Raw genomic sequence first — 66,026 nt, forward strand, 5'->3', positions numbered from 1 at the left:
GTAGTGTTTGAGTCTAATGAGTGGATCTAATGGTTCTATTTAAACTGGATCAGAGGAGTCAGCAGCTGTAGTCGACTGGAATCACTCAGGAGAAGAAAATGTTATTAACACAACTTTCTACATAACCCAAACCGATCCTTCAAGTGGCTGTATGTTTGTTTTTGATCCATATTTCCAAAACATTTAATAAATCTATGAATGAACCAAATACAAGATGGTTTTATGCCAAAAGATTCATGTTTCAGTGATTCCATCTTAAATTCAGAGTTCTAGGAGTCGTTGTTCTTTATCGCTGGATGGAAATTTCAGTTCATGTCTGTATTTACTGAAAGTCAAATATCGGTATAAGGTGGTGTAAATTATTCTGTAAATGATCTCAGAGAACTCCATGATTTCACTAAAACTCGTCCGTTTTTGATAAGTGCGTGTTTTTACAGTGCAGCTGAGATCTGGGAGGAGCGGAGAGGAGGAGGATGATGAAGAGGAGGATGTTCTGCTGTCAGATGAAGCCTGCCTCGGCTCTCCGCGGCTCCGTCACACCGTCTCTCCTCCTCGGTTCTTCTTCCGACCGGAGCTCCGGAGCTGCCGGAGGCTCCGAGCGCTGCACGCCCGGGATGCTGCACCGAGCCCCGGCCAGGACGCAAAGTTCACCCCGGTGGAAAGAAGCGGAGCTCGGCGGAGAATTCACGGACTGAAGAGGAAGGAGAAGCTGCGACCTGAGAGGTGAGAATTTAAGCCGCACTTTACTACAAATGTGGACTTTTTATTCTAAATGCTTCAACTTTTATTAAACCTTTAGTTCTCTGAAGACTTTATGCTGCAAAACATTTAATTTTCTCGATTTCTACAGCTTCAGTTTGACAGCAGGGTGGAATAAAAACTGATCTCAGGTCAGAAAACTGCCCAAAAAATACACTTTATGTTTAATATACTGTGTAGTACTTTAGTGGAGGATTAATTCTTGAACAGAAGCAGTAAAAATACTTGATTCCAGGGAGGAGAAGTCCTGCAGAACTGAGTATTAGTGGATTATTTCATGGAGCAGCAGTTTGGATTTTATTAATCTGGAACTGCATCATATTTATCAGATAAAGCATCAAGAAGCTTTAAAACAATCCAGTAAAGGTTGAGTTTAAAGATCCAGCTGCTGGAGGAAACAGGAAGAAGCAGCTTTTAGTCCACCTCCAGGGTTAGAATAAAAAAACTGAATAAATCAGATTAAATTAAATGAAAGAGTCTAAACAAGAACACCTGTGAATAGAATATAAACCGGCTTTAGTGTGACATATCTGTAAATAATACATTTTACAATTATTATTAATTAATTATCAGCTGCTGGTTTTATTTCTGAATGTAATGAATCAGAAAAGAGATGCTAAAAAATACATTTTCCTTTATTTTAGTTCAGTATTTTTATGTTTAAAAACATATATGCTCAAAAAATATCACAGGAAATCCTTTATTTATTAATTTTAACAAAAACAGTCCAGTTTTTCTGGCTGAAATTAAAATAATGACACAAACGCTCCATTATTTTATTATCTACAGGTGAACTATAATTCATATTACAGGACAAAGATGCACGTTTTCAGTTATTTTATGGTTTTATTTAACATTTACAGTTTTATACATTAGTAGATTTACCATTAAAATGCAGAAATGTGCTTTTTTCACCATAAATTATCAGCAAATGTTTATTTTTTAATTATATTACAGTGTCTATTAAACAGAACAATTATATCAGTAAAATTTGCAAAATGAGCTTCTTAAAAGATCAATTGTGAATAATATTTGAATATAATGTGCAAAATTATTCCACTAATAACTCATTATTTGTTATTTTAAAATTTAATTTACATTTTTTTCTTTATTTTTGTGCTGTTGCTGTTTTATTAGTCACTGCATTTATTCTCATGTTATTTTTTCAGTTTTAGTTTTCTGGGTTTTACAGTTAAATATCATGAAATTGTTCCCATTTTTAAACTATTATTGCACTATTAAATTATATAAATGAAAATAAATGAACTGTAGAGAAAAATACAGCATTTATAAACAAGACATGTTTAGTTTTCAGCCCAGATATTCTGTTAGAAATAGAGATTTTTGTTATAGAGTTGCTGTTATAATACAAAATGAGGATTTTTTTTCTGTTATTTTTCTGAGATTTCTGTTTTCAAACCAGAAAAACTGAATATTTTTTAAATCTAAACAGTTCTAATAAGGTTTGTCTGTAGTTCCCAGAACGTTTTCCTCAAAGGTCAAACATCTGAAGACGTTCTGTTTGCTGATAACTCCTCGTTCTGTTCCGCCATAACGTTCTTAACACTGATCTGAGAACGTCCTTCTTTTATCTGTGGAACGTTGTGGGAACGTTATTGAACCGTTTCCTCAGATTACCACAGGAGAAATGTCTCTCACATTATTAATGATGTCCTATTATGTTCTTAAAAACATTTTGTAAACGTTTGTTTGTTTGTTTGTTGCCGCGTAACGCCGTCTGTTTCCATGACGACCATCTCCAGGCATCCAGTTTCTGTCTCGGCTCACCTTTAACCTCGCAGGATGATTTATTTAAAATGACAAATACGCCTGAAAGCTTCTTTTTAATGTTAGATTTCAGCTTTGAAATGCCATCAAAGTCAAGCAGAGCTTCTGTTTAAACGTTCCCACATGCTGTCCCAACGTTGTGGGAACGTTTAAACAGAAGCTCTGCCTGACTTTGATGCAGAACATATAAAAACCTCAAAACGTGTTTTAAATTATGTGCAAAATGTTGTTTAAACTGACATTTGCTCCCTTTAATCACCCTTCAACAGTGATTTAATCCAGTAGAACCTGATTTCAGGTCACCTGAGCTGATCAGACAGACTTTATGGAGATAAACAGGTAGAGATTATTAAAGATCCGACGGTTCAAACTGCAGACATCAGACTGACGAAGCTGTCTAACCCTTTTTTTTTTTAAAGCTCTGAGTGTGAAATCTGGCAGCAGCAGGATTCTTCAGAGTCCAACCGAGGAGTCAACAGTTCTGGAAGCTGCAAAACATCTAAAACATGTTCTCAGTTTGTCTTTACAGGGTGTTGAGGAGGGAAAAAAACAGTTTCAGTCATTTAGAACTAAACTGCAACACATAGTGAAAGTCTGAACGATGAAATCCAAAGAATTTGTCTTTCATTTGTCTTTTTGTCTTTCAGTAAGAACATTTTCAGCATGTTAAATGCTGAACAAAAGATTCACCACAATCGTGAACTTGATTGTTTCTTGTTTTTAGGTTGTGAACATTAATTAGGCTGCTGCTGAAACAAAAGGTGGTTTTATGTATTTAAGTGAAATTATTTTAGTCTTTAGTTACTTTCAAATGCCAAACAAGAATAAGGTTTGATCCATGAGTTCAGTAAAGCATCTTCCAGGTCTGTCGTCAACACAAACATCAGAGGATCCAGTATAGAACCCTGTGGAACGCCACATCAGTGTTTTTATGTTCTTTGATCTGACTCTAGGCTGATTCTGTCCTCCTCTCAGTTCTTCTTCCTCTCTGGGGATCCTCATCACTTCCTGTCAGCTGGACCTAGTGAAACCTCCTCTGATTGGTCGCTCCCACCGCTGCCAGGATGCCCATCATCAGCAATGCCAACAACGACTTCAGCACCTACTCCATCAGCAGCGACGACAGCAGCCTCGACCGCTTCTTCACCGAGATCCCAGAAACCGAGACCCTCAAAGGCGTCTACTTCCAGCGGGCCCAGCGGCTCCGTGACCCGAAGGCCTCCTACGTGGTCGACCACACCCTGCAGGTGCTGGTCAATGTGGGGGGAAACCGCTACACCTTCCCCTGGAGCACTCTGGAGCAGTTCCCCCAGAGCCGGCTGGGACGCCTGCGGTTCTGCACCACGCCAGAGGAGATCGCCCGGCTCTGCGACGACTATGACGAGACGGCCCGGGAATACTTCTTCGACCGGAACCCGACGGCCTTCCGGGTCATCCTCAACTTCCTGGCTGCTGGGAAGCTCCGCCTCCTTCGGGAACTCTGCGCTGTTTCGCTGCACGACGAGCTGGACTACTGGGGTGTGGACCCGGGTCACATGGAGCGGTGCTGCCGGCGCCGCATGATGACCCGGGTGGAGGAGGTGGCCGACAGGGAGCGGAAGGAGGAGGAGTGGCGGCAGAAGAGGCTGGTCCTGAAGAAGAAGGCGCTGCAGGCGGAGCAGGGCCACCGCCGGCTGGTCGCCACCCTTAGGGAGGTGATGGAAAACCCTCACTCTGGGCTGGCGGGGAAGGTGTTCGCCTGCCTGTCCATCGTCATGGTGATGGTCACCGTCATCAGCCTCTGCATCAGCACCATGCCGGACCTGAGGGATGAAGAAACCAGGGTCAGTATGAAGTCAGCAGGTAGAGCCTGTAAACACATGAAACTCTTTGCTAGTGGTTTTAGTGCAGCAGCGACAGAGGGTTTATCTGAAAGGAAAAGGCCTCATTGAAGCTTTATTACTGCTGCATCAGGTTTAGGAGTGCTGTAGTTTAGAGTCTGAAGATTCATTTCCATATTTTCAAAAACTTATTTGTATTTTGAGGAATCACATCAGAAAAAAAATCTGAAAAAAAAATTCAGAAAACGACTTATTTGAAGCCAAATTTTTATAGTCACAATTATGATTCTCCATCCAGAATAGCAGTAGCACTAGTACTAGCATTAGCATGAGTATGAGCGTTGACATAAGCATGAGCATTAGCAATAGCGATAGCAGGAGTGTGAGCATTAGCAATAGCATTAGCATCAGCCTGAATGGTAGCATGTATATGGGCATGAATATGAGCATGAGGATGAGTGTTACCATTAGCAATAGCATAAGCATTACCATGAGCATTAGCAAGAGCATGACAATTAGAATTAGCATTAGAAATTGAATGAGCATTAGCATGAACATGAGCATTTACATGAGCATGAGCATAAGTGTGAGCATTAGCATGAACATGAGCATTCACATGAGCATGAGCATAAGTGTGAGCATTAGCAATAGCATGAGTGTGAGCATTAGAATGAGCATGAGCATTAGCATGAACATGAGCATTCACATGAGCATGAGCATAAGTGTGAGCATTAGCAATAGCATGAGTGTGAGCATTAGAATGAGCATGAGCATTAGTATGAGCATTAGCATGAGTGTTAGCATGAACATGAGAATTAGCATTAGGAATAGCATTAGCATGAGCATTATCATTGCCATGAGCATTAGCATGAACTTAATCATTAGGATAAGCAAACAAGATGAAGAAAAATGAAATTATCAAACGAGTTCATTAAGTTACATCAACTAGAATGTGATGCAACATTATTAAGTAAAGACGACCTGTTAAATTATCATTAACATCTTAAAACATTTATTTAAATCAAAAAATTAAAATGTGTGTCTTAAAGTTAAGCATTTTAGTTGGAGAAAAAGGTCCCTTGATGTAACTAAAGCAAACTATCAGCTAAATAATGGAGGTTGCTACTGCTAAGCTAATGGTGAGTCTGTTTCTAGAAGGTGATTTAAATGAAGCAGCTTCGTTTTGTTGCAGCCGACAGATTTCAGATCAGATTCAGGAACATGGGTGGTTTTGGCTCACGATGTTCAGGCTGTTTCTGCTGCAGGTTTCCAGATTCCACTCTGACCTGCTGACTGACTGGATTTCTAAAACCTCTGATCCACCAAGGGTGCTTATTATGGGATATTATCAGGTAGAAATGTATAAAAACAGCCCAAAGCCTTAGATGAAATATTCAGGGTTGATTAAATTGCTCTAATTGATATTTTCCGTGTTAACAATGACTCCAATAAGCAGCTCCACAGATGCCTCCTGGTTCTGTTCGCTGTGTTTTTCTTCTTGCAGGACGTTTAAAGCGATAAACGCTCTGCTTGATACCTGCTGCACCCAGAAACACACAGGAGAGCTGATATGCAAATCAGACTGTGTAGGCTGGAAGTGAAAAAAGACACTCAGACCAACGACATGCCAAACTATCTGAATATTATCCACAGGAAGCTGCTCCTCACAAGGCTGGACAATCAAGAATAAATTCCTATTAAAGCACATTTAAACATGGAAAAATATCTTGAATAGCAGTTTTGGTTCTGAATCAGGATCCTATGATGCCAAAAGTAATGTGAAAACAAAAACATGACAGAAAAATTAAAACGTTTCCATTGACGCACACTGTATCTCCATATGAGATTAAAAAAATAATTTAAATATCTCTTGAAGTTGAGTTTTTATAATTACAGTTATGATTCAGCTCAGCCATGATGGAACTGCTGCCTAAAATATCATAGAATGCAAATATAACAGAAATATAATGTAAATATAACATAAGCTTTATGTAAATATAAAGTAAACATATTTACCAATAATGCTAATATAGCATGAGCATTAGCATGAGAATTGGCATGAGCATTAGCATGAGCAAAAGCATGAGTATTAGCATTAGAATTAGCACTAGCATTAGCATAACCACAAGCATTACCATTAGCAATAGCGTGAACATGAGCATCACTATGAGGATTAGCATTAGTATGTGCTTGAGCATTAGCATGAGCATTAGCATCGGCACTCGCATTCGTATGAGCATCAATACGAGCATTAGTATTAGAATTACCATGAGCACAACCACAAGCATTAGCATTAACATTAGCATGAATGTGACCGTTAGCAGTAGCATGAACATTAGCATGCACATTAGCATGCACATTAGCATTACCTATTTAGCATCCGTGCAGCAGAACAACATATTCCATTGAATCTAGTCGCTAGAATACAGTTAATATTAAGAACAATCTGCGGTTTTACCAGATTTTAAAACGACAAAATAAAAAAATCACATAAACCAGAGTCATGCAGTAAATATCAATAAATAATTTCAAAATAGTATTTAAATGAATCATAAATTTAAAACCCTAAAACTAGTTTTTATTAGTTGCATGGCAGTTTGGGTCAAAATCTGTTGTTTTAAATGTGAAACATGAAGAAACGTGACCTGACTAAAGGCCCTGTCACACTCTATCGTATAGAGCCAGCATCTGAGGAACGCATGGACTTTTTGGGGATACGCTGACATACGCTGAAACACGCTAAGGGTATGCTGGAATACATTTTGACTACGCCGGGGTACGTCCGTGTACGCTGATGTACGCTAACGACCAAAACATTTTTTGAACATGCACAAAAAATTTTCATCATACGCTGAACACGCTAGAGGTACGCTGAAGGTACGTTACTCATACGTCGAGTACGCTTCTCATACGTTGAAATTGAGTGGGTCAGGAAACCTAGCGTTAAAGGCCCTGTCACACTCTAGCATATAGAGCCAGCGGAGGAATGTATCAAATATTTCGAAAAATTGTTTATACGCACAACTTTTCAGCGTATGAGGTCGATTTTCGGTTAATGACTGTTAGAGTAACGTGAGCCTAGCGTACCGTCAGCGTATGAGTAGCATATGTCAGCGTATGTGAGCGTATGTGATGTGATGTGTAACAATAGGAACTATTGTTTAGTTCCGTGTTGACACACGGACTTGTTTTTGTGTGACACCGCCTGAGTTAGCAGACCGAGCTGAATGTATGTACCTTACATGCCGAAGTTTTATCAAAGTCTATAACCTGGTTGGGTTGAAACAGTACTAAGTGTGTCTGCTTCTTGAGAAGATAGAACAGACTATAACAATGTGTATTTGAATTGGACGTATCTCATCACATACGCTCACATTTGCTGACATACTCTATGTGTACGTTACTCATACGCTGACGGTACGCTAGGCTCACGTTACTCTAACGGTCATTAACCAAAAATCGACCTCATACGCTGAAAAGTTGTTCGTATAAACAATTTTTCGAAATATTCGATACGTTCCTCAGACGCTGGCTCTATACGCTAGAGTGTGACAGGGCCCTAAAGGGGACATTTATTAAATGTGTATATATTTAACTAAAAACTAATAAACAAATCTGAATCTGACAGGATTATTAAAAGTAAAGTTATTAATTAATTTGGCTCTTAAAGAGTGAAGGAGCTGTTTTCTTCTGTTTTGAACAGAGAGTTCCTGCAGGATGGTTAAAGTTATTATCAAGATGAGGAAAACGTCGATCGATTCGTCTCCAAAGCCTCTGCAGACGTTTAATCACCATGATAGAAAATCAAAGTTCAGACGGGAACTCAAAAACAAAATACAAACTAGTTTTCCAGGATCTGTCTGGTGTTTAGACTTTATTAGACTTCATTTAAAAATCCTGTGAGGAGATCTTCATGTTTTTATGTTTCTGGATGTTGACAAAAACTGAGCAGATTTAAAATTAGAAAGCAAAAATCAGGTAAACTAAGAACAAAGGAAGCAAAAGTAGAACTGAGTGAAACATTAACCTGACCATAAGGTAAAGACATACACTATATTGCCAAAAGTGTTGCCTCACCATCCAAATAATCAGAATCAGGTGTTCCAATCACTTCCATGGCCACAGGTGAATAAAATCAATCACCTGGGCATGCAGACTGCTTTTACAAACATTAGTGAAAGAATGAGTCGCTCTCAGGAGCTCAGTGAATTCCAGCGTGGAACTGTGATAGGATGCCACCTGAGCAACAAATCCAGTCGTGACATTTCCTCGCTCCTAAATATTCCACAGTCAACTGTCAGCTGTATTATAAGAAAGTGGAAGTGTGTGGGAACGACAGCAGCTCAGCCACCAAGTGGTCGGCCATGTAAACTGATGGAGCGGGTCAGAGGATGCTGAGGCTCATAGTGCTAAGAGGTGGTCAACTTTCTGCAGAGTCAGTGGCTACAGACCTTCAGACTTCATGTGGCCTTCAGATCAGCTCAAGAACAGAGCTTCAGCAGAGAGCTTCATGGAATGGGTTTCCATGGCCGAGCAGCTGCATCCAAGCCGTACATCACCAAGTGCAATGCAAAGCGTGGGATGCAGTGGTGTAAAGCAGCCACCACTGGACTCTAGAGCAGTGGAGACGCCTTCTCTGGAGTGACCAATCAGCTTCTCCATCTGGATATCTGATGGACCAGTCTGGGTTTGGCGGTTTCCAGGAGAACCATACTTGTCAGACTGCATTGTGCCAAGTGTAAAGTTTGGTGGAGGGGGGATCATGGTGTGGGCTTATTCTTCAGGAGCTGGGCTTGGCCCCTTAGTTCCAGTGAAAGGAACTCTGAATGCTTCAGCATACCAAGACATTTTGGACAATTCCATGCTCCCAACTTTGTGGGAACAGTTTGGAGCTGGCCCCTTCCTCTTCCAACATGACTGTGCACCAGTGCACAAAGCAAGGTCCATAAAGACATGGATGACAGAGTCTGGTGTGGATGAACTGGACTGGCCTGCACAGAGTCCTGACCTCAGCCCGATAGAACACCTTTGGGATGAATTAGAGCGGAGACTGAGAGCCAGGCCTTCTGGTCCAACATCAGTGTGTGACCTCACAAATGAGCTTCTGGAAGAACGGTGAAAAATTCCCATAAACACACTCCTAAACCTTGTGGACAGCCTTCCCAGAAGAGTTGAAGCTGTTCTAGCTGCAAAGGGTGGACCGACGTCATATTGAACCCTGTGGATTAGGAATGGGATGTCACTGATGTTCATATGCGAGTCAAGCATGTGAGCGAATACTTTTGGCAATGTAGTGTACATTTAAATAATATACTAGTGCAGAAATATTCAAAACAGTGACAACGAGGAACAACATGTAGGATGACTGAGGTTTAAAGTCTGCAGGTAGAACTCTTGAGGGTGTTCAGAGTTCAGTTTTGAGTTTTTTCTGGTGAAGATAGAGGAGGTGTCCAGGGCTCATGTCGGCTCCAAGCTGCAGATGAAAGTATTGATTGTTGCTGCTGAAAGCTGCCCTTCAGCCTTTTCCTCATTAAGTGCCGTTAGAAAAGCTCCAACGCTGTAATTTCACTTGTTTCTGTTGCCCTGCTGTTCCTCGTTAGACGATCACTCAGAGTCACACTGAAATGGAAATAGATTTTTTTCTCTTTAATAATCGGCTCCTGTTTTAACATTCAGCTCTACAGAATCAATTTAAAGCTTCTGCAGCTTTTTTCTTCGTACAAACTCTGACCTGAAACCTGAAAACTGTTGATGCAGTGAATCCAGACGTTCATTTCACCGCTGACAGGAAGAAACATTGATTTACTGCAGCTCTGGGGTTTACTGCATTAGTTCTACTCCATTTATTTAGTTTTGTATTTCCATGAAATAAGGTAAAAATCTCCTTTTTTATCAGAGTAATACATTAAATCAATCAGACACTGGAAAATAATCTGTATTTCCATTAATAAAGTGGCCTTAATTGAATTTATTTAGCTTTATAAATCACCTAACAACCATTTTGTTTGGATAAATGAAGCATTCAGAGAGACTCAATGAAAACATTTCATTTTTAAAATGAATATGTAAAACCACTGACACACTTTATATCTAAAGGGGAACTTCGGTTTTTTTCAACCTGGGGTCTGTTTTCATGTCATTTCATACATGTGAGTGATGAAGAAATGAATTTTCGACATAGCTCCAGTATTTAACCAGGCAGGCAGCTTAGCAGCTCAGCTAGCAGCTCAGCTAGCAGCTCAGCTAGCATAAAGTATGGGGCAACTGGCCCCCCACGTCAAAGTCCACCCTAACGTGCTTTTTTTTCCCCATACTGACCGGCTCAGATAGTCTCAATGAGTGTCCCACAGCATACTAGAGATGAGAAGTGAATGAAAACCTCCACATTACCTGGTGATCGCTTTTTGTTGTGGTCTGTATCCAAATCTCAGGACGCTAGAAAGTTAATCTCGTTCCGAAATCACGCAAAATCGCGTGATAGCTCGCGCCAAAACACCGGTTTTGGCGCGAGCTATCATGGGATTTTGGAACGTCAATCGATTTCATAACGAAATCGCGTGAGTTACGAGATTTGCTTTTTAGCATCCCGAGATTTCCATACAGACCACAACAAAGAGCGATCACCAGGTAATGTGGAGGTTTTCGTTCACTTCTCATCTCTAGTATGTTGTGGGACACTCATTGAGACTATCCGAGCCGGTCAGTGTGGGGGAAAAAAAGCACGTTAGGGTGGACTTTGACGCGAGGGGGCCAGTTGCCCCATATTTTTCGCTAGCTGAGCTGCTAGCTGAGCTGCTAGCTGAGCTGCTAGCTGAGCTGCTAAGCTGCCTGCCTGGCTAAATACTGGAGCTATGTCGAAAATTCATTTTTCCATCACTCACATGTATGAAATTACATATGGAAACAGACCCCAGGTTGGAAAAAAAAAAAAACGAAGTTCCCCTTTAATCACTGGTGGAAAACACAATGGAGTCCAATTCTGGTGTTATTTATTGGAACATTTCCAGTTTATGCATCTTTATAACTCATATATCAGAGAAAAGTGTTTTCTTTGACAGCTAATCTACAGAAATAAGAATTAACAATCAAAAACTGCAGAAATTATATATATATATATATATATATATATATATATATATATATATATATATATATATATATATATCTTGTTTTTGCATTTTTACTGTCATAGTGTGACGGGTCTTCAAGTTCATGCAGAACTGAATGTAGCCGAGAAGGTAGGTTCTTGTAGCTCTTTCAAGAACCTGCCAGAGAAGAACAGTTGATTTCTACTAAAGCTCCTACGATCATGGCAATCTTGATGACTGAGAATGTACACAGACTTAACTACCTGTTGGAGCTTCAGTAGAAACCAAAGGAACTTCCCTAGGAGGTTCTTGAAGACATTTCCCAAAACATCCTCAAGAACCTCCCAGAGAAGACCAGTTGGTTTCCACTGAAGCTCCTGTGATCCCCATGACCTGGATGACTGGGACAGATTGAGCTAACTAGCCTAACTAACTGGTTAAACTGGTTTGTTTGTGTCTGCAGGGCGAGTGCTCCCAGAAGTGCCGCAACATGTTTGTGGTTGAGTCCATCTGCGTCGCCTGGTTCACGCTGGAGTTCGTGCTTCGCTTCATCAATGCTCAGAGCAAGTTGGCGTTTGCTCGCGGTCCGCTGAACATCATCGACGCCATCGCCATTTTGCCGTACTACGTGTCTCTGGTGGTGGACGTCCGAGACCCATCGCAGGAGGACGTGATCATGGGCGCCGGCCGAGGCTACCTGGACAAGCTGAGCCTGATCCTGCGGCTGCTGCGGGCGCTGAGGATCCTGTACGTGATGCGACTGGCCCGCCACTCGCTGGGCCTGCAGACGCTGGGGCTGACCATGCAGCGCAGCATGCGGGAGTTTGGCCTGCTGCTGCTCTTCGTCTGCGTCGCCGTCACGCTCTTCTCGCCGCTGGTCCACCTGGCCGAGAGCGAGCTGGCGCCGTTCGCCTCCTCGCACCCCCACCACAGCTTCAGCAGCATCCCGGCCTCCTACTGGTGGGCCATCATCTCCATGACGACGGTGGGCTACGGCGACATGGTGCCGCGCAGCATCCCCGGCCAGATCGTGGCGCTGACCAGCATCCTGAGTGGAATCCTCATCATGGCGTTCCCGGCCACCTCCATCTTCCACACCTTCTCCAGGTCCTACCAGGAGCTGAAGCAGGAGTACGAGCGGCTGTGGAAGGAGGAGCGAGATGAGGAGGTCGCCGCTGAGTCTGAGGAGAGCTTGACAAAGGCGGAGCTTTCGGCTGATGGGATCACAGCCAATCAGGACAATGATGGTGTGACGTCAGGAAACACTCATCAGTTACCGTCCACAGCATTCTAACAGAGTCCTGATGTGTGGAGAAAAGTAGATTTAGACTCCAAACATCTGGACTTGCAGTAAACTTTAGATCTCTTCCAAGATCTGGGTTCAACATCTTCCATCCATCTGCTGAGATCAGGTCCCATTTGGATATTTTTCTGAGAGGAGAAATCAACTTTAGTAGTGATCAGTTTCTACTGAAGCTCCTAGAAAACCAGTGAGCTCTCCCTCACAGTAATCTAGATCTGTACTCATTAGTGAATGCTAGCATGCTAACATGCTAATCCAAGATGGTGGACACGGTAAATGCAGCGATGTTGACTCTTTTTGTTCTTTATAATTTGTCAGATGGATTTAAATTTCTTTTTTGACTGGTCACGTTCAACAACATCTTTTAATAAACTGTTTCCTTTGTAACGTAGGATTTTTGGCTAAGTTTCAAGTCTGACACATCCCTAAAGATATTTTCCTGCTTCCTCTGGTTTCCACAGGCCCCGTAGGACTAACTAACCTAACTAACCAACTTAACTAACTAACCCTATCCCTAACTAACTGTAGATGCTTCAGTAGTAATCAACAGGACTTCTCTGGTAGGTTCTTTTCAAGTACCTATCAGAGAAATCCAGTTGATTACTACTGAAGCTCCTAGAAAACCAAACACGTCCCCCTCTCCGTAACCTGGATCTGTGCTCGTTAGTGGATGCTAACATGCTAACAGGCGTTCATGCAGAACTGAATCTTTACTAGGTGTTTAGTTCTCACTTTTGTGTAAAAAATCTAAACAATAATCTCACTGCCATTATTGTGCATTCTTCCATTCTCTGAAACTGTTTTATATGTTTATGGCTAGTAGGAGACACTGTGTTTGTGGCGAATATCCGGATACCAAAATTAATATCCGGATAGTGCCGTAGCGAACAAATATTTGGATATTCGAGATATTCGGGTCCAGCCCTAATGGCAGAAACAGCTGCAGCCATCTTGTTCTGCTGATTTACAACCACAGTCAGTGTGAGGGCAGAGACTTATTATTGAGGCCACGCCCATACATGCAAACACGCCCCCTAAACCTAATGTAGACCAGCCGCCAACAGCGCACTGATGCTTATTATTTTCTAGATAACAGTTAATAGTACATGCGAGCTATCAAGCTAGCTAGTTGCCTATCAACTACTTTACCCCTTAAATTGTTTGGGATGTTAGCTCACTCGCTATAACATCTGCATTAAATTGCTATTTATGTTAGCTCACGTAGCCCAGCTGTACACTAATCATGTTCCAAATACCAATGATTAGCGGCTGTTAGCTGTATATTTAGCAGGTTAATAGTCAACTACTTTGCTCTATAGATTAGTTGTGATCTTAGTCTGCTAGCTTAAACATTAGTATTAACCAATTACATTAGCTCATATAGTTCAAGTGCTGCCATTTTTATGGTCCTGGACTGTTGTAGATGCTAGCTGTAAGCTAATCATTCTCCAGATAACATTATCTAGCGCTAGCTAGCTAACTACATATATTCTTCTTCATAGACCATTACCGTGAGCATTAACATGCTAATAACATTATTTCACATAGCTCAGTCACTGCCATCTTGACTGTCTCACTGTATGCAAATGATTTTTTAGATAACAATGATTAGTAGCTGCTAGCTGCGTTGCTAGCTAACTACATGGCGGCTACTTTTTCCCATAGATCATTTCTGCTCTTAGCTTTCTACCTGTAATATAAGCACTTAACTGCTGATTATAATTTCTCACATAATTCAGAGATCTTGAACATCATGGACACTGGCTGTTTGCTAAACAGATTCTAGCTAACATTCATCAGTAACTACTTCCTGTCTACCTAGCTAACTACATACCAGCCACTTTTCTCCATAGGTCGGTTGGGATTACAGCTTGCTAGCTGTACCACTCGCATTATATACTTCACATAGCTCAGTCACTGCCATCTTGACTGTCTCACTGTATGCTAATGACTTTTTAGATAACAGTAATTAGTAGCTGCTAGCTGTGTTGCTAACTAGCTACATGGCAGCTACTTTTCCCTATAGATTGTTTCTGTTCTTAGCTCTCTAGCTTTAATATTAGTGTTAACCTGCTAATTAAATTAGCTCACATAGTTAATCTGCCAACACTTTGACTGTCCAAGCCGCTGACTGTTTGCTGATTACTTTCTAGATAATATTTGTTAGTAACTGCTTCCTGTCTAGATAGCTAGCTAACTACATATCAGCTACTTTTCACCATAGATCGGTTGGGATCTTAGCTTGCTTGGTATACATACCATTAGCATGCTAATAACATTAGCTCAACCACTGGTATCTTGACGGTCTTGCTGTATGCTAATGGTTGCTTAGATAAATGATTAGTAGCTGCTAGCTGTGTTGCTAATTAGTTATATGGCAGCGACTTTTCCCCATAGATTGTTTCTGCTCTTAGCCTTCTAGTTTTAACATTAGCATTAGCCTGCCAGTGAAATTAATACACATAGCTCAGCTGCTGCCATTTTGACAGTTTCGTTGTATGCTAATGATTTTTAGATGACAATGGCTAGTAACTGCGAGTTGTCTTTTCAGCTACTTTTCCCCATAGATTATTTCTGTTTTTAGCTTTCTAGCTTTAACATTGGCATTAACTTGCTAATTATATTAGCTCATGTAGTTCAGCTGCTGCCATTTTGACTGTCCAAGCCGCTGAGTGTTTGCTGATTACTTTCTAGATAACATTTATTAGTAACTGCTTCCTGTCTTGCTAGTTAGCAACATGGCAACTACTTTTCACCGTAGATTGTGGGGATCTTAGCTTGCTAATTACCAAATCAGTCAAATGTGAACGCAAAGAGTTTGTAATGTTGCAGAAAGCATATTTTAAAAACATTAAGTTAGATGTTGACTGTTTAGCTTCATTTGCTAACATGGAGGGTCTATGACCAGCAACCAGATTCTGCAAAGTTCTTAGTCTGTGAGTTGGACAGTTAAAGACGTCTGTTTCTTTGCAGCGTTTGGACCAACAGGAAGCTAGTTAGCCTCGTTAGCTCGTTAACACCTACATCGTGGCAGCTGCTGCTTCTTTCTGCAGTCAGTTTAAACTCAGAGTGACTAATACAGCCACGCCGCTGTTTCCTCCTGTTTGTTTCTCTTCACACGTCTCCTGAATGTGACACTTTCTCCCTCGGTTTTCTAGAAGTTGTCCTTAAACGCCCCATCAGAGCGACGGACACTTCGTGTGATGGATGATGGTGGGACAAACCAGCGTCTGTGCAGCTGCAGATCAATGCTGCCTTCAGGGCCAGAAAGTCATATGAAATCTGATGGAAGCTTCAGCTAATTGGTTTATCCTCCTGTAGCTGTTTCTGTTTCAGCCTGTTTTTCAATAAAGACTCCTGGATGGTTTCTGTTGTTTCTGTTTGTTCTGCTGCTGCATAGTTTAAAGATTATTGGACAGAAAAATACCGAGGAGAGGTTTGTTTACTGCTGCCTTCACTGGAATAAACACACTAAATGATGATCAGAACCAAAACTACATATTTAGTCTGTTACAGAAAATCTGAGGCACAAAGTTCAGAATGTTTACTTACCCTCAGAACTGCAGCTGCAGGTCTAAAAATGTTTAAAACCAGTTCTAAACCAGGTCTGAATTAGATCTAAAATCAGGTATAAATCATGTCTAAAAATAGGTCTAAACCAGATCTAAACCAGCTCTTAAACCAGGCCAAAACCAGGTCTACAATTAGGTCTTAATCAGGTGAAACACCAGACCAAAACTTGGTCTAAATCAGGTCTAGAACAGGTCTAAAAGTAGGTCTAACCCAGGTATAAATCGGGTCTAAAACCATGCCAAAACCTGGTCTAAAACAAGGTCTAATCCAAGTCTAAAATCAGATCTAAAACAAGACCAAAATCAGGCCAAAACCAGTTCTAAAACCAGGTCTAAACTAGGTCTAAACCAATCTGAAACCAGGTCTAAAGCAAATCTAAAATCATGCCAAAACCTGGTCTAAAGTAGGTGTAAAACTAGATCGAAACCAAATCTAAAACCAGGCCAAAACCAGGTCTAAACAAGTCTTAAACCAGGCCAAAATCTGGTCTAAATAAGGTCTCAAACCAAGTCTAAAACTACATCTAAAACCAGGTCTAACACAGGCCAAAATGTGGTCTAAATCAGGTTAAGACCTGGGGCCTCATTTATAAAACATTGCGTAGGATTCATACTAAAGTTTGCATACGCCGATAATACGAGATGGGTGTATGCCCTCGCCCCTGATTTATAAAACTGTGTGTAAGCACAGCTGCATGCAATTTCTTGATAAATCACACACCAGCTGGAAGATTGCACAGGTGGATCCACCTCACATTCCGCCCACAACACACCCACATTTTACCATGAATGGTCAATGCAAAGTAACTCATGAATGTATCTGTATATAAATAAGCTGCTGATCCACAGCATTTCACACAGCGCCCCCTGCAGTCTGTTCACTGCTGTGTGTCAGGATGAATGAATCATGTGTTGACCCAGGCCACCCTGCCACTAAATTTGTTATGATCATGTCCGATGTACAAATAATTTGCACACTGATTGAATGTACATTTTTTCGGTTCACATAGACAAATTCATCTTCACTCAGGGGTTGTGGTGTGAAGCATGTGTGCCTGTACAGGGCTGATTAATGGTTGGACGCTCATCCCATTCGGCCGCATGTGGATAAATAAACAAAATTCTTTACTTTTTTTGCCTTTTTACTGTGATAGTTGCAGTGAAGAGTGACAGGAAATGGGGAGAAGAGTAGGGGGAAGACATGCATAAAAGGGCAGGAATCGAACCCGGGCCACTGCGTCAGAGACCACCCCTACAAATGGGTCTTCTGCTTAACCCAATCAGCCATATGGGCATCAGGTGATCAGTAAACAAAATTATTTAATAAAGATCACCACACCGGCCCCAGATACCGGCCCTTCGGTCAAACGACCGAATGAAATAACGTTCAATCCGCTCCTGTTGATATATGAACATAGTTCTGCAAATACAGTCGTCGGCCGAATGGCGCACTATAAGAACATCTACAACAATGAGGGTTTATGATTATCCGGCTCTACAAGTCTAATATGTGATAACAATAAAGGTTTGAGATCAGTCTGGTTTCAATTCACCACTTCATCCTCCAGCACTGCCGTTCCCTCTGTCTCCAAAATGTGCTTAAGCAAGCATCAAAGTTGGCGCACCGGTGCGCACATTCTCACGCCAAGTTTGTTTTAGAAATCACAACGAACACAGCGTACGCCACTTTCTACGCAAAGTTTGTGATTTACGCCCTGTTTTGTGCGTAAAGAAGCATCAAGAATCAAGGTGGGTGCACCTGTGTGCACATTCTCACGCCAAGTTTGTTTTTATAAATCACAACCTTTGCGTAGAAGTGGCGTACACCACTTTTTAGCCCTGTTTTGAGCGTACGCAAGCTTTATAAATGAGGCCCCAGGTCTGAAACTAGGTCTGAACCAGGTCTCATCTGGAGGAACCTGAAGTTTATGTGAGAATCATGTTCTTTGATTTTTCAAATGCATTCAACTCCATCCAACCCACCATCCTCAAAGACAAGCGCACAGAGATGGGAGTGGATCCTTCCTGTGTTTCATGGATTACAGATTACCTGACAGGAAGGCCACAGTTTGTCAGGCTGGGGAACTGTGTTTCTGGGACATTAATGAGTAGTACTGGGGCTCCACAAGGAACAGTCCTGGCTCCATTCCTGTTCACGCTGTATACATCTGACTTCAAATACAGCACTGAGGTGAGGAAGGTCAGCTGGACCCTCTTCAGTTCGCCTATAGGACAGGCAGAGGAGTTGAAGATGCAACACTGACATTGTTGAATCTTATAGTTCAGCATCTGGAGGCTTCTAAGACTCATGCTAGGCTCTTGTTCATTGACTTTTCCTCAGCTTTTAAGACTATCCAGCCACACTTACTGGCAGAGAAACTTCTTTCTCTTTTTAACCTGAACTTTAACCTTGCTGGCTGGATATTAGACTTCTTGACTGACAGGTCTCAGTGTGTCAGGGTTATTGGCATTTTATTCCCTAAACTGTACTCCTCTACAGGCTCCCCACAAGGCTGTGTTCTCTCACCGTTGCTTTTTATCTTGTACACTAATGACTGCAGGGGCATGCACATGAATAGGCATTTTCTTAAATTTGCTGATGATACAGTGATCGTGAGTCTCTTGGATAAGGATGAGTCTGAACATGGTCCTGTAATTGATGATTTCATTACTTGGTGCAAAGAGTTTCACCTGCAGATCAATGTGTCCAAAACTAAAGACATGATTATTGACTTTAGAAAGTCACAGCCCAGTGTCAGTTATACTGTCGTTAATGACATGGATGTTGAGATTGTTTGTCAATATAAATATCTGGGAACAATTATTGATAATTTACTTCGATTTGAGCCTAACCCTGATGCTGTTTGTAAGAAGGTCCAGCAGAGACTTTATTTCTTGAGAAAGATGAACACATTGAAGGTGTGTAAGGTTTTCATGTCTCTTTTTTATCAGTGTTTTATAGAAAGTGTTCTTATGTACTGCATGGTTGCTTGGTTCGGTTGTCTTGCTATGTCTAGTAAAAACAGACTTGTGAATCTGGTCAAAATAGCGAGCAAGGTGATTGGAGTGCAGCAATCTCAGCTGCAGGATATCTACAGCAGACGTATCGTCAGCAGGGCCCAACAAATTCTGAACTGCCCTGATCATCCCCTGTTTGCTGAATTTGATCTTCTTCCTTCTGGCCGACGTTACAGAATGCCTAGAACCAAAACGAGGAGAGCCAGAACTTCTTTTATCCCAGTTGCCATTGAAAACCTCAGTTCATTGGCCTGACCAGTTTCTTTTCTTGTGTTTGCTTTTTGCACCTGTGGATAGAACTGATTGTTGATTTTAAGACTGTAATCCTTTACTATTTACTGAATATTTATTGCATCTCTTTTATTTGCTTTACCCCGTATGTTCATCATTACGGTTTATTTATCTATTGCACAGCACTTTGACGACTGAATGCACTTTATGGGTTTTGCCTGATCAGAGTTTAGCATTTTGTGGCTTAAGTGTCGTCCTTTTTCACTTGTGCTCAGGATTTCCCCATTTTCTTAATGTCTGTATGTCTTATGTTTTATGTCTTATGGTTTATGGTTTATCTTGTACTGCCTGCTGCTGAAAAACAAATTTCCCACGGGATAATAATAAAGTTGAAGTTGAAGTTGAGTCCTGCCACATTCAGAAATACTCTGATGACACTGCTATGGTGGCATGAATCAGAAATGGACATGAAGCTCAATACAGAGATCTGATAAGTGCCTTCAGTGACTGGAGTCACAAAAACTGCTGCTACTCAACGCCTCAAAGACAAAGGAAATGATCATAGATTTCCACAGATCCAAACCCCCTCTTCAGCCAGTGAACACTTGTGGACATGGAGATGGTGACATCATATAAATATTTAGATGTCAACCTTGATAATAAGTTGGACTGGTCTACAAGCGTAGACTTCATCTACAAAAAGGGCCAGAGCCGACTTTATAGCCTCAGAAGACTTCGATCACTAGACATGTGCAGTAAGATGCTGCAGATGTTTTATCAGTCTGTGGTAGCAAGTGTCCTGTTTTATGCTGCAGTCTGCTGAGGAGGCAGCATAAAACAGAAGGATGCAAGGCGTCTGAACAAACTGATTAAAAAAGCTGCTCTGTGGTTGGAATCACATTGAACACATTGGAGGATGAGGTGGAGAGACGGGCACTGAGCAAGATGGAGGCCATTCTGACAAACATGGATCATCCACTTCACATCTGCCTCAATGAACAACGAAACATCAGAGGACGGCTCCTATCCCTGCACTGCAGGACTGAAAGATTCAGGAAGTCTTTCTTGCCATCAGCAGTCAGGCTATTCAATTCAGAATTAAACAGATAAGAACCCTGACAACTGAATTTCCCTTCAGGGATGAATAAAGTGATTCTATTCTATTCTATTCTATTCTATTCTATTCTATTCTATTCTATTCTAAACCAGATCTAAACCAGATCTAAAACTAGGTCTAAAACAGGCCAACAAACAACAACTGTAAAATAGCAAAAAATTGTAAAATTCATAAATAAACTGAATATTTTCCAGTAGTCTGTAAGTATTTCTACTTTCTATAGTTCTGTCTTTAATGAAACGTCTTCAGGATTGTTGTAGCTGCACTAAAGTTATCTGATCTATATTTATATCCTGATCATTTATATTCTGCTATTAATTAAAGAAACAACAAGAAGCAACAGTGAACCTCTGACTCCTGTTTCTGACATATTTCATGATTATTTCACTTCTTTTCTCTTTAATCTTCAACACTTTCACGATCTTTTCTCTGCACATTCATTCAGACTGAAGAAAACCTTGAAGCTGCTTGTTTCCTTCACAATAAAAGCTGCTCATATAAACCTCTAACAGAAGTGAGCTGATGGAGCTGCAGCGCCACCTGCTGCTCACACTGGGTTAAATCACATTCAGCATTTACAAGATGGAAAATTCACAATCTGTGCATTTGAATGAACTGATTTTAGTGTTTTCTTTGACATAAATAAAGACGTTTCCATCATGAACTGGTGAATAAAAACAGAAAATCCAGTCAAAGTGAAGCGACCAGAACTTCAACTGTCAGAAATAAATAAAGTTTAATGTTTTTATCTGGTAGCGATCAGTTTATTTAAAGGTTTGGAGTTTGGATGATCGACTGACATGAAACTAATGAATGAATAAACCACACAGAACCCTAAATAGAAAAATAAAGTTTTTATTTAGAACCACAGAAAATATATTTGAATTATTTTCCTGAAACCTTCAGAATTAACAAGTCAAACTTGTTATTTGAGGAGAAACTCAGTAAAATGTGATTTAAATGTGAAGACAAACTAAAACCTTCTCTATCAATTATCAGTAAACAGACTCATAAAAGACAGAATTCCTTTTTAAAGACGTTCAGGGTTTCGGTGAGGCGGTCTGAGCTGCTCTGAATTCAGCCAGTCGTCTCTTACACCAGACCCAGTCGGGATCCACACACAACTTTCTCTCCTTTGTCGTCGTGATTCTGCAACAAAACACAAAAACAACTCATCAGAAAGTAACTAAGTACTTTTACTCACGTACAGTTTCTGACACTTTACTGGAGACTTTTATTTTCCAGCAGCTTTATGCTTCTGCTGCAGATAATAGTGAACAAAAACGCACACAAAGAACTGGTAAAATATTTACATTTAGTGAATAATTCAGTCACATAACAGTTTATACAAGTTCAGCTGAAATAATGAAGCAGTTTGAACCAAAACCTGCCAACACGTTTCAAAAAACACCCAAATTACATCATTTATCAGCCAGAAACTGTAAAAACGGTCAGATTTTCAACTTTCTGGTGGTCCTTGAACGCATCATCTGTGCTGCTGTACTAATACTTCAAAATGAGCTTCACTGACAAATATAATACACATACAACACATATTTTAACAGCTTTTAGTTCTTTTGTTTAAATTTACTATTATTTCACAAATGTTCCCTGTTTTTCTTTAAAAAAAAAAAACAATCACTCATCATCCATCCATCCATCCATCTTCTATACACCGCTTTATCCTCACTAGGGTCATGGGGGGTGCTGGAGTCTATCCCAACTGACTCGGTGAAGGCAGGGGACACCCTGGACAGGTCACCAGTCTGTCACAGGGCTACATATACAGACACACAATCACACTCACATTCACACCTACGGACAATTTAGAGTAACCAATTAACCTCAGCATGTTTTTGGACTGTGGGAGGAAGCCGGAGTACCCGGAGAAAACCCACGCATGCTCAGAGAGAACATGCAAACTCCATGCAGAAAGATCCCAGGCTCAGGCCGGGATTTGAACCGGGGATCTTCTTGCTGCAAGGCGAACGTGCTAACCACTACGTTACTGTGCAGCCCATCACTCATCATATTTAGAAAAATTCCAGAAAAAAATGTAAAAAATAAAAAAAACTCTACATCAGCCGGATGACCGTCCACAGAGTCACAGAGAGGCTCAAGAATGGTGAAGATCTTCACCATTCTTGAGCCTCTCCATGACTCTGTGGACGGTCATCCGGCTGATGTTCAGCTGCTTGGCTCTGTCAGACTTGTTGTGGCCAGCATGAAGGAGAGCAGATATCTCAACTCTTTTGACTTCCATCTTGATACAACTTCACCGGAGAACAAATTTGTATTAAGGACACCTGCCTATAAGGTAGAACTTTCAGTTTGTTTGATCGAATTTTTCACTCCGACATGTAAACGTCTCTAAAGATCATGAAACACAGAACAGAACTTTTGCAAAGCCCGGAACTGTGTGTACTTCTACTGTGTGTACTTCTACAGTGTGTACTTCTACAGTGTGTACTTCTACTGTGTGTACTTCTGCAGTGTGTACTTCTACTGTGTGTACTTCTACAGTGTGTACTTCTACTGTGTGTACTTCTACTGTGTGTACTTCTGCAGTGTGTACTTCTACTGTGTGTACTTCTACTGTGTGTACTTCTGCAGTGTGTACTTCTACTGTGTGTACTTCTACTATGTGTACTTCTGCAGTGTGTACTTCTACTGTGTGTACTTCTGCAGTGTGTACTTCTACAGTGTGTACTTCTACTGTGTGTACTTCTGCAGTGTGTACTTCTACAGTGTGTACTTCTACTGTGTGTACTTCTGCAGTGTGTACTTCTACTGTGTGTACTTCTACTATGTGTACTTCTACAGTGTGTACTTCTACTGTGTGTACTTCTACTGTGTGTACTTCTACTATGTGTACTTCTACAGTGTGTACTTCTACTATGTGTACTTCTACTATGTGTACTTCTACAGTATGTACTTCTACAGTGTGTACTTCTACTGTGTGTACTTCTACAGTGTGTACTTCTACTATGTGTACTTCTACAGTGTGTACTTCTACTGTGTGTACTTCTACTATGTGTACTTCTACAGTGTGTACTTCTACTGTGTGTACTTCTACTGTGTGTACTTCTACTATGTGTACTTCTACTGTGTGTACTTCTACAGTGTGTACTTCTACTGTGTGTACTTCTACTATGTGTACTTCTACAGTGTGTACTTCTACAGTGTGTACTTCTACTGTGTGTACTTCTACTATGTGTACTTCTACTGTGTGTACTTCTACTGTGTGTACTTCTACAGTGTGTACTTCTACTGTGTGTACTTCTACAGTGTGTACTTCTACTATGTGTACTTCTACTATGTGTACTTCTACAGTGTGTACTTCTACAGTGTGTACTTCTACTGTGTGTACTTCTACAGTGTGTACTTCTACTGTGTGTACTTCTACTATGTGTACTTCTACAGTGTGTACTTCTACAGTGTGTACTTCTACTGTGTGTACTTCTACTGTGTGTACTTCTACTGTGTGTACTTCTACTATGTGTACTTCTACAGTGTGTACTTCTACTGTGTGTACTTCTACTGTGTGTACTTCTACAGTGTGTACTTCTACAGTGTGTACTTCTACTGTGTGTACTTCTACTGTGTGTACTTCTACAGTGTGTACTTCTACTATGTGTACTTCTACAGTGTGTACTTCTACAGTGTGTACTTCTACAGTGTGTACTTCTACTATGTGTACTTCTACAGTGTGTACTTCTACAGTGTGTACTTCTACTGTGTGTACTTCTACTATGTGTACTTCTACTGTGTGTACTTCTACTGTGTGTACTTCTACAGTGTGTACTTCTACTGTGTGTACTTCTACAGTGTGTACTTCTACTATGTGTACTTCTACTATGTGTACTTCTACAGTGTGTACTTCTACTATGTGTACTTCTACAGTGTGTACTTCTACTATGTGTACTTCTACAGTGTGTACTTCTACAGTGTGTACTTCTACAGTGTGTACTTCTACTATGTGTACTTCTACAGTGTGTACTTCTACAGTGTGTACTTCTACTGTGTGTACTTCTACTATGTGTACTTCTACTGTGTGTACTTCTACTGTGTGTACTTCTACAGTGTGTACTTCTACTGTGTGTACTTCTACAGTGTGTACTTCTACTGTGTGTACTTCTACTATGTGTACTTCTACTGTGTGTACTTCTACAGTGTGTACTTCTACTGTGTGTACTTCTACTGTGTGTACTTCTACAGTGTGTACTTCTACTGTGTGTACTTCTACTGTGTGTACTTCTACTATGTGTACTTCTACAGTGTGTACTTCTACTGTGTGTACTTCTACAGTGTGTACTTCTACTGTGTGTACTTCTACAGTGTGTACTTCTACTGTGATTCTTGTAGTATTTATTCAGTAAACTGGACTCACATCACTGCTTTGACTGCACAGCTGCTGTCCGTCATCACCATGTCTTTTATGTTGTCTTTAGGAACCAGAGTCTTATTGTGGCCGGGACAGCATTCCTTCAGGACCTCCCGTGGAGCGAACACACCTGCAGGGACACAGTCATCCATCAGTAATCAATAATCAATAATCAGAGGTCAGACTCACGGTTTAATGGAGAGAAACTGACTGGAGGAGCTGAAGGTCAGAAGACAGAAGAGAGTCAGGAGAGGCAGCAGAGTCTTCATGGTCCAGATGTTCAGAGGTTCTGCTAGAGGTTCTGGTGAATGTTCTGGTGGATGTAATCCTGCTGGATGTTCTCCTGCTGGATGTTCTGATGTTCTGCCTGGTTCTGCTCTCTCCTCCTCTGTCTTTATACCGTCTGACGCCTCCACATGACGGTTCCTAGAAAGCAGGTTCCTCCTCTTCCTCTTTTCTCCGTCACCACAGATCGTTTCTGCTCTACACAGAAAAACGTCGGTGACCCGAACCAGGATTCTTCAAACATCTTTAACCAGAATTAAAAGGTTCAGAAAAACCCTTAAATACACACAGAAGCCTCATTAAATACATGAGAAAAGACACAAACATGCAAAATGTTCATGAATATGTAAACACCTGCAAATGTGCACAAAAAGAGACTAAAATTAACACAACTAGAAGAAAAACTACTGTGAAGAAGCATCACTAAAAACATGACAAAACACACAAAATGAACACAAATGAACACAAATGTGTCCGTGCTTCACTGTGATGTTCCTGTTCAGGTTCTCAGCTGCAGGACAGTTTAAAACAACAGAGTCAAAGAGATTTCTGGTAGAAAAATAATGTTAAGTTTAGTCAACAAGCTGAAATATTAAAATTAAAACCAAACAATTGTGGTTTAAAGTCATTATAAATCTTCAGTGTGAATAAAAGTCTTTAAAAAAGTCATTTTACCTCCTAAAAAAACTATTTTTATGAAGTGAAAAGTCGAATATTTTGGATAATATTCATATGAAACGATTTTTTCTACAGTTATCATGTGAAGTCATACTATTTTTGAATGGATTTCATCAGTTACAACATTAAAATAATCGTTTATTGTGGAGGTTCTTCATTAAATAACAGAAACTTTGATCTTTTTTATTGATGTTGGTAAAATCCTGAACAAAATGTTTTTTATTTACATCTGGTGAAACTCAAACTTCCATGTTTAGTTGTAATTTCAACATTAAAATGCATAAATGTGATGTTTTTAACTGTAAATAATAACATGAATGAATGAATATATTTTATTTAAGTGCCCAGCCCGTATGGGTTTATATGACCCTGGTCATCAAACAGAGAAGACGGCATACGGTTGAATGAATCACTATAAACATCAGGTTGTATCCATGGTTTTCAGTCTCAAAGTCCATGCCTTCTCTATGTAGGTTGCAACGGAAAATATTTTGTTTTCAAATAACCATTTTAACATTTCTCCCTCGGACATCCAAAACAGATCAGGATTAACATTCTGGATTTTTGCAAACAAAACAGTTCTCAAATTCATATACAAAGGACAGTCAAACATAAAATGAAATTCATCTTCAACCAAAGACACACCACACCCAATACATAGTCTTTTATCCTCGGGGATCCCTTTGTAACGACCTACCTCAGTCTGTAGAGGCAGAACTCCAGCTCTGAGCTGAGCACACACAGACCTCTGTCCTCTTTTTAAGTAACAATTTACATAAGGCTCTACACAAAAACAGTCCTTCAACTGAATGTACGTTCGTAGTTTTGGTTTACGAAACAAATCAAAGTGCCACTTTTCTTTATAGATCTCAAACAATATCTTTCTCTGGTCTCGTAATTTACACTGCAAATTATTTTGAAACAAGGACTGCAAATTCATACTAACAAAGATTTCAAGGACACCCTTAGTCCAGGGATATTTATGAATTCTATCCCAGCTGAATACCCTCTTGGTGAGCCTGTCCTCAGGGAAGCATACAAGGCGGTTCCAGAGTCTTAAGACTTCAATCCTCTGCTTCACCACACAAGGCTCCCAGCCCATGTCTCCCTCTATGGCTGCCCGAGGGGTACATTTGTGAACTCCTAGGAAGTATCTTATAGCCCTTTGCTGAACAGTGTTACACTCGGTGTCCTCCCCCGATCCCCATACTCCTGCTGCATAAAACAGTATAGGTGCAACCATGGAGTCAAACAGCTGAGTGAACGTAACAGAAGTCAGATCCGGGCAAGCTTTCATCTTATTACTTACAGCACCGAGGGCCCTCCCAGCAGAGTCTGCTAGAGCTCTTTTGCCCGTACAGTAACTCATATTTTCATGAAACTCAAAACCAAGATACTTATAAGTTACGGAATATAACAACAATGTTTGCCCACAATAAAATTTATAGTCACTTAAGGCACCAAAGGTTTTCTGAAATGAAATATTTGAGTTTGTTCTTGATTAATAGCAAGTCTCCGTTTTATACACCAGTCATTCATCATATTCAGCATATTTTCTAACTTATTTTCTTCCTCTGCAATCAAAAGAATATCATCAGCATATAATAAAATACTGAGATTAAACCCCTCAATGTCTATTCCACAGTTAGCCCTCTTTATTTCCTGAGCCAAATCATTAACGTAAAGAGCAAAGTAGGAGAGAGGACATCTCCTCGTTTTACCCCAAATGGAGTAGGGAACCAGTCCGTCCTCAGACTGTTCACCTGCACACATGCTTCTGGTGCTTTGTAAAAGGCTTTGATTGAATTATAGAAAATACCATTAATACCATGCTTAATTAAAAGCACCAGAATAATAAGTCTCTAGTTTGATTCCAGATTTAATTGTAAAATACTGAACACTTCCTGCAGCTCGTTTCTGTTTCTGGACTTCACTGACCTGAAAACCAGATTTATTAACGTCAGTTTTTCTGTTTTTACATCTCAGACCTGAAACCTTCGGAGCAGGTAAACGGCTGATGAAGCTGCAGGACTCAGAATGAATGAATGGATGAATGAAGGAGCGGCTCTGACGTGGTTCCTGTTGTACTTTCAGATCCTCTTTGGTTCTCTGGAATGGTTCTGCTCATTATTTCTGGGGCATCGTATCAGCAGCAGAGAAGTTGTGGTTTTCAGACGTTTAACTTTTGCTGATGTTGAGTTCTGCTTAAAATTATTTGATAAAATACAAAAAATATAAGATTACATCAGTGTTTAGTTCAAACGATCGTATCTTTGTTTCACTGGAGAAGTTCCACGTTTGCTCATCTGACGACTCGTTGGGTAAAACTTTCAACGAGCTTCAGAGAAGTGGAAGATCTGAACGTGATGAAGTCCTCAGACCTGCAGCAGATCCTCATGACATCTGAACAAACACACCTGGACAACAGTGTTGGTACCCCTCTGTTAATGAAAGAAAAACCCACAAGATAATCTGAATCTAAAGTAATAATAAATAAAAATTCTATGAAAAATAACCAATGAAAATCAGACATTGTTTTTGAACGGTGGTTCAACAGAATTATTTGAAGAAAAAACTCATGAAACAGGCCTGGACTAAAATGATAGAACCCCTAGAAAAGACTGAAAATAATGTGACCACAGGGACATGTTCAGTCAAGGTGTGTCCTCTAATCAGCATCACAGTGTCTACAAACCTGTAATCTGTTTCTGGGCTTACAGTAGTCACTGTGCTGTTTGCTGACATGGTGTGTACCACACTAGACATGGACCAGAGGAAGACAAGGACAGAGCTGTCTCTGGAGATCAGAAAGAAAATGATAGAGCAGCATGTTAAAGGTAAAGGCTGTAAGAGCATCTCCAAGCAGCTTGATGTTCCTCTGACTACAGTTATTATTCAGAAATGTAAGATCCATGGGACTGTAGCCAAACCTCTCTGGATGAGAAGACGGCTCATAGGAACGGTAAGAAAAGAGCCCAGAACAACCTCTAAAGACATTAAAGGAGAACTCCAAGGTCAAGCTACATCAGAGTCAGATCCACCATCCATCACTGTTTGAGCCAAAGTGGACTTCATGGAGACGACCAAGGAGGACACCACTGATGAAAACAAATCATAAAAAGCCAGACTGGAATTTACCAAACTGCATGTTGACACAAAGCCTCTGGGAGAATGTCCTTTGGACAGACGAGACAGAACTGGAACTTTTTGGTACATCAGCTCTATGTCCACAGACACAAAATGAAGCTATGAAGAAAAGAACAGTGTCCCTGCTGTGGAACATGGAGGATCTGTTCTGTTCTGGAGCTGCTTTGCTGCATCTGGAACAGCGAGTCTGAATCTGTGCAGGAACAATGAAATCTGATGACTATCAAGGTCTTCTAGAGAGAAATGTGCTGCCCAGTGTCAGAAAGCTTGGTCTCAGTCACAGGTCATGGGTCTGTAACAGGATAATGATCCATAACATACAGCTAAAAACACCAGGAATGGCTCAGAGGAAAACATTGGACTGTTGTGAAGTGTCCTTCTCTGAGCCCTGATCTGAATCCTACTGAACATCTGTGGAAGGAGCTGAAACATCTGGAGAAGGAACCCTTCAAAGCTGAGACACCTGGAGCATCTGCTGATGAGGAGTGGACCAAAACACCTGCTGAGAGGAGCACAAGTCTCACTGACAGTTACAGGAATGGTTTGATGCAGTGATCGAACAACAAAACATTAAGTTAAGGGTTCCATCATTTCAGTCCAGGTTTGTTCTGTTTATCTCAGCAGCTTAGGACCAGTAAATCATTCACTGTTCTCTGTAAAAATAACCCTCTCCTTTCATACACTTAGTTTTTCCACACAGTTCACTTCCACAGCTCCTTCAGTCAACATCCTCCTCAGAAGGTCCAGGTCCTTCCTTGGTGTGAGCAGAGCCAGTCAGGTCCTACCAGGAACACAGCAGAAAGTTCTAGCATCAGGAGAGCCGATCGCATCCTCCTACCACCTGGTCCTACACCGGCTACGCTTTAGTTTTCTCTTCTTTAACTCTTTGGGTCATCTCCATACCTCTTTATTTTAATCTCCTGAACATTCCTGCTTATCAGTCAAACTTTAGACCACTTGTCCACATTCATCACAGGACCAGTCATCACTTCCTCCACCTTTCTGCTAAACTCACGTTCCTTTTGAACACAAAATCCCTTCTAAGAAACTTTAAATGCACGCTGGCTTTCCCCTTCAGTCCCTTTCCTTCTTCCTTCAACCAACCAGTAAACAGAACGAGTCAGATCTTCATGAGAACCACAGAAGTTCTCAGTATTCCTCCTTCCACCTGGTCCTGTACTGGTCTATCCTGACTCTTCAGTTTTAGTCTCCTTCTTCTCTTATTTCCTCTTAAAAACAGTAAAACCTCTCCATGTTCACAACCTTCAGCAAACTTACTTTCAAACATGGACGGAGTCGACAGTTCCACAGACCTCAGTCACAAAAACTGGCTTTTCAAAGTCCTTTCAGTGCCATTTGTTTGTCTTTTAGTGTCGTTTTTGGATCTTTTGGGAAAGTTTTGGGATCTTTAAGTGTCGTTTGTGCGTCTTTCAGCGTCATTTTTACATTTCTTAGTGTCTTTTTTGTCTTTTAGTGTCGTTCCTGCATCTCTTAGTGTCTTTTTTCCATCTTTTAATGCGGTTTTTAAATCTTTTAGAGTAATTTTCCCGTCTTCAAGTGTTTCAAGTTTTTTACTTACACTGAGTTTGAGTCTGTTTGTTGCGTCTCTTTCTGTACTTTTGTGTGTCTTCAGTTGTTTTTTTATTTTTTTGTTGATTTTTGTCTCTTTTCGGTCACTTTTTGCAGGTGTTTCATACATTCATGGACATTTTTCTTGTCTTTTTGTGTCTTTGCTGTCATTTTTGTTTATTGTTTACTTTGCACCTCTTTTTCACTGAGTTGTGTCTCTTTATGGTCTTTATGTGTTTGTTTCTGATCTGCATTTGTTTGTGTTTCTGGTTCATTTTGCATCGTTTCTTGTCATGTGTGCAGGTTTTTCACTTCTGTTTGTGTCGTTTTTGTGCGTCTGCTGTTGGCCAGAAGCAGAACAGAAGAATAAAGGATGATAAAGGTGTGAAATGAATAAAATAAGTGGTTTAAATACGAACAGAGCAGTAATAATGAAACTGAGGTAATAAATAATGACTCATGCTGACTGAACTGTTTCATCAGATTAACTGATTCTGTTTCACTTCCTCGTCGCTTCCTGAGAAAAACCAGAAGCCGTTTTCACTCTTAGAGATTCAAGAAAAGATTTTAATAATAAATGAGTTTGTTCTTGGTTGTTCTGGTTCCAGCAGCTTCAGGGACTAAAACTCTGAGAAAAGAACGTTTTCACTTCCTGTTCCCTTTAAATTCAGAATAAACAAAGAGCAGAACGTTTGGTTCCTCAAAGTCACATTTTACCTTTTTCTCATAAACGACTAAATGTGTTTAGAACTGCAGGTTAACAGAGACTGAGTCGCTTTGTTCATAAAATCATTTCATACCATCACAGACTGTTGGTTTGGAGCTGCTCTGTGTTTACAGTGAAGCACTGAGCCGTTTAATGTTCATTTTGTGTTCATTTTGTGTCTCTTTCTGGTCATGTTGTGAGTCTTTGCAGGTGTTTTAGATTCGTTCATGTTCATTTTGTGTGTTTTTTTCCTTGTTTTCTGTCTCTTTCTGGTCTTTTCTTGTGCCTTTGCTGTTCGTTTATGTTTATTTGTGTTCATTTTGTGTCTCTTTTTACTGGTTTTTGTCTCTTTCTTGTCATGTTGTGAGTCTTTGCAGATGTTTTATGTCTATTTCTGGTTGTTTTTTCGTCTTTTTTCTACCATATTTTTGGTCCTTTTGTGAGTCATAGACGTGTTTTTATTTCGGTTTGCATTGAATTAGCATAAATTTCTGTTTCTTTTTAGTCTCTTATTCTCTGGTTTGTGTTGCTTTCTTTTCATTTTGTGGATCTTTGCATCATTTTACATCTACTTCTGTTCACTTTCAGCCTCTTTCTGGTCTTTTCTTGAGCCTTTGCAGGTGTTTCATGTCTGTTTGTGTTTATTTTGCGTCTCTTTTTTTGGTTTATGTCTCCTCGTCATCGCTCTGAGTCTTTATGTGTTTGTTTTGTCTCCAGTTGTGGTTCTTTGCAGGTGATTTTTCTTTAATTTGTGTTAATTTTCTGCCTCTTTCTGCAGGTGTTTTGATTCATTCATGTTCATTTTGTCTGTTTTGTCCTTGTTTTCTGTCTCTTTCTGGTCTTTTCTTGTGCCTTTGCAGTTAGTTTATGTTTATTTGTGTCTATTTGTGTTTATTTGTGTTCATTTTGTGTCTCTTTCTTGTCTTGTTGTGACTCTTTGCAGGTGTTTTATGTCTGTCTCTGCTTGTTTTTCGTCTCTTTTCAGACATTTTGTCTCTCGTTACGGTTCTTTTGTGTGTCTTTGAGGTGATTTTTCTTTAATTTAAGTTTCTTTTGTGCCTTTTTCTGGTGTTTTTGTGTCCCTGTGTGCTTGTTGTGAGTAGTTTTGTGCCTTTCATTTTCCCTCAGAGCTTCTGGACGTTCAGTAATGTTCAGTAAAAAAAAGTAAAAGAGGCAGAAAGTCCCTCAGACTGCAGGAAATGTGCTAATTTTACTGCAAACTACCTTAAATCTGCACTAAAATCCTCTCTTTCTGGTGTTTTTCTGTGTCTTTTATCTTTTTTTAAGCCCAGTAAATAGAAAGTTGTCGTCCGCTGCAGCAAATAGAAGAAAAATCCAAATAATCTGAGTTCATTCTGTCAAAGTGCTGCTCTGTGGCCTTCAAGAGGCTAAGATCTATTGTTTCAGGAAGGGTTAAGGGCCTGTCACATTCACACATTCACACACTGATGAAGCTGCCATGCAAGGCGCTAACCACAGACCAGGAGCAATTAGGGGTTCGGTGTCTTACTCAGGGACACCTTGACATGAGCTCAACAGGCTGAGGATCAAGACGACCACTCTATCCACTGATCCATGCCGCCCCGCTCTATAAAGTCTTTTAACATCATATTTCTGGTATTTTCTGCAGCCAAACCTGAATCTAAACATCTTTACATCACTGAGAGCTGCTGAGATGCAGAAATCTGAAGAAGAGGAAGCAGAAAACGGTTTCTCTGTTTCTTCATCTAAATTTGAAATCCAGGAAGTTCTCATCTGTTCACAGAAAAGAAGAAAACGAGGAAGAGAAACAGATGATTTCACTGCCTGACGTCTGCTGTGTCTTTAGGAGCCGTTATTGCAGATATTTTATGTTTGTTTCTTCGTTGTGTCTCTTTCTACACGCTACCATTTAAACGCTTTAAAACATCAGTTTTTACCATTTTTTAATTCAAACTGAAGCAGTTCAATCCAACAAACAGCTGGAAACGATTCAAACGTAAGCGGTAACCTGTCAGGAGTTTAAAAAGGGAACCGGACAGTAAAGCAGATTTCAGAATTATACTGAAGCCTTTTCAGGAACAGAAATGTGTGAACAACTTCAGGCTGTTCTGCATCATGGAGGCTGATTACCTTTACAGCTGGAGCTTCTACACCCTACAGGTTCCTTCCTCTGTCTGCAGAAACAGAGCTGGAACCTCCAGAGGTTCCTTCAGAACTGACTCTGTGGTTTAGCAGCGTTTGTGTTGATGTTTAGACTTTTGCAGCTTTTCCTGCTGATTTTTGTACGTTTTTGTGGAGCTTATTTTGTGTCTTTTCGTGTGTTTGTGTGTTTTTGTGCAGATTTTCTGGTACCTTTGCTTGTTTTTGTGGGAAATATTCCTCATATTATTAACTGAAGCTGCTGTAGATAAAAACCAGAAGATTCTGAGGAACTTCATCTGCTAGATGTTTCTTTGGTGGTTTTTGCATTTCTTTGTCATGATTTTGTGTCTTTTCCATGTTTCTGAGTTGATTTTGTCGGCATAAAGTAGTGCTGGAACACACCATGGAGCTTTATTAGAACAGGAAGTCCTGCAGAACGGAGAGGAAAAGGAAATGAATGATAGAAGAGAGACAGACCATCAGAACACTTTAAAATGGAGCTTTTTACACAGAGAAAGGTGTCAGTGAGTCCAGTTTTCTTCTTCATCAAAAGGCTCAGAAACTGGAGGAAGTCTGAGTGGAAGACCCAAAGAACAGCAGAACCAGCAGAACCAGTTATGAGTCAACGGCTTCATCGTGGTCGTAGGAAGAAGTCTCAGTTCAAACATGAAAATTGGCCCAAAACAACTTCAGAATAAGTCACTCTGTTTAAAACAACCTCAAATGTGGCCAGAATGACGAGACTTGTCCAAAATTATTTGAAATCTGTTTAAAATCTTTTCAAAATTGTCAGGATGCCGTTCCGGCTCCTGCCCAGTTTTTGTTCCTGTCTCCCTCTCTCTCTCCCGGCTGATCGCCCGCTGGAGGACACCTGAGTGTGGCATGAGCTTCAGCTGAGGAGTAATCAAGCCAACGTCAGTCACCTGCCTTTCCCCTTCTGCTTAAAAGCCCTCTGCTCCCCTCATTGTTTGTGGGAGCATCAACTTTGACTGACCTCCATGCTGCTCACCCTCAAACTCCTGGATCCTGAGTGCTCTGGCTTCCTCTAAGGATTACTCCCCGCTAGACTCGCCTCAGTTACCTGCTCTCACTTTTGAGACTGCCCTACTGCGTGTAAGTACGCTCTGTTCACCTGAGTTAATTGAAGAGGGTTAAAGGAGAGAGTAACTGTTTGAGCTCAACCCTGCACCTGTTCCTAGTTATTCTGGTGGATGTGTTTTTGGACTTTTTCTTAATAAAACCCTTTGTTCTATAACACCTACTGTCTTCCTGTTGGTTACTGCTCCTGGGTTCTACAACCACCCCCATTTGTGACAAAAATGACTTAAAATTACTCAGAATTTGACCAAAATGACTTCAGAATAACTCAAAACGTGTAGAGACCGACCTACAACGTGGCTGAAATGACAACCTGTCCACAATCACTACAAATCATCCACAACAACTTAAAATGACACAAAAACCTGAACAAAATGAATAAAAATCCATTTTAAGCAAACTAAAATGTGGCTAAAACAACAAACCCAAAGCCCCAGACGATCAGTTTGTGAGTGAACAGCTTCAGTTTAACCTGAGCTGCAGCAGAAAGCCGCCCTTCACTGTCATTTTTGGGTCCTTTACTGTCATTTTTGCATCTTTTACTGTCATTTTTGGATCCTTCACTGTCATTTTTGGGTCCTTTACTGTCATTTTTGCATCTTTTACTGTCATTTTTGCATCTTTTACTGTCATTTTTGGGTCCTTTACTGTCATTTTTGGGTCCTTTACTGTCATTTTTGCATCTTTTACTGTCATTTTTGGATCCTTCACTGTCATTTTTGGGTCCTTTACTGTCATTTTTGCATCTTTTACTGTCATTTTTGCGTCCTTCACTGTCATTTTTGGATCCTTCACTGTCATTTTTGCATCTTTTACTGTCATTTTTGGGTCCTTTACTGTCATTTTTGGGTCCTTTACTGTCATCATTGCATCTTTTACTGTCATTTTTGGGTCTTTGCAGATGTTTTGTTTATTTGTTGTTTTTATCTGTAGCACTTAGATTTGGTTTTCAAATGTAAAGTGCATTATAAATTAAATTTATTATTATTGCTTGTGTTCATGTCGTGCCTCTTTATTGGTTTGAAGTCGAAGTCGTCCTTTTGTGTGTCTTTCAGGTGGTTTTATCTCTGCCTTTAGCAAACTAGCATCTATTTGTTTCATTTTGTCTCTTTGTTGTTGTTTTGTGCACATTTTCAGCTGTTTCTCTTGTATTCATGCTCTCTTTGCATTTTTTTTGTGTCTTTCTAATGGTTTTACATGTAGTTGTGCTAATTTTGTGTCTCTTTTTCATTGATCTGCATCTATTTTGGGACTTTGTTCATATTTGCAGTCACAGTTGTGTTCATTTTGTGTCCTTTTTTATCAGTTTCCATGTGTTTCTGATCTTTGTGTGTTTTCATCACTTTCTGGTCATTTTACATCCATTTGTGTTACTTTTTGTGTCTCTTTCTGGTCTTGTTTTTGCATCTTTGCAGTTATTTTGTCTTTATTATTAATCTTTGGAAATAAACTTTCTGCTGAAGCTGAACTCGGACTGAATCCAAATAAACCTCTCAGTCATCAGTCTCACCTGCTCTGACCTCGTCCTGAACAGCCAATCGGAGAGCAGCAGGTCCCAGGTGCAGCTACTGAGCGTGCTCAGTGGTCACATGTTCTGAGGGTGAAATAATCAATGAACCTATCGATGGCTGATAAAAGGATCAGTTTAATGTGGGTTCAGCTCCTTGTTGTTGTTGTTAAAGCTCTGATTCATTGTGTTGCTGCTGGTTTCATTCATCACAGGATCACTTTGTGTCTTTGTGAGTCTGTGGTGGTTTCATTTGGCTTTCTGTTCATTTTTAGTCTCTTGTCATTTTGTGTCTCTGCAGTCATTTTCCATCTCTTTGTTTGTTTTGTGTCATTTTCCGTGTCTTTGCAGGAGTTTTACATCTGCTTTGCTGGTTTACGTCTCTAGTTTAGGACCTTTAAGCTCAGTTTTGTGTTGAATTAGCATCTGTTTGTGTTCATTTTGTCTCTTTCGCTGTTCGGAGCCTCTTTCTGGTGTTTTTGTGCATCTTTGCAGTCATTTTACGTCTGTTTCTGTTCATTTTGAATCTCTCATCAGTTTCTCTTTTCTGTCGTTTTGTCTCTACTTCTGCTGCTTTTATGAGTCTTACAGGTGATTTTAGTTCCTCTTGCATTAAATTAAACCTTTGTGTTCATTTTGTTTCTATTTTTCACTGGTTTGTGTCTTTCGGGTCATTTTATGCTTCTTTAAAACACATTTTACATCTTTGTTCTTTTGGAGTCTTGTCATTTTCTGTGTCTTTGCAGAGTTTTACATTGAATACTGTTAATTATGCGTCTGCTTTGTTGGGTTGTCTCTTTTCAGTCAGTTTTGGTTCTTTTGTGAGTCTTAGATGTGTTTTTTGTCTCGATTAGCATCAGTTTCTGTTTACTTTGAGTCTGTTTTTCACTGCTTTGTTGTTGCTTTCTTTTCATTTTGAGCCTTTTCTGGTCTTTTCTGTGTCTTTGCAGTTGTTTTACGTCTCTTTGTGTTTTTCTGTGTCTTTGTGTTTCTCTTTTCTCCACTTTTATGATTCTTAGAGGTGATTTTATTTCTTCTTGCTTTAAATAATCATCTCTTTGTTCATTTTTGTCTCTTTTCCACTGGTTTGTGGCTCTCGTTTGTCTTTTTGTGTGCTTCCAGTTGTTTTACATTCAATTTTATTTATATAGCGTCAAATCGTCTCAAGACGCTTTACAGAACCCAAATGCCTGACCCCCAGAGCAAGCCCAAAGGCGACAGTGGCAGGAAAACACCCTTTTAACAGGGAAGAAACCTGGAGCAGAACCCGGCTCTATATAGGGGGGACCCATCTGCCTGCTGGCCGGGGGGGTTGAGAGGGACAGAGGAGGGCAAGGGGGAGGGATGGGAGAAGAGGGAGGGGTGGGAAAGCAAGGAAAACACAACACACATTTGGATACATGTATGACAGGATATGTGACACAGACAAAGTATAAGCTAACATTGAAAACTGACTCATAGTTTACTCTTATGATGTACGGCTCTGACATTAAACATACTCCATATATAGCTAGCAGTAAAATTCAAACAGTATGTAAGTTAGCATAACAGTATAGTGAAGGCGATGCAGAGTTGACTGGTGGAAAAGGGGAGTTGGAAGCAGAGGGCTGGAGGAAGGTCAGCAGCAGCATCCCACAGTGGACATGGTGGAGACTGGACCAGCTGGTGGAACATCAACCACAGATCTGAAGCATCCAGCTCTGGGACCAGGGACACTCGGAGAAATAGCACAGGGGGAAACAGAGTGAATGTACTGCAATAACGGTATACATATTAAATGTAAAGGTAGATAGAGAAGGGCTCAGTGCATCAAGAAAAGTCCCCCAGCAGCCTAGGCCTATAGCAGCATGACTAGGGGCAGAACGAAGGGACGTCCAAGAGGGAGTCAGCTGTGCAATGAAGACACAAGCCGAACCCCTGTGGGTCACCCAGTCAGCCCCAACTATAAGATTTGTCAAAAAGGAACGTTTTAAGCCTGGTCTTAAAAATAGAGAGGGTGTCTGCCTCCCGAACCCAAACTGGGAGCAGGTTCCACAGGAGAGGAGCTGATAACTGAAGGCTCTGCCTCCCATTCTACTTTTAGAAATTCTAGGAACAACAAGTAAGCCTGCAGCTTGAGAGCGAAGAGTTCTACTAGGATAATAAGGTACTATCAGATCTTTAAGATATGATGGAGATTGGTTATTAAGAGCTTTATATGTCAGAAGAAGGATTTTAAATTCTATTCTGGATTTAACAGGAAGCCAGTGAAGAGAAGCAAGTATAGGGGAAATATGATCTCTTTTGCTAACTCCTGTCAGTACTCTCGCAGCAGCGTTTTGGATCAACTGTAGATGTTTGAGAGAACTATTTGGACAACCCGATAATAAGGAATTACAATAGTCAAGCCTGGAAGTAACAAAAGCATGAACTAATTTTTCTGCATCACTCTGAGACAGAATGTTCCTGATTTTTACAATATTACGCAGGTGAAAAATGGAAGTCCTACAGACTTGCTTTATGTGTGAGTTAAAGGACATGTCCTGGTCAAAAATAACTCCAAGATTCCTCACAGTAGTACTGGAGGCCAACGTGATGCCATCCAGAGTAACTATTTGCTTTGAAAGCGAGTTTCTAAGATGTTTGGGGCCAAATACAATGACTTCAGTTTTGTCTGAATTTAGCAGTAGGAAGTTAAAAGTCATCCAGGTTTTAATGTCCTTAAGACAATCTTGCAGTCTAGCTAACTGATCAGTTTCATCTGGCTTCATAGATAAATACAATTGTGTGTCATCTGCATAACAATGGAAGTTAATACAATGCTTCCTAATAATATTGCCTAAGGGAAGCATGTATAATGTGAAAAGTATCGGTTCTAAGACAGAACCCTGAGGAACTCCATGATTAACTTTAGTATGCTCAGAAGAGTTATTGTTGACATGCACAAACTGGAACCTATCTGATAAGTAGGATTTAAACCAGTCCAGTGCTGTCCCTTTAATGCCAATTGAATGTTCTAGACGCTGTAATAAAATTTTGTGGTCGATTGTGTCAAACGCTGCACTAAGATCTAACAAAACAAGTATAGAGACTAGTCCATTATCTGATGCTATGAGAAGGTCATAGTTTGTTTTACATTCATTTTTCTCCCTCAGGCCTTTTTGTGTCTGCAGAAGTTTTATGTTGATTAATTTCAGCTTTGTCTCTGGTTTTGGTCCTTTTGAGTCATAGATGTGTTTTTTGTTTCTGTTTTTACTGAATTAGCATCATTTTTTTCTTCTTTTTTTTTTTTTCCATTTTCATGTATTTGTTCATTTTGCAGCTCATTCGGGTCACTTTGCGTTTCTCTGCAACCATTTTCCATTTTTTGTCTTTAATGTCTCTTTTATGAATTAGTTTACATATTTTTGCAGTTCTTCTGACTCCTTTAGTCACTTTGTGTCACTTTGTGGACTTTTTGTGTGTCTTTGTAAGTTTTTTCACGTTTGTGTTCACTTTTTGTTTCTTTCTGCTGTTTTTGATCCTCTTCATCGCTCTTTTGAATCTCTTTGTGGCCGTTTTGTGTCTCTTTGTGGTTGTTTTGTATCTCTTTGTGGTTGTTGTGAGTCATTTTGTGTTTCTGTGGCTGTTTAATAATATCTGTCAATCATTGCTGTAGTTCAGCAAATGAAGTAAAATCAGAAGAAAGTACTTCAGATTGCAGTAAACGTACTCGTTTTACTGAAAACTACCTCAGAGTTCTTCAGTTTGACCCTGAAGTTACAGTTTAAATCGTGTTCACATTAATCCAGAAACCACAGACCTGGTTCCTCTTTCTGCCGCTTCATTAAAACACTGAAACCAACTTCTGTGAACTTCAACCTGCTCAATAAACTTCTGCTGCTTCTCAGCGGTTTTACTCAGAAAACAAACTCCAGCATCATAAAACTGCTGCAGATCAATAATCAATCACTGCGTCTGTTTAGAGGAACGTCCAATAATGAGACAGAATTTAACGATCTGAGTCGATCTACGGCAACAAAAAGAGGTCAAAAGTGTCCGTTTGAGGAGACTGTAAAGTTTGTTACAGAGAAGTTCATTAAAGATGCAAAATGTCTGCAAAGAGACAAAAAACGGTAATAAAATGATCACAAAGATGCACAAAATGATGACAAAAAGCAAAAAAATGACCACAAATAGACACAAAGTGAAAACAGAGACGCAGAATGTCTGCAAAGAAACGAAAAAATGATCAAAGATGAGACGATGAAGAGACTAAAACCCAACAAAATACACAAAACAACCACAAAGGAACACAAAATGACCACAAACAGACCAGCAACAATGACAAAGATGCTTAAAATGATCACAAACTGACGACAGTGAAGCAAAATACAGACCAACAACATCATAAAAATACAAAAAAAACTGTAAAAGCACAGAAACAACCACAAACAGACACAAAGCGAACAAAAAAATGCACAAAATCACGTCAAAAAAGACAAAACACTACCACAAATAGACACAAAGTGAACACAGTCGCACAATGGCTGCACAGACAAAAAATGACAATAAAAAGATGCAAAACGACCACAAAAATACACCACATGACAACAAAAGACAAAAAACAACCATAAATAGATACAAAATGAAAACAGAGATGCAGAATGTCTGCAAAAATACTCAATGACAGAAGATGAGAAAAACCCAACAATTACACAAAGAGACACAAAAAGGGTGAAACAGACCAAAAACAATGACAGAGACACAAACAATATAAAGAGATAAAAAAAACGACGAAACAGGAAAACATCCACAAACAGATCCAGATATTAAACCTCAGACTGATAACAGAGCCAACGTTCTCCTGACGTTCTCCTGACGTTCTCCTGACGTTCTTTGTCTCCATCTGCTGGACTGAAGTATGAAAATCTGAACATGAAGCAGCTTCCAGACTTCTGCTCTGTGAGTTAATGTAACGTTCAGGAAACTTAAATGTGATTAAAACAGTAACGTTAATGTTCGAGTTGTCAGTAATCAGCTTTAATTTGACACTAAAACAGACTCTGATAGTTTTTAATGACATCAGTTTCATGAATTTGTTGAAAATGGTCTCATTTGTTGTTGTGATGTTGCTGCTGATTCATTAAAACCAGATGATCCGTGTTGAAGACACGTTTAGTTCTAGTATCAGAAGTACAAGAAGGAAAATGGAAGTTTAGTTCTGCTACGTCAAAGATTTCAGGAATAAAATAACTAAATGAGTCTTTATGCCTCCAGCTTTATTTTACACGAATGAAATAATCACAGATAATAAAAATATAAACAGCAGAGAAAACCAGAGAATATCCATCCATCCATTCTCTTTGAGCATTTGAGCAACTGAGCATGATGCAGTGATGGCTAGAAGTTTGGACTTTGCATGGCTATAGTCAGAGGATAGATGAGTTTCTGTGCAAATTAGCAGATCTCTACCACCTGTGCTACACTGACTTCAGGGTCCGTGAAAATTAGGCACTTTTCATGGGGGGGGCAATGTTCAGCAGTCCATATCTCTCTAAACAATGTGCCCAGAGGGCTCCCCCTGTATAAGTTTTAATAAGCCAGTCTGGTCTAGAGCAATACTAAATGATGCTAAGACATTAATCTGTAAGATTTCTGGTATTTTTAACACCCTTAACCCTACTCACAAGTGGTTTTTACAAATAATTTATACATTTTGGGCAAGCCCCCCTGCTCTGTAGAGACTTCTCCTGAGTGTGTGTGTTGTTTCTAGGACATCACCAACATGTAGAGAGCTTGGAGAATAACATTCACGTCTCTGTGATACCCAGAAGCAGAGATATAAGCATTTTAAAACCTACAAATTCCAGGCGAGGATTGGGGGGAGGGCATTTTGGCCTGAATTATTACAATTTGGAAAATGCCATAACTCAAAAACTACTGGGAGTATAAGCCTGTAATTTTGCACATAAAGCTTTTTGATCATGATCTTCCACCACCAGCACCCACAGTAAAACTGAAGATGGTGCTGCAACCACCTTCCTGAATATTTGGTGTTTTGGGATGGAATAAGCCAGAGGAAGTCCAACTTCTTTTGGAGAGTTTAATCTTAGAGTTTGTAAAGCTGTTGAGTTTTTAGAGTCACATGGATTGTTTTGACATTTAATAACCGAGTCCTGAAGTAAAATTATATTTGTGGATTTCTGTCATTTAGTCTGGACTAAACAAATAACAGCAGCAGGAATCTCAAACGTCTTTATGAGGAGTCTGGATTGAGGTTTCTCACCTGACAATGATCAAAACATGAAATTTAGGTTGGTTTTAAAGGAATATTCCACCTCAAACCTCCACTAGGTCAGTCTGTGTAGCAGCGACAGCAGAAAGAGGTCCTCTCTGGGTGGAAGAACGGCGTCTGAGTAGCAGCTCTTTCTGCTCTGACCTTACTCACTGAACTCAAGGTCCATGGAGGACTCCAGTAGCTGACGTTTCCTGCTGCAACCTTCTCTTTTTCAGCTTTCTTCCACGTCCGATCGCTCCCGACCCGGTTTTTGTTGACGTTTTTGACTCTTTTTTCGAGCTTGGACCGATCAGAGAACATGAAGTACATCATCGGCATCGACGGCGTAACCGATGGAGGGAAAACCAGCCTCACCAAGCGCCTGATCAAGAACCTGGCCAACGGCTGCTGGTCCATCAGGATGACTTCTTCAAGCACCAAGATCAGATTGAAGTTGATCAGATTGAAGTCAAAATGTTTTAAATTTTGATTCCTAAAAAGGACTGATTATTAAATTAATAAAACAGTGAACAGCTGTTGCAGCTCTGCAGTGTTTTCTATACGTGTCTTTTTAAACGAGGACAGTTTAAGAACAACAGAACCAAAGCAGTGGGTTTAGTTTGCTCTTTTTATTGGTTAGGTCATCCAGCTACCTTACCTTCAAATAATTAAATTAAACTTCTTTAAATATCGTCTCCAAAGAAGAAAAGCACAACTAAAAGCAAAAGTCATTCACGCATTTAAAAGGTGGAAACAAAAACAAAGTAAATCAGGCTCATCCTAAAACACTCGAATCACGACATCAAACTAACTGAATCTATGACTGGAAAGAACCGGTGCAACACGGGCCAAAAAACTGCTGCCTTCATGTCCCTCCGTCCGTCCTCCGGGTGTCTCTGAATCTCTGGGCTTCCCTCGCCGTCCGCAGGCTGAGTGAGGGCTGTGATTGGATGTGGGTGGGCGTCGCCGTCGGCTGCTCGGTGATCCTAAAAACCAAAGGTGTTCTCTCCGCTGTAGGCCACGTATAAAAAGCCGTCCTCGTCCTTCTCCTTCTCGTACAGCTGCCCCATCGTGATGCTAAACACACAACCAGAGCATAGATGTGGATTAATACGCCGCTGAAAATAGTCCTCCATAGTTTGTTAGACAAACGACCAAAACGTTCAGCAGGACGATGAACTGAGACAGATTCAAACATCTAATGAACATGAATCATCCACAAACATTCATCTTTACCGTCTTCACTCAATATTTAAACGATCATTTAATCAGAAACTGACTTCATGACGTCTGTCGCTGAAATTCTTCCTATTTAAAGGCAGGATTAAAGGAACTGAACTATTTATGAATGATTGTATTCTCATAAATGATCAGATTGTCTCCTTTATGCGGCTATGCCACCTTCTTCAGGCTAATCCAGTGGCTAACGTCTCCTTATATTGTTTAGGTTAATAAAGTGGCTAATGTGATGTTGCTAAGTGTAACGTTACACCTGACACCATCTTGTTGAGGCTAACGTATCGACTGCTGTCGTTATTTAGGCTAACGCAGTGGCTAATGTTGTTTAGCCTCGTAGCACTGTCTTGTTTGGGTTAATGTTATCTAGTTTAGGCTAATACTGCTGCATTAAGCTAGTATCTCGTTTAGGCTAACAACATCTCAGTTAGACTAATGCAGTGTCTAACATTTTGTTATTTAGGCTAACAGTATCTTATTTAGGCTAACAGCATCTTGTTTAGGCTAATGTAGCGGCTAATGTTATGTTCTTTAGGCTAAGAGTATCTTATTTAGGCTACCAGTACCTTGTTTAAGCTAACACAACAGCTAATGTCATCTTCTGTAGGCTAACAGTATCCCATTAAGGCTAATACAGTGACTAATGTTATCTTCTTTAGGCTAACAACTTCTGATATATGCTAAGGCATAGGCTATTATCTTCTTTAGGCTAAAAGCATCACATTTAAGCTAATGCAGTAGCTAATGTTATCTTCTTTAGGCTAACAGTAACCTGTTTAGGGTAATGCAGCGACGAATGTTCTCTAGTTCAGGCGAATGCTGCTGCATTAAGCTAGTATCTTCTACAGGCTAACAGTATCTCGTTAAGGCTAATGCAGTGGCTAATGTTATCTCTTTTGGGCTAATGTTATCTCTTTTGGGCTAATGCAGTGGCTAATGTTATCTGTTTTAGGCTAATGCAGTGGCTAATGTTACCTTTTTAGGCTAATGCAGTGGATAATGTTACCTTTTTTAGAATAATGCAGTGGCTAATGTTATCTTTTAATGCAGTGGCTAATGTTACCTTTTTTAGGCTAATGCAGTGGCTAATGTTACCTTTTAATGCAGTGGCTAATGTTATCTGTTTTAGGCTAATGCAGTGGCTAATGTTATCTTCAGATTGGGTAGCTTGTGCTGATAGCCTGCTTGAGTTAAAACCACTCCGGCACTGACTTAAAGCTGCACCAAACTGATGCTAATTCCTAAAACTGTGTCAAATATTTAGAGGTTTCTTTTAACAGAATTGCCGTTTTCTCTCCAGAATGAGCTTCCATCAGAGGGTTTAAACCCAGAATTAGCTGCTATCTGCTGACCTGGACTGAGGCACCGTCTTGTCCACGAACAGAAAGATGGCTTTCTCTGAGGGGAGCTGGATGCGTTTCCTGATGATCCACATGAACTGGGCCACCGTGATGTCAGAGGGAACCAAGTACTTCCTCTTATCGATGTCCACGATCTGTGATCCAGAAACCTTCTCCACGATCACCTGACAGAACACAGAACCGTTAGTAAACCCAGAATCACTAGAAAAGATCTGGAATATCACCTGACGACACAAACAAACCTCTGTCATAATAATAAGACTCTCTGTTACTCACCGGGACCCTGTCAGGGTATTTGTTGCGGATTTTGGCCGATTCTATGCATCGATGTTCTGCAAAACAAACAGACGTTCTGGTTAATCATGTGCTGTGTGGACGTCTACGGGTAGTTTAGATGTGAAAGGAGCTGCTCATGAACACAAACTGAGTCTGCATCATAACGTGACTCTCTGAACTACTAACCACTATAAAGATGTGGAATCACAGGTTCATCAGAGCTACAGCTGCTCTGTAATTAACAGTATCTTAATATAATAATACATTTTATTTAGAAAGCGCTTTACAAGTAACTCAAAGATGCTGTACATAAAATACAATAAAATAAAGCAAGAGTTAAAAGCAAAGACAGTTTAAAAGTCAAACAGTCATTTAAAATGGACAAAATTTTAATATTAAAATAAAATACAGTGTTACTCAATAAAAACATCTCTAAAAAGGCGAGTCTTTAAAAGGGATTTGGATGTGGAGAGGCTGGTGCAGCGATGGAGAAGGCTCTGTCCTCCCAATCTTCATATCACAGTTCCATTCTTCAAAAACAATCACCAAAATAACCTCATTTATCAGCAGTAAAAACAAAAACCATCTGATTCTTTTCAGTCTTTCTGACGGTCCTTGAACTACTCGCATGCAACTTGAAGGTTTAGTTTGAAAAATGAACCAAATGTGAGCTTAACGTTAATAAACTGAGTCATGATGAACTCCTCAAGCTGAAGCCTCTAGTTGTTGCTCTGATGCGTTAATATCAGTTAAATAAAGAGTAGGACTGAGTTCAGTTTGACTTTGAGCTGCTGGTGACAGACTGAGATCAATATCTGATCAGATTCGCAATCTGCTGCCGTCCATCAATCAGAAAACCATCGACCCACAACATTTACTCCAGAATCAAACGTGGTGGAACCGCAAATCTGACAATTATCTGACTTAAAGTGGGAGACTGTTAATGTTTGGTACATTAAAGAGACAAAAACGACTGCAATGACACAAAAAACACAAAGAAAAAAAAAAGTACAACAACCATAAAATACACCTAATGACCACAGAAAGACACAAAGTGAAAACAGAAGCAAAATGTCTGCGAAGAGACGATGGTGTAAACAAAATACACAAATGTACACAAAATGACCACAAGGAGATTGATAACAATGACAAAAAGGCTTAAAATGACCATAAAAAACACACAAAACAGTAAAAACACAAAATCAAGCACAGACACAAAATGGCCACAAATGGATTCAAAGGATAGAAGACGAGACGATAAAGAGTCGTAAAAGAACAAGAAAATATACTAAATAACCACAAATTTAAACAAAATGGCCATAAAAACACAAAAATCCAGCACGGAGAGACACAAAACAATCACAAAATAACCATGAAAAGACACAAAACAACAGTAAAAACAACAAAAAACACTACAACACAACACTACAAAGACACACAAAATGACCAGAATGTTTGTTCTAACAGTAAAATCAGCAGCAGTTGGTTCTAAAGACGATCATTAATTGGATCAATTAAAAGCAGAACTGAACACGGAAAATGACCAAATGTGAAAATACTGAGGATGGATCCGAGTTCCTCCTGATTCAAACAGATTCTCAGGACTAATCTGCAGCTCATGAAGCCAGAAGATGTGAGACTCTGCTGGAAAAGTCTAGAGCTGGTTCAGAATCAGAACCACTTCAGCTGATAAAGTCCTCAGTAGAACCTGTCTGGTCTTGGTCTGGTTCCTCTGAGGAGCTCCAGTAGAACCGTTCTGGTCTTGGTCTGGTTCCTCTGAGGAGCTCCAGTAGAACCTGTCTGGTCTTGGTCTGGTTCCTCTGAGGAGTTCCAGTAGAACCCGTCTGGTCTTGGTCTGGTTCCTCTGAGGAGTTCCAGTAGAACCCGTCTGGTCTTGGTCTGGTTCCTCTGAGGAGCTCCAGTAGAACCTGTCTGGTCTTGGTCTGGTTCCTCTGAGGAGTTCCAGTAGAACCCGTCTGGTCTTGGTCTGGTTCCTCTGAGGAGCTCCAGTAGAACCCGTCTGGTCTTGGTCTGGTTCCTCTGAGGAGTTCCAGTAGAACCTGTCTGGTCTTGGTCTGGTTCCTCTGAGGAGCTCCAGTAGAACCCGTCTGGTCTTGGTCTGGTTCCTCTGAGGAGCTCCAGTAGAACCCGTCTGGTCTTGGTCTGGTTCCTCTGAGGAGCTCCAGTAGAACCCGTCTGGTCTTGGTCTGGTTCCTCTGAGGAGCTCCAGTAGAACCGTTCTGGTCTTGGTCTGGTTCCTCTGAGGAGCTCCAGCAGCTGAAGGACCTGAATCCCATGGATCCAGGAGAACAAACCTCTCTCTGCTCCATCAGTGATCCATGTTGTCATCAGTTAATCCATCATCTGTCAGCTACTAAACCAGAGCTGAGGGAACTGACATGAAGTTGGTTTCTCTGCCTCCTCTTCTGGAGAGATCATAGAAGATTCCCTCCATAAATGAATATGAAATGTTTTTTTATTTTTAGAAGTAGCCTTCATTGAGCTGTAGAGAAGTGCTGCAGCTAAAACAGGATAACATCTAAGTATCAGAGGAGGACCAACCATCAGATCTGATCTTCACCACTCTATAATTTTAAACTCATTTCTGGTGATCACAGGAGCTTCAGTAGGAACCACCTGGACTTCTTCAGGTTCTTCAGCTCCCCCTGACTGATGGGGGGTTACATCAGGTAGAACATGAATAGGGCTGGGTATCAATCTAAAAGTTTCGATACCAATACCGATACCTTCACTGCGATACCGGTTCCTAAACGATACTTTTTTCGATACCAGTTTTACAATATATACTCTAACAGAATGAACATTGCATTACACATTACTTTTCACATCTTGAGTTTAATTTTCCAGTGCAAAAGAACATTTGCAAGCAATGTACAGTTCAGTACATGCTGAGGACTTTCTCACTTAACAGTTTTTCAGACACGGCGCCGTCCTCTGTACTTTCAGAGTCTGGTGGTAAAACCTCTCGCTCTGTAACGTCCACAGGCTGCCATGAATGCTGAGAGGAGGGGGGTGGCTGCGGCCCGCTCGTCTTGTAGTCGAACACGGAGCTACTTTCCGCTCTTAAATCGATTCCGTGCACAGTCAAATGCTTCATTAAATTTGTTGTGTTGCCTGACTTAGCAACGATGGTTCTTTGGCATATACTGCACCGCGCACTATTGGCGTCCACTTTACAAAAGTAGAGCCACGTTTTAGACCTCAGAGGCATCTTTTCCCACTTCGACGACACGCTACACAACTGCAGTAAAGTCAGTGTACCTAACGTGAAACCTGTCTGTGAACGGGCAGCATGTTTTTTTCCGGCTTGCTGCAATCACGTGTAATGTTACAGCCAATCACAGGTTTGCTTTATCATAATCACGTGATAAGTACCGGAACATGGAACCGAAAGACGAGGCTTATTTTGATACTCATTAGTACCGAAACATTTCGGTCGGTGCCATTAAAGAACCAAAGTTCGGTACTCAGCCCTAAACATGAACCAGCAGGACTCGCCTGTCTCCAGCTGTGAACGCTGTGAAACCAGGACAACAATGAGGGCAACCATGGAGGTGGAGCTGCTGGTTTACACGACAAAGGATGGAATCTGGACAATCAGGACGCTAACGATGGAGGAACTGTCTGAGGAGAAACCTGATCACTGTTTGGTCAGTCAAGTCACAACCCTGCTCTGTTTAGAGAGTTTTCAAGTTTGGATGATTTTTAAAGCATCTCAGACAAATTTAATGTCATTCTGCAGATTTTCAGTCATTCTGGATCATTTTTCATTTCAATTCAACTTTATTTATATGGCGCCAAATACAGGTCAAACTGTTTCAAGACGCTTTACAGAACCCATACGTCTGAGTCATTTGAGAAGTTTTCTACCATTTTGGATCATTTTTAACTATTTTATGTCATTCTGAACAAATTTTCATCCTTCTAGATAATTTCAGGAACATTTTGTGGAATTCTGGATGATTTAAGTCAGTTTGGATGATTCTGAAATCATTTTGGTTGATTTTTGAGTAATTTTGTGAAGATTTTTGTCATTTCTGACAACTTTTGTGTACTACTGGGGAGATTTTCTGCCATTTTGGATCATTTTCAACTCAGTGTAGATCAATTTTCCGTCATTTTGGATGATTTTAAAGCATCTTGGATAAATGTATTGCCATTCTGCTTATTTTCAGTCATTCTGGATCACTTTTAATCATTTGACAGAAATTCTGACTGATTTTGGATTATTTTACAGTCATTTTAGACTATTTTCATGTCATGCTGAACAAATTTCCATCATTTCAGGTCATTTTTTGAACATTTTCTGTAATTCTGGATCATTTAAGTCATTTTAGACCAATTTTGAGTCCTTTTGGATGATTTTTAGACTGATTTTGGATCATTTTTAGTCATTCTAGACTATTTTCATATAAAAAAATTCATTCTGAACAAATTTTCATTGTTTTAGATCATTTCTGGAACATGGTCTGTAATTCTGGATCATTTGTGAGCCATCTTGGACAATAAGGGTTGGAATCAGAGTGGTCTGACCCACTTCCTGTAGCTCTGGACAAAAACAGGTTCAAAGTTTAGTGTTTTCCAGAATGTTCTAACATTTCACTGTAACGCTGTATCTGGGTTGTAGGTTAGACCACTCTGACACTAAAATCTAGACCAGAAAATACCACAGGAATGATATAAAACTCAGTTTAGATGTTTTCTAAGTTAGACCACTCTGCTTCTATCCTCCTCAAACGTTGAAAGTTCTCCTCTACTGAATCCCTGTAAAACATACGACAACAACAGAGGTCTGTTGGATTTTTCGACATTTAGTCAGCGGTTCTTGTGCGGATCAGGTCCAGACCCTTAGTTTTGGTCAGACTCTGGTAATTTGTTCAGGCCTGCAGGAAAACAGCATGTTGAGCAACAGTCTGGTGATGCACAAAGCAGCAGCCTGCGGATGATTCAGGCCTTCAGAGGAAGTGGAGCAGATAAACTGACTCATGGAGGATCCATCAGAGTCCAGATCCTCCATCAGAGTCCAGATCCTCCATCAGAGTCCAGATCCTTCATCAGACCGAGCAGGCCTCCGTCCTCCAGCATCCAGACATCCACATTTACAGCCATTTTCATCCAGCCTCCTCCCTAAACAAAGCCCGGAGGACGGGACAGGCCCGGCTCGGTAACCCACCCGATTCTGGGTGACACTTAAACCCTTTAAACCCCACATTAATCCCAAACGGACCCAAATTAAAGAGACTTTAAACCGGAACCAGCGCCGACATTTTAACTCGAGAAAACAACGGTTGCTTCTTACCCAACGAGTGATCCTCTTTGAACATCCATTTCATGTTTCCGGGTCTTTCCGCTCGACGCAGCAGATGCTAAACGCGGCCCTCGGCTGGTTGAAGGCGTGAAACTGTTTCTGTCCCGCTCGTTTCGTCCGTTAAATCGGGCAGAAACCGTCGAAGCAAACAACAAACAACAAACCTCCTCCTTCTTCACCGTCCGCCGCAGCTCCGCCCACAGCCTGACGTCACTGAGGGCCGCTCCATTCCGCCGCGCACAGGAGGGGGGGCGAGAGGAGAAACTGCAGTGGGTTTAAGTTTTGCACCTTAATTATTTAAATTTAATTAATTATTAAACACTTGCACTATCATTCCAACATCATGATTGAATTTTAACAACTCATATACTGTTTGCTTTTTAATTTAACATGACAACCCTTTGACTGCGTTCCCCGTTAGTCGTTTTTGGTGACACTCGCTGGAACATAAACACAAGCAGGTCGTGTATGAACAGCTGATAGACAGGCTCTTTAAATGGCTGCAAACATGGATTATTTCTAAATCTTTTTACTGATTAACCAAAATGTTCCACCACAGTGTAACATGAACAGGTTATACTGTGCAAAACAGGATACTTTACATTTATTGATTTAACCAAAAGATTAAAATCTGCCCTTAGAAAAGACCCAGCCAAAAGGGCATGCCCTGATAGTCATAAAACATTATCAAATGAAGCACAGCAAGAACAAACGTGAGGCAGATAAAAACAGTCAGCATAAATAGGGTGTGAGCTCCAGTAAAGTCAAAAGTCAATGTCCTGACAGAAAACAGTGAAATTGCCCCAGTTCTGGTGGTTTGGGGCTGGTTTTTCCACAAGATGCTTAACACATTCAAGTACCTGGGTGTTCACCTCAACAATAAACTGGACTGGTCCCACAACACTGATGCTCTGTACAAGAAGGGCCAGAGTCGCCTCCACCTTCTGAGGAGGCTGAGGTCCTTCGGAGTGTGCAGACCTCTACTAAGGACTTTCTATGACACCGTGGTAGCCTCTGCTTTCCTCTACGCTGTCGTCTGCTGGGCCCCGGGCAGCACAGAGCGGGACATGAAGAGACTGAACAAGCTGACCAAGAGGGCCAGCTCTGTCCTGGGCTGCCCACTGGACTCTGTGATGGATGTGGGTGAGAGGAGGATGTTGACCAAGCTCTCATCCATCATGGACAACAGCTCCCACCCACTGCAGCGGACTGTAGTGGAGCTGAGCAGCTCCTTTAGCACGAGACTCAGACACCCTCAGTGCAAGAAGGAGCGCTACCACAGGTCCTTCATCCCCACTGCCATCAGACTGTAGAACACTACTGTGTAGTTGTTATTATGTGCAATATTTATTATCTTGTTCTTGCACTTTCGTGACTTTTGCACTCCTCTGTTTTTTGTTTCTAAGAGCCCTGTAATGTTAAATTTCTCCTTTGTGAGATCAATAAAGTCTATCTTATCTTATCTTATATTCTAAAAGAGATCTGATCATCCACTATGATACCCAAGGACTCACCATTTGTGGGATTTTGAGACAAAATGCTTCTGGATACAGAAATGTTTAAGGCTACAAACAGTGTCTTTGCAGATGTTTTGGGCCTTTTGTGGACATTTTTGTTGTTGACTTGTGTCTTCAGATTTGATTTTTACAAGACTAAAGAAATAATTCAGACATAAATGGCAGACTTTAATCTTGAGACAGAAATACAACATGTTTTTCGCATTCTGAGTTTAGATTACTGGGGGAAAAGTGATGAGATCTAAATACTTTTAAGGTGTTTGTATTTTAGTTTTCAGTCTTTATTTAGCAACAAGTGAAAAATCAGTTGTTGAATCAGAGAAGAATCAGTTCCAGTCTTTGTTTTGGATCAGGTTTTATTTCAGTTTCAGTGAACATGAAGTGCCTGCAATCACACATTTCTTCATTAAAGTGATGCCGTCGTATAAAAGAATGGGAGGTGAAGAGAAGTTTCTACTTCCTGCTTCCTGCTTTGGTCTGGTTGTCCGGCGGCAGCGGTTTCCCCAGATGATGACCCGTCGTGATGCCGAACTTGTGCTTCTCTTGTTCCTTCTTCACTTCGGGCTTCAGACGGAAGCCGTCCTGTGAGTTGAGGTCGAAGAGCTCGACGGAAGGGAAGCTCAAAGGCTTCTCCAACATCAGCCCTTTGAGCCGAGCTCGCCAACCCTCCAGCATGGAGGTTCTGACGGCGGGCGGATTGTGAGCCGGACTGTAGAAGATCTGAGGAGCCAGAACCTGGAATCCACAGAAGCGCAGAATTCCATTCTGACAAGAGAAACACAGCAGAGAGGAAGGTTAACGTCATCTTCAGATAGCTTTCAGGAATGTTGAGTGAACGAGGAGGTTTCTGAGTTTGATTCACCTGAAGAGGCCACAGAACGACGTTGATGTCTCCGTGGAAGCCGTCCGGCTGAAACATGATCTGTGAGGCTCCAGTGCTGAAGGACAACATCGCTTTCTTCTCCTTTAACCAAACACAAAACACTGCAAGTATGAGAGGAAGCACAGCTCAAACCCAGGCTAAAGGCCGTCCAAAATCAGCCTAAAATCCACCCGGAAACAATGTGAAATGGGGCCGAAACCAAAAAGAATCACAAGAACTAAACTGAGGTCAAATGATGAAGAAAATAGCACACCTTTTGATACTAGTTTCACATGTCACCCTGTTCATTCCATTTCCAACGGTTATTCCCAATTCTGTTATCTTTAATTGTAATTGTCTGTCAGACCCTCCCCCCTTAACTTTTGATGTCACACCATTTGCATCTGTATGCCAGATCCTTTGACTGAATTGCTCTTTGTGCTTTTTGTCTTACCCTGTGTTACTGATAACCAACTATATGCAAATTAACCACTATTCACGCTTGTGTTTACATACGGCCTGCTCCCCATCCTCTCATCCACCCTCTGACATCCCTATAAAATGGGTCCTCTCAAAATGCTCTGGGTCAGTTTACCTTCACAGACTCATGCTCTGGGTCGGTAAGCCAATCGTATGCCGGAAAACCAATAAACAGCCCACTACAGCAAACTTCAAAAGACTAAGAGTGAAATTTCTTAAACACCAACAACTTGTCTGAAATCATTTTGAAATAAGGCTGAATTCCATGTGAAACCAAGTCCCAAAAGCAGGAGATAGACAAATACTTTATTAATCCTGAGGGAAATTCAAGAATATGTATAAAACCAGTCCAAAATACATCTAAAACTAAGTCTGATATTATCCCGTAAACAAAGTCCTAAAATAGTTTCAATACCAGTTCAAACCCAGTGTAAAGTAAGACTAAAACTGATGCAAAACTATTTCCTAAAACCAGCCAAAACCTCCTGAAAACTAGTGTAAAACCAAATGAAACACCTGGTCCCTAGTAAGGCCAAAAACAATCCAAAAAACGTTTTAAAATGTTTAAAACAAGGCAGAAAATCATGTCAGATATCATCACAAAACTCAACTCAGCTAAAATCAGTACAACAGTCTGAAACAAGGCTAAAACCCAAACTAAACCAAGTCTGATACTGTCCCAATGTAACGCTAAAATAGATTAAAAAACAGTGCCTGATATCACCCCCCCAAAAAAAACAAAACCTCAGCTATGTTAAAAAGAAGAACTAATTTGAAACTAATCTAAAACTACTCCAGAACTAATGAAAATAAGACTAAAACTGATGCAAAACCAAGTCCTAAAATCAGCACAAAACCAATCTGAAATCAACCCACAACCAGAATACAAACCAAATAAAATACCTGCTCTATTACCTGGTCGATACAAGGTCAAACCAACCTAAGACCAACGACTGGTTGGTTGTCTTGGTTGGTTGTGTTGAATGGTTAGTTGTGTGTGTTGGTTGGTTTGTTGTGTTGGTTGGTTTGTTGTGTGTTTATCACCACGTCACACCTCGAAACGGGGGTTGTTGTACATTTCCGCCAGGGAATAAGCGAATGATCGAGTCATTACTCGATCAAACCAACCCTTCAGGATGGCAGGAACACTGAACCAGTACAACGGGAACTACAAACACACACATAGTTTAGTAAGATCACTTATTAATTAACACTTGAAATACTGAAAATTTGTAGAAAATAAACGTCTCAATGCAAATAATCAACTGGAGAAGAGACCAAATGACCACAAAGTGTCATCACACAAGACACACATAAAATGACCACCAATGTGACAGAAAATGATGTAAATGCACACAAAGTGACCACAAAGACACACAAAACAACCACAAAGAGACAGAAAACAACCTCAGTGACACAAAGAAACCAGAACCAGAGCTGTAGATGTGGTTTGTTGCTCTCTGACCTGGAAGATGATGAGTTCAGCTTCAATTATTTTTTGGTGCTCAGCTACGATGTCGTCACTGAGACGGTTCTCCTTCAAGGCAAGCATGGTTTCATTTCCGTACTCAAACTGGTCCGGGTTCTTCAGCTCACCTGTACAGACACACAACACCTGAGTCAACCCCTCAGGTAACCCTGGAGGATGGAAATCTCCTTATTTTGAGCCTAAACTCCTCTGAAACTTTGACTAATTTAAGGATCTACGTCTTCAGCAAGGACTCATGCTAACTAACACACAGCTTAGTGACAGATGGAAAGATTTCTGAAGTCTGTTGTTGTTTAAGTTACTGAGGTGGAGATACAAAATAATTCACAACAACCACAAAGAAAACAGACAGAACAACCACAAAGTGACACAAGACAAAAAAATACACAAAATGATGAGAAAGTGATACGCAGTAGGTCGACAAAGACTTACTAAACCAATACTACAACTACAATAATTGTAATTATTGTTTTACACAAAACACCAATATGTGTGATTATACAGTTGACTGCAGGACAAGGTGGCGCCAGAGAGCAAGTTGATGGCACAATCATGAGGAGGTGAGGTGAGAACTTGGTGTCAGGTCATGATACTGGGAGGACACTGAGGAGAAGCTGAAGGCTTCAGGAGGTGAAGCTGACGTGGGATCAGCAGAGTTTAGGACGGAGCAACGAGTATCCCAATTCCAGGAGACCACTGGGCTCTTCACCCAGTCGGTGTGTGGATTATGGATTTGAAGCCAAGGGAAGCCCAGGACAAGAGGAGGACTGGAGTGATAGATGAGGTGATGGTTTTGAACAAGGACAACGGTTACAGGAACCTGAGCCAAGTGTAGTCCAGAGGAGAGAACAGAGGAACAGTAGGACTCTTTAGCTGGCAAGGATTCAAGGATATCAGATACGTCAGAGTGGGGTATGGGGGTATTATTGTAGGAAAACTATTTGTCAATGTGAATCGAGAGTTGTCTGTCTGTATTTCAATCCATGTGTCTGAAGTGAGATTTGTCAATGTGTGAAAGAATTTGTCTATGTGAACTGAGATTTGTCAATGCGAACCGGAATCTTCAAAAGTCGTCTGAAAATGTAAAATTTGTACATGTAATAAGATTTGTCTATGCATACAAAGAGTTGTCCACGCGTACAAAGACATTTGCAGTTGTAAAATTTACGTATCCCACTACACATCAGCAGAAAATACAGACAAATCACCAGGTACGAGTCGGTCGGTTTCACAATTGGCTGTTTTATTTTCATGTGACTTTTGCTACATGAGATTCGTATCTAAAAAATATTTGGGTTTTAGCTCCCTGACCTCAGGCTCACAGGCTCGTTCATGGTGGCTGCCTCCGCTCTGCTGCCCTGTACCTGCCCTGCCCCTGTGGCTTTCTGCGAGGAGACCGAAACGCCCCGTCTGCCCAGTTGCCCGACCACGGAGCCCGTCGCCGCGGCCCGCGGTCGCGTCCCACTCAGGCGGTGGTCGACTCTCCGGACGACATGGTCATTTCTCCAAGCCAAACACTGTCTGTCCGTTCACCCCAGCACAGCCTCGCTTCGCGGCCCCGGTCCCGACCAGGCGCTGCCACGCAGCTCTACGTTCGGGCGTGCGCCACACGCTCGTCCTTGTCTGGGCTACCTGGTTGATCCTGCCAGTAGCATATGCTTGTCTCAAAGATTAAGCCATGCAAGTCTAAGTACACACGGTCGGTACAGTGAAACTGCGAATGCCTCATTAAATCAGTTATGGTTCCTTTGATCGGCTCGAGGTTATGCCCCAGGTGGCGGTCACCTGAGGCATAGCACCGCCTGAAGCTTGCAGACGGCGGGAACTGCTGAGGTACAGGGCAGCAGAGCGGAAGGCAGCCAGCATGGACGAGCCTGTGAGCCGGAGGTCAGGGAGCTAAAACCCAAATATTTTTCAGATACGAATCACACTCACAGCAGAAGTGTAGCAAAAGTCACGTGAAAATAAAACAGCCAATTGTGAAACCGTTTTATTTTCTGCTGATGTGTAGTGGGATACGTCAATTTTTCAACTACCAATGTCTTTGTACGCATTGACAACTCTTTGTACGCATGGACAACTCTTTGTACGCATGGACAACTCTTTGTACGCATGGACAACTCTTTGTACGCATGGACAAATCTTTGTACGCATGGACAACTCTTTGTACGCATGGACAAATCTTATTACATTTACAATTTTTAATACAGATTGGCATATTTTTTTACACATTTGAAAACCTATTTACAGACGGACAAATTTTCAGGCAACTTTTGAAGATTCCGGTTCGCATTGACAAATCTCAGTTCACATAGACAAATTCTTTTACACATTGACAAATGTCACTTTGGACACATGAATTGAAATACAGACAGACAACTCTCGATTCGCATTGACAAATAGTCTTGCTACAATAATACCCCTATAGTGAGGCTGCATTGCAAATACGAGTGACATTTGAGTTAGAAAACCCTGACATGAAACCTAAATCCTGTCGTAGCGTTTGGGGAGCAGAATGAAATTTCTCCCGGATCTACATGATCAGTCACCGGGACTGAGTTAGATAACGCTGGGTCTGAGGAGGTAACGTCGACAGGGAACTGAGAGGCTGGAGACTCATCTGGTGGGCTGGGAAACCTGCCAGAGCAAGGCGTGGGTACGTTCCACGAGCAACTCCTCAGTAAGGAAAGTCACTGTTGGCTGTCTAAAAGTCGCTAGAAGTCGCTAAATGATGTCATCTCCTAATTTGCATATTTCCCAGTTTGCATGTAATTGTAATCAGCGTTGTAGGAGAGAGGAATAAAGTTGTGGAAGAGACCAAAAAGTGAGTATAAAACACCCAAAATATGTTTTTGTACTAGAGGCTAAATGCTGTGGTTTATTTTAGTATGACAGTGAAGAAACATTTTCATTTATATCCCGCTATGTAAGTCTGGATGGGATCTGTAGTGACTTTGTGCATGCGTGATTCATCTGTCGTCTGGCCGCGGAGTGATGTGTCCTCTAATCAGACACTGGGACTGCTGCAGGGTTACTGGACTGACAGCCTGTGCTTTGGGAGGGGGAGAAGCTCACAGCAGCACCTGCTGCTTGTTGAGGACAGTAACTGCAGAATGATCCCAGTTTTCCTGTCAGTTTCCAAAATGGCAGAAAAAGTCGCTGGATTTTTCGCTAGTCGCGTTTGACAAAAAAAAGTCGCTAGGAGCTTTGAAAAGTCGCTAAATTTAGTGAGAAAGTTGCTAAGTTGGCAACACTGTCCACGAGGCTACTGAGCAACTTCTCATGCTGACCCAGCTTAGCACCCTGATTAGCAATAGCATGCTAAATGAGCACCGCAGAAGAAGCTAGGTCCATGACAGCTTCACCGTCTGCAGTATTGGCCAGACTGTACCATTACAGAGCAGGTCAGAGGGTCTCATGTCTGATCACCTTTAACGTCGTCTCTCGTGGCCGCGGGTCTGAACTTCATGGCGTACAGGTCCGACACCAGGACTCGGTATCCCTGAGCCTTCAACTCCTGAACCGCCACATCTCGGGCCGCCGCATTGAACGAAGCCGGATTCTGGTGAGCGAAAACAATCAGAGCCGTCTTCTGAGCTGCAAGACACAAAAATATGTTCAGAAAACGCACAAAACACAGTAAAACCACACCCAGAAAACGCACAAAACACAGTAAAACTACACCCAGAAAACGCACAAAACACAGTAAAACTACACCCAGAAAACACAAAAAACACAGTAAAACCACACCCAGAAAACACACAAAACACAGTAAAAGTACACCCAGAAAACACACAAAACACAGTAAAACTACACCCAGAAAACACACAAAACACAGTAAAACTACACCCAGAAAACACAAAAAACACAGTAAAACCACACCCAGAAAACGCACAAAACACAGTAAAAGTACACCCAGAAAACACACAAAACACAGTAAAACTACACCCAGAAAACACACAAAACACAGTAAAACCACACCCAGAAAACACACAAAACACAGTAAAACTACACCCAGAAAACACAAAAAACACAGTAAAACCACACCCAGAAAACACACAAAACACAGTAAAACTACACCCAGAAAACACACAAAACACAGTAAAACTACACCCAGAAAACACACAAACACAGTAAAACTACACCCAGAAAACACAAAAAACACAGTAAAACCACACCCAGAAAACACACAAAACACAGTAAAACTACACCCAGAAAACACACAAAACACAGTAAAACCACACCCAGAAAACACACAAAACACAGTAAAACCACACCCAGAAAACACACAAAACACAGTAAAACTACACCCAGAAAACACACAAAACACAGTAAAACCACACCCAGAAAACACACAAAACACAGTAAAACCACACCCAGAAAACGCACAAAACACAGTAAAACCACACCCAGAAAACACAAAAAACACAGTAAAACTACACCCAGAAAACGCACAAAACACAGTAAAACCACACCCAGAAAACACACAAAACACAGTAAAACTACACCCAGAAAACACAAAAACACAGTAAAACTACACCCAGAAAACACAAAAAACACAGTAAAACTACACCCAGAAAACACAAAAAACACAGTAAAACCACACCCAGAAAACACACAAAACACAGTAAAACTACACCCAGAAAACACACAAAACACAGTAAAACCACACCCAGAAAACACACAAAACACAGTAAAACCACACCCAGAAAACACACAAAACACAGTAAAACTACACCCAGAAAACACACAAAACACAGTAAAACTACACCCAGAAACACAAAAAACACAGTAAAACTACACCCAGAAAACACACAAAACACAGTAAAACTACACCCAGAAAACGCACAAAACACAGTAAAACCACACCCAGAAAACACAAAAAACACAGTAAAACTACACCCAGAAAACACAAAAAACACAGTAAAACCACACCCAGAAAACACACAAAACACAGTAAAACTACACCCAGAAAACACAAAAAACACAGTAAAACCACACCCAGAAAACACACAAAACACAGTAAACCACACCCAGAAAACACACAAAACACAGTAAAACTACACCCAGAAAACGCACAAAACACAGTAAAACTACACCCAGAAAACACAAAAACACAGTAAAACCACACCCAGAAAACACACAAAACACAGTAAAACTACACCCAGAAAACACAAAAAACACAGTAAAACTACACCCAGAAAACACAAAAAACACAGTAAAACCACACCCAGAAAACACAAAAAACACAGTAAAACTACACCCAGAAAACACACAAAACACAGTAAAACCACACCCAGAAAACACACAAAACACAGTAAACCACACCCAGAAAACACACAAAACACAGTAAAACTACACCCAGAAAACACACAAAACACAGTAAAACTACACCCAGAAAACACAAAAAACACAGTAAAACTACACCCAGAAAACACACAAAACACAGTAAAACTACACCCAGAAAACGCACAAAACACAGTAAAACCACACCCAGAAAACACAAAAAACACAGTAAAACTACACCCAGAAAACACAAAAAACACAGTAAAACCACACCCAGAAAACACACAAAACACAGTAAAACTACACCCAGAAAACACAAAAAACACAGTAAAACCACACCCAGAAAACACACAAAACACAGTAAAACCACACCCAGAAAACACACAAAACACAGTAAAACTACACCCAGAAAACACACAAAACACAGTAAAACTACACCCAGAAAACACACAAAACACAGTAAAACTACACCCAGAAAACGCACAAAACACAGTAAAACCACACCCAGAAAACACAAAAAACACAGTAAAACCACACCCAGAAAACACACAAAACACAGTAAAACCACACCCAGAAAACGCACAAAACACAGTAAAACCACACCCAGAAAACACAAAAAACACAGTAAAACCACACCCAGAAAACACACAAAACACAGTAAAACCACACCCAGAAAACACACAAAACACAGTAAAACTACACCCAGAAAACACACAAAACACAGTAAAACTACACCCAGAAAACACAAAAAACACAGTAAAACTACACCCAGAAAACACAAAAAACACAGTAAAACCACACCCAGAAAACACACAAAACACAGTAAAACTACACCCAGAAAACACACAAAACACAGTAAAACTACACCCAGAAAACACACAAAACACAGTAAAACTACACCCAGAAAACACACAAAACACAGTAAAACTACACCCAGAAAACACACAAAACACAGTAAAACTACACCCAGAAAACACACAAAACACAGTAAAACCACACCCAGAAAACACACAAAACACAGTAAAACCACACCCAGAAAACACACAAAACACAGTAAAACTACACCCAGAACACACACAAAACACAGTAAAACCACACCCAGAAAACACACAAAACACAGTAAAACCACACCCAGAAAACGCACAAAACACAGTAAAACCACACCCAGAAAATGCACAAAACACAGTAAAAGTACACCCAGAAAACTCACAAAACAGAGTAAAACTACACCCAGAAAACACACAAAACACAGTAAAAGTACACCCAGAAAACTCACAAAACACAGTAAAAGTACACAGAAAACACACAGAATAGAGATAAAACTGAGCACCAGCAGGAGGAGCTCGGGGTCGATGGAGGGACGAAGCTGCAGCGCTACAAACATGTCGGTCAACAATATTTCTTTAATGACTTCAATCAAAAACATCAAACTGCAGATGTGTTGCGTTAAAACTGAAAGTCAGCTTTTATAAATTTGACAATTCACCGGATTTGTTTCTTTCCGTCTGACATTAAAGAAATTAGCTTTATTTTTCTTTGTTTTACTTGAACTTCTGGAAGATTTTTTGAAATTTGTACCAGAAAAAACGAGTTTCAGTGTTTCACAAACGCAGTAATCAAAGTTTATTTACTTGGAGCAGATGCTAAATATGCAGCTGCAGACATTATTAATAATAACTACTAACTAGGCGCATTGAAGTGAAATGTTATCAGACAAGAACTTTTTAAAATCTATATTCTTTAGTCCTAATAAATGTAAACATGTAACACACACTCATACATACATATATATAATGGTAATATTTAGTGGTTTTAATATTATTACTGCTTTGTTATATTCATGACAAATCCTTAAAGTATTAACAAACACGATTTGAAAAAACATTACTGAGTCCTAATTAGCTTACAAATGTTGTACAGGAATGTAAATTTACGAAAATATCTTCTGTTATTTGTTGACCAGCTATGAAGTGTATTCTGTTAATAAATCAGAGTAAATGCACATGGTTGTTCTGCTGGATGAACCTAGTGGCCTCCTCAAACAGAACAAAGTCCTCCTCACAGTTAAAGCTGCTAACGTTCAGCTGCTGGTTCCGTTCTTACCCATCTCCTGGTCCTGGTTCTCCTGGTCCTGGTTCCTCTGATCCGACCTCCTGCTGCAGACTCTTATAGACGCTGCTGCTTCCTTCTGATATCAGTCTTATCAGCTCAGATACACAAAGACTTTTATCACTTCTGATTTGTTCGTTCATTGTCAGCTTTAAGATCACAGACGGCAAACTGAACCTTGAACCTTGAAATCAAACACGTTGATGGAAGGGTGGACGGGAAATGACTTTGCAGAAACTCACCTGAGAGGATTCGCTGAGTCATGCCTACAAGCTGGAAATATTTTGGTCACATTTTAGGACATTAATCCTCCAGATTTACACCTTATTGGGCTTTTAACACCTGATTTACCAATTCTGGAACTAATCTAGAAATAATCTAAAACTACTCTGAGAGGGATCTAAAACTGATATACAATTAGTCTAAACTAATCTACAACTGGTCTGAAACTAATTAGTCTAAAACTAAAATAAAGATTGTCTAAAACTAGTCCAAAATTCAGTCCAAACCAGTCTGAACCGGTCCAAACCAGTCTGAACCAGTCCAGACCGTCATGTTTGTTGTGACTGAGTGTGCTGAACTCTGGCTACTTCCTGTTTACCTGCTGCAGGACGTTCTCTGGTGCACTAACGTCAAACGTCTTTTAAACACTATGGAAATACCATCTTTAGGATTTGTTCTTGCTCTGAGTATTTTTACATTTGGCTTCATTGCTTGGCCGTTGCACGTTCGTTTTATTGTCTACATTGTGTTTTTATGACCCTGTTTGTAAGTAAGTAAGTAAAATTTATTATATAGTACCTTTCACAGACAGAGAGCCACAAAGTGCTTCACAGCATGAATAAAAAACAAACAATTAAATACACATAAATAGTCAACACTAAAAATGAGATCAATAACAGTCCAAAACAAGCAAAAGTTTGAGCAAACAAGAAGGTTTTAAGTTGTGTTTTAAAAGCGTCAACAGACGCAACTGAGCGGAGAGAGAGCGGAGATCATTCCAAAGCCTGGGAGCTGTCTGGAATTTATGTTATATTGCTATATTGTCTATTGTAGGTCACGTGGCGTTGTTTTCAGTGACTCAGTGTTGTCTTGTGTGTTACTTTGGACAGGTCTCTGTAGGAATGAGACTTAGTGTCTCAGTGAAGACTACCTGTTAAATAAAGGCTAAATAAAATAAAATAAAAGTAATGAAGCGGTCCAGCTGCTAATCCAGACGTCTGCTGACAGGATTAAGGCTGAGAGCTCATTATTTCCCTCCAGCTCATTAAGGTTCAGCAAAGAGAAACTGTCACAGAGTCTCAGGATCTCAGACTGTCGCACAAAAAACACTCGACTGGATACCCAGAGGAGCTAAACGTACACACGCCTGGAAAACAAAAACAAACAAAGCTACTACAACACCTTAACATGTCCAAATTCATCAGAAAATAAGCAACTAGTCTAAATGACTAAACTGATTAAAATTCCAAAATGTTCCAAACCTCAGTGAAATCTGACCCCAATTACTAAAACGTGCTTAAATGCATAGAAAATTGTCCAGAATGGCCCTAAATTAGTCCAAAACATGCAAATGGAAGAAAGAAAGTTCAACAACAACACGTCCTTTTGTGCACTGTTCTGCTTCTAGCTGCATGCATCACTGCAAATACACAAAACTACACTCTAAATGCGTCCAGTGATGTAAATCGGGTCAACAATTACCCAAAATAGTCCAATATGACTAGAGCTTTTCTCAAATTCCTAAAATTTGTCTAAATTGAGTCTGAAATTGGGTTAAATCTGTTCAAAATGACTTAAATTTATTCAAAATTGATCCAAAATGACAGAAAAAGTCTAAATTGACTCAAATGTGTCCAACATAGTCAAATTGTGTCCTTCATGACGACAGTGTTCACAAAATGACTCAAACTTAGTCTAAAATGACATAAATTTCACCCCCAACTGACTACAATTTATTGAAAACTCCTAAAATGTGTCAAAAATGAGGTGAAATCTGTCCAAAATGACCAGAGTTTATCCAAAATTAGTCCAACATGACTAAAGCTTGTCCAGAATGACTCAAAATTCACGTGGATGTCCGGATGCTTACCTGGGATCACATGGCACCAGGATGCATGATGGGAAGAAGGCCAGTTGGTGGAGGCAGTGTGATGCTTTGGGCAATGATCTGCTGGGAAGCCTCAGGTCCTCCATCCATGTGGATGTTACTTTGACACGTTCCTCCTACCTAAGCGTCGCTGCAGATCATCTATACCCTTCGATGGCTTCTTTAGAGATGAGATCTAAATGCTTTTAAGGTGTTTGTATTTTAATTTTCAGTCTTTATTTAGCAACAAGTGAAAAATCAGTTGTTGAATCAGAGAAGAATCAGTTCCAGTCTTTGTTTTGGATCAGGTTTTATTTCAGTTTCAGTGAACATGAAGTGCCTGCAATCACACATTTCTTCATTAAAGTGATGCCATCGTATTAAAGAATGGGAGGTGAAGAGAAGTTTCTACTTCCTGCTTCCTGCTTTGGTCTGGTTGTCCGGCGGCAGCGGTTTCCCCAGGTGATGACCCGTCGTGATGCCGAACTTGTGCTTCTCTTGTTCCTTCTTCACTTCGGGCTTCAGACGGAAGCCGGCCTGGAAGCTGAGGTCGAAGAGCTCGCAGGGAGCGAAGCTCAAAGGCTTCTCCAACATCAGCCCTTTGAGCCGAGCTCGCCAACCCTCCAGCATGGAGGTTCTGACGGCGGGCGGACTGTGAGCCGGACTGTAGAAGATCTGAGGAGCCAGAACCTGGAATCCACAGAAGTGCAGAATTCCATTCTGACAAGAGAAACACAGCAGAGAGGAAGGTTAACGTCATCTTCAGATAGCTTTCAGGAATGTTGAGTGAACGAGGAGGTTTCTGAGTTTGATTCACCTGAAGAGGCCACAGAACGACGTTGATGTCTCCGTTGATGCCGTCCGGCTGAAACATGGTCTGTGAGGCTCCAGTGCTGAAGGACAACATGGCTTTCTTCTCCTTCAACCAAACACAAAACACTGCAAGTATGAGAGGAAGCACAGCTCAAACCCAGGCTAAAGGCCATCCAAAATCAGCCTAAAATCCACGCAGAAACAATGTGAAATGGGGCCGAAACCAAAAAGAATCACAAAAACTAAACTGAGGTCCAACAAATCATTCTGAAATAATTCTGAAATAGGGCTGAATTTCATGTGAAACCAAGTCCCAAAACCAGCACACAGATACTTTATTAATCCTGAGGGAAATTCAAGAATATGTATGAAACCAGTCAAATATGTCATGTGTTAATAAGTAATCTTATTAAACTATGTGTGTGTTTGTAGTTCCGTTGTTACGTGTTCAGTGTTCCTCCATCCTGAAGTGGTTGGTTTGATCGAGTCCTGGCTCAAGGATTCGCCTTTTCCCTGAAAAAAATGTACGACAACGGAGTGTTCAAGGTGCGATGCAGTTGGTGCAAACACACAAACAACTGACACAGCAAACTAACGCAGCCAACAAACAACACAACAAACCAGCACACAAACCAACACTACCAACCAACATAACAAACCAACATGACCAACCAACTGGTTTTAAAGAGTTTAGGACTTTGTTTACTGGATGATATCAGACTTAGTTTTAGATCAATTTTGGACTGC

General features: G+C 40.6%; 4 protein-coding genes and 2 long non-coding RNA genes across 7 annotated transcripts in view; 1 reads left to right on the forward strand and 5 right to left on the reverse strand.

Moving 5' to 3' along the window:
- The first annotated feature begins 227 nt into the window (after positions 1-227).
- LOC110967080 (potassium voltage-gated channel subfamily G member 4-like) lies at positions 228-16,125 on the forward strand. The gene is made up of 3 exons (XM_022216590.2): positions 228-723; positions 3,523-4,370; positions 11,919-16,125. Exons 2-3 carry the CDS (start codon positions 3,612-3,614, stop codon positions 12,747-12,749), a joined length of 1,590 nt encoding a protein of 529 aa, XP_022072282.1. The 5' UTR covers positions 228-723; positions 3,523-3,611; the 3' UTR covers positions 12,750-16,125.
- Positions 16,126-21,535: 5,410 nt separating this feature from the next.
- Positions 21,536-25,494, reverse strand: LOC127530987 (uncharacterized). Its single transcript, XR_007937784.1, has 3 exons — positions 25,292-25,494; positions 25,087-25,210; positions 21,536-21,845 (listed from the first exon to the last, which is right to left on the reverse strand). It is a non-coding gene; the product is annotated as an uncharacterized LOC127530987 (long non-coding RNA).
- A 17,787-nt stretch (positions 25,495-43,281) lies between these two features.
- On the reverse strand, positions 43,282-50,844 carry LOC127530942 (gamma-aminobutyric acid receptor-associated protein-like 2). Its single transcript, XM_051938935.1, has 4 exons — positions 50,626-50,844; positions 45,306-45,361; positions 45,021-45,193; positions 43,282-43,509 (listed from the first exon to the last, which is right to left on the reverse strand). The coding sequence occupies exons 1-4, from the start codon at positions 50,657-50,659 to the stop codon at positions 43,419-43,421; spliced, it is 354 nt and encodes a 117-aa protein (XP_051794895.1). The 5' UTR covers positions 50,660-50,844; the 3' UTR covers positions 43,282-43,418.
- Positions 45,368-50,619, reverse strand: LOC127530998 (uncharacterized). Its single transcript, XR_007937795.1, has 3 exons — positions 47,410-50,619; positions 47,278-47,365; positions 45,368-47,233 (listed from the first exon to the last, which is right to left on the reverse strand). It is a non-coding gene; the product is annotated as an uncharacterized LOC127530998 (long non-coding RNA).
- Positions 50,845-52,489: 1,645 nt separating the features above from the next.
- Positions 52,490-66,026, reverse strand: part of LOC127530923 (NAD(P)H dehydrogenase [quinone] 1-like) — a 51,827-nt gene continuing 38,290 nt past the window's right edge. The window contains exons 1-6 of one of the 2 annotated variants that reach the window (XM_051938846.1): positions 62,372-62,553; positions 58,412-58,579; positions 54,959-55,089; positions 54,548-54,661; positions 53,014-53,115; positions 52,490-52,916 (exon numbers count right to left, since the gene is read on the reverse strand). In XM_051938846.1, coding sequence (XP_051794806.1) covers positions 52,605-52,916; positions 53,014-53,115; positions 54,548-54,661; positions 54,959-55,089; positions 58,412-58,579; positions 62,372-62,375 — 831 coding nt within the window. In that variant the 5' untranslated portion in view covers positions 62,376-62,553 and the 3' untranslated portion in view covers positions 52,490-52,604. Of the gene's footprint in view, positions 52,917-53,013; positions 53,116-54,547; positions 54,662-54,958; positions 55,090-58,411; positions 58,580-62,371; positions 62,554-66,026 lie in introns of those variants that run through there. The other variant, XM_051938855.1, reaches the window with a different exon arrangement.
- The window catches only part of LOC110961167 (NAD(P)H dehydrogenase [quinone] 1-like), a 47,670-nt gene continuing 46,495 nt past the window's right edge, over positions 64,852-66,026 (reverse strand). The window contains exon 6 of the mRNA XM_051938864.1: positions 64,852-65,186. Coding sequence (XP_051794824.1) covers positions 64,875-65,186 — 312 coding nt within the window. The 3' untranslated portion in view covers positions 64,852-64,874. The remainder of the gene's footprint in view (positions 65,187-66,026) is intronic.

Source organism: Acanthochromis polyacanthus, chromosome 2 (assembly GCF_021347895.1).
Source record: "Acanthochromis polyacanthus isolate Apoly-LR-REF ecotype Palm Island chromosome 2, KAUST_Apoly_ChrSc, whole genome shotgun sequence".
Taxonomy (NCBI): Eukaryota; Metazoa; Chordata; class Actinopteri; family Pomacentridae; genus Acanthochromis; species Acanthochromis polyacanthus.

Bases quoted from the DNA above. Each gene is read 5' to 3' on its own strand.
- LOC110967080 (XM_022216590.2), top strand. From the start codon at position 3,612: ATGCCCATCATCAGCAATGCCAACAACGACTTCAGCACCTACTCCATC. The intron at 4,371-11,918 runs GTCAGTATGAAG...TTGTGTCTGCAG, and splicing joins TGAGGGATGAAGAAACCAGG to GGCGAGTGCTCCCAGAAGTG.
- LOC127530942 (XM_051938935.1), bottom strand. From the start codon at position 50,659: ATGAAATGGATGTTCAAAGAGGATCACTCGTTGG. The intron at 45,362-50,625 runs GTAAGAAGCAAC...TTTGTTTTGCAG, and splicing joins CAAAGAGGATCACTCGTTGG to AACATCGATGCATAGAATCG. The intron at 45,194-45,305 runs GTGAGTAACAGA...GTGTTCTGTCAG, and splicing joins AATACCCTGACAGGGTCCCG to GTGATCGTGGAGAAGGTTTC.